Source organism: Melanaphis sacchari, unplaced genomic scaffold (assembly GCF_002803265.2).
Source record: "Melanaphis sacchari strain LSU unplaced genomic scaffold, SCAv2.0 Contig86_pilon_pilon, whole genome shotgun sequence".
NCBI lineage: Eukaryota > Metazoa > Arthropoda > Insecta > Hemiptera > Aphididae > Melanaphis > Melanaphis sacchari.
Genome location: NW_020271611.1, coordinates 129349 through 201437, shown reverse-complemented (window position 1 = coordinate 201437; position 72089 = coordinate 129349). Strand labels below are relative to the sequence as shown.

Genomic DNA, 72089 nt, shown 5'->3' with positions numbered 1-72089 from the left:
AAATCTTTAAAAATCAAAGAAAAATTTGCCTGTTTTCCCCTGTATCTCTCTTTCAAACGTAAGCAACTGAAAATAACATAAATAAGTGAATTCTCGTCAAAACGGTGGCTGCTTCTTGTCGTCATCAATAAGTTCTGGCTATAATATAAGTATGTCACATAACCTGTACATTGGATGTGCATACTGTTAGTAATAACTATAATTGAACTGATGAATACTGTGTTGTATTTAGCGTTCAACAAGGAGCATATTACTCAGCGCCTGTCTATTTTGTTCGTAATCAACGTATAAATATGTGTGTGAATCAAAAATCGTTTTTAAATTGAAAATAATGGCCATGTCATATCAAAACGAAAGCCTTTAGTGTATGTGATCAGACAAACTGAAAAATACTAAAATCTCGTTCGTGTGGTTTCTTATGGGCCGCTTGGAATGCGCCGGACCGGGATTGAACCTGCCACCTGCGTCAGGGGATTCTATCCTAACACTATCATTACCGCTCGAGTTGGCTCGTAACCGAATCTCGACGCCGACAGATTTTAGGGTCGACGAATGCGTATACGTCGAACGGCCCGTACAATTTTACGGTCGCGTGTCTGAAACCTTAAATCACATATTTATTGTCGTTTAGAACGTTTCAGGCATGTTCGTTTACATTTTTGTCGCGTATACGTCTCAACGACCACCGAGTTTATATCACATACATATAAATATCCCCAAAGGTGTACGGTAAGGCATTACACGACGGCGAAGAGCGCTGATTTCGCATTTTTGTATATAATAAACACGATCTGACGTACGTCAACAACTTGGTACGCGTTTCTTTTATATGATGATATTATTATATATATATACACATATATAATCGTATTTCGTACGCTATCGAGACGATAAGATCTCGCGGAACACCGAAAACAAAAACGCGTAATCGATACAGATAGCGATTTATCGTATCGTAAAAACAGTAGTGACGATATGACGACCGATGGAAACCGTTTCGGACGCAACGAATCTGGAGACGCGAGGACGACGAAAAGACCCGCTCATATGGGCCGAGCGTCGAAACACGACGGAAGAGGTTCGAAGGCCGGAAAAATCCAGAAGATGGAAAAACGTTATATAAAACAATAATAATGAGTATGACTCACATGAGCAAATGAGCGATAACCGAGACACCGATACGACGGCTGTTGAGAACGATATACGACGGGAGATATGGACACGACACTGGAAGAAAACGAATTTTCGATTGGCCGGGACACTAAAGTGCCCGCGTTCTGGCGGATTTTTCGGGAAGCTCGTTTTGGTTTTATATTATAAGATTATTTCAAATAACAATTGATAGGATATTTTTTGATCTAGATAATATATCTTTTGGTAGTACTGGAGTAACAGACCTCCACTATTTCGATGTCACTAAAATATTTTCGTTGACCTGATTTTGACTGACCTGTTTTTATCATTTTTCCAGAACCTTTTTTGTAATGATTGTATTTGTAATAAATAATTAAAAAAATTGTTTTTACTTTTTACAAATTAAAAAAAAATATCACCAATTTTTTTGTGACTTAATATCATTCCGTCAAAGGCTTCGTCCTAATGGAAAGATGCTCAAATAATTGCTGATTGTTGAACAATGTAATTTATTAATTATAACTAATCAATAGCCTCACTTCCATGAAAATTCCTAGCAACCTACTTGGACGCCTGAAAATGAACTGATATAAAGATCTACTTTTTATTAACAATTAAAATCACACCCAGAGTGCCACCAACAACTAACAAGCGTCTTCACTTTCTTGTCCTAATGGTTAGTGCCCTATTAGCTACTTCCTACTGCAATCATTATTATCTCATTTGCTTATTGTATAGAATTTTTGTTGTTACTTTAATTATTGGAGTTGTATTTGTACATTAAATGACATGAATTATTGTGGCTTAAAAAATCAAAAACATATTTGTTTTGTTAAAATTATTACCATGCGATATTTTAATTTTTAATTTTATTATAACTAATTTATAGATGTATTATTGTCTATGGTATTATGGTATTATTATTTATTTATTATTTATTCGTATAAGTCTAATGAGTAATATGTCCACAAGTCATGACCTAGATCGTATATTCGTATATAATATATTCTCTAGCTACCTACGTGTTTTAAACTGCAGCTAATCATGCCATGAATCTGTTTAGGTAGGTACACTAAATATAAATAATATATGGAACGACAGTATATTGACTATAAATTAATAACAGCTATAATAAAAGATACTTATTAATTATTGGATATATGGATAGGTACATTAATAAATTGTAAGTGTAGGTACAAATGAACAATTAATAAAACTATTACAGGTTATCTAATTAGCTATTTACAATTATATTTATAAGCATTTTATAAATGGAGTATGACCAACAACAATTAATGTAAATACATTTTTATTTATTAATACCTAATTAATAATCAGTGATGTATTGGAAGCATACAGTGTATATCTAATATTCTATTTAAATCCATGGCGTATAGCTTATGAGTTATAACAAATTAATGATGCGCGGGTATACGACCGTATCTACCATATATTCTAAATAACAATTTTAAATAATATATCAAGTATCATAATATCACGGTTGTTGTTAAATATAATACATCAATAATCTTGCAATTATGATATTTCGATAGTCGATTGTATAATAATGTTTTTTGTGTACTACAATATAATTCCAATGTGTATAGGTATTAAAAAATCAAAAAGATTACATTTAAATTTTTTTGTTTAAAATGTAAAATATTAATTGATAAGATAATTTATTGTTTTTAATATAGTATATTGTTAAGAGAAATAAAAGTTATATTTCGAGCGGAGCAAGAAAAAATTTTTTGGATCCTACCAGGATCTCTCCATTATACTAGTATATATCTACGTGAATAAGGCATATACCCAGTTTATTTTAGCAATACATCACTGTTATTAGTTAGTAATAACTCCCACGGTTACACCGTACACGTCTTACTATCAGACATCTGAATCAAAAATATAGGTAGGTACCTATTTGTATTTTAGGTATATATACTTTGCACTTAAAAAGGCAATCATTAATTTAATATTTACTATTAAGCATAAGTTAAATTCACTTATTTAAGATTGTTTCTCTTTAGATTTTTTATTTAATAATCTTAAAGGAACTTTCAAAATTAAGTAGTAAAGTAATACAAAAAATGTTATTGCAGATAAGAAGATTACAATCAGTACATCGATTAAGTAATATTGATACCATGGCATACCGACAGCAGCAGACCGAAGATGAGGCGCCCCTTTGTGTCGAATAACATACTCTATCCAATACACTGCAGTTTCCAAAGGAGACATAGGTCGGTCACGGAAAGCTTCTGATAACTCTTTAGCCTTTTGTCGGTATCTATATTTAACAAATAGGTAAAGATCATAAATATATAACATTCATAATGCATTTAACCTCCTATCGTTCTAAATAAAATATACTTACTAATTAGTAATTGATAATAGTTATAACAGTTAGATATGACAATTGACATATTACAGGAAGATTATGATTCGTGGTATTAAACATAATTAAAATTCACTTACTTAGGATCTGTGAGCATAGATGTTATTTTCATAAAAATTTCATCTTCATTCAAATCACCAAGATTCATCATCTCGGTAACTCCTTTGTTTTCAAGAGCTTTGATATTTGTCATTTGATCACCATAAATAGGAATTGATAAAATAGGAACACCTTCATACACAGCCTCGGTAGTTCCCAATAGGCCACCATGAGATATAAATAGTTTAACATTAGGATGAGCTGTATATCATATATAAATAAAAATATTACTTACATAATATAATAATTAATAATAATAAATTGATATCTATTTATGGTCAAAATTTTAAATGTAATACAATTAACCAAAAAGTGCAGTACCTATGAACTGTATATTTGCAAATATTTATAAAATTTAAATAACATGGAATATATCAAACGCGCATATACTTACCCAAAATATCTCTTTGAGGCATCCATTTTCGAATCATTACATTAGACGGTTTTTCTGGTAGTTCTCCTTCCCATTTCCATAGGATTCGCTGTGGAATTTTGTTGAAAACATTTAAAAACATCTGTCTTTTTTCGGCAGAAAAAGTTTCACCTCGAAATAAACTGCCCATGCAGAAATATATGACTCCATTCTCAGCTTCGTCAATATATTTCTGGATGTCCTATATTTTTGTAAAAATAATTGAATTAATAAATAACGAATATATAACAATTGTCAATTATTCGTAATACAATATATTAGCGTTGAACAGTGTTTTTTTTTTATTTTGTTTATATTCATACCTCATTCAGAGGTTATAATAGTTTTGCGCGCAGATGATCTTTTACATTGACAATATTTTGTGGTGATGACTGTTCTACGATGTATGGCATGAGTTTAAATTGTTTATAAACAAATACAAAATAATCTATAGTTATCAATGCTAACTGATTTAAATGAGATAAATCTTTATAACGTTTTAAACAATTTTTAAAACGTTGTGTTTGAAATGTGGCGTGCTTGAAACAATTTGCAGCCCCTTCCCTTCCTCTATAGGTAAAATATTTAAAATTCAATTTTCGCTTATATTTAAGAGCTTTTAAATAACATAATAATAAATTATATATCTAACTCAACCGACTTGGGTTGTATAAATTATTATGATTTATATTTCGTATAAGACTATATGTATAGTAAGTATTTAATTAGTAATGAATAATGACTATAAACGTGTGCGCTAACTTATAGAACAGGTGTGACTACTATTTTTTTGAATAGGTACTCACCTCTTCAAAACTCAACCATAAAATTAAAATTAATTCTAGTGTAGGTACTGAAAAATTAAAATTACTTAAAATATTTCAATTAATTATTTATTATTAGTGGTGTTAACAATTTATCATTAATATAAAAAAAATCTTCCCTACAAAACTTAAACGGAATTATGGACTATGGTATATATATCTAAGACATCATAAACATCATAGACTACGTCATGCAGCGACTGATTTATATGAAATTATAAAAATCATAAATAACGCATTAAGGTGTCTTCGTGATTATACTTCTGAATTTTAATAATTTTAATAGTTAGGTGGAAAAGACAGTAGGAACCAGGAATAATCTTTTTTGGTATCTACTTATCCGCTATCCAAAAAAAAAAAGATTTTAGGAGTGGCCATAGTTTTACAAGCCACATCCGTACGCACGCCTATGAAAATGACTCAATGACTAGTTTTACATTATGTTCTTTAGAAATTTGAAATAAAAAAAAATTATTTTAAAATAACAAAAATTAAACACTTACTATGGGCAGAGGTTTGATTGGCATTATATGTATACCACCGATTTCTACGACAGTTGGTACTAATGGTTTAGATGCAAACATTGTGAAATGAGAATTAACCAGAAACAAACTAGCGTTCAAAATAATTTGGTCTAATGAAACTTCTATGCCAAGATTTCGTTTGATTATTGCTTCGTCTCTAGTCCGACACAACAATTTATAACCAAATAATTGTATTGTATGAGCAATTGTATTCATAACTCTGTTATAAAAGTTCATTTTTATAGGTAGGCTGGTCAATGTTGAAGGTATACTGGCTAACGAATATGGTTGACCAATCGCATGCTTATTCCAGGGCAATAAGTTGCAACTACTCAAAAGTATAAAAGGTATGTTGAACTTAAATGCAAAGCCAATAAATAATTCATTATTAAAATGTTCTGTGACAAGTAAATCAAATTTGGATGGACTATTTAATAGTTTCATAACACTGTCAACCGTAAACATAGCTTCATATACTTTTCCGTAACTATAAAATGACTCAGCCGTAGTTATCGAGTATATTATTTCGTTCATTGAAGACCAGCCTTCGAAAAGGCTGATATTTTGTTTGTTGTTATGAATAGGTATTGATCCTCTGATTGATAAATTATTTATATTTGGATGTTCTATTGGATAGTTACTGATAAAAGTGATGTTGTGTTTTCGGTTTGCAAGTTCTTGAATAAACGGCAAGTAAACCAAATGATGACTTAAACCTTGATGAGGGAACACAGCTAAAATGTTTGCAGTGTCCGTCGGAGAAATCACTGTTACAGTAATAATTACAGTTACAAATAAAACAATCATTTTAGTTATAAACTATTAAGTTTATTGGAATATTTTAATAAAATTTAATTTTTATGAACATTGAGCACTTGTATAACAATTATTATTTAAAAATAAAACATTTTATACATTAAAATAATAAAATATAAAAATAAATTACAATATTTTGTTTTTAATTTAATAATATTTTTGTACAGGTAAATATTTTAATCAAGAATAATATTAAATAAAATATTATAGTTCGTATTGCCCTACCCAATTGTGGTGGGGATTACTGCGACTTTCATCACCTATTACTAAACTGTCCACTTTTCTCCCACTCTCTCTTTCCAAAAATAAGATTAAATTCTGTCTTTTCCATTTTGGGTATCAACTTTTCCCTCATCAACGTTTGTTCAATTAATAATGTAGCTTGTAGATAAGTATGATTATGCATACGTTTAATTTTATACTTCAATCATATCTTCAAATTTAAAAGCATAAGTTTTACTATTTTATGTGTATAATTATTAAATGTACGTTCCAATAATAATTATTGAGATATCATAGGTAATGTCCTGGTTAAAATTTCCTTTCAATAAAAAAAATAAAATAAATATTTTGTAAGTTAGACAAAATATGACTTATATCTAGTTAGGTACTTAAAAAGTATATAAATATCTTAGGATGATACACTAAAATACCTAGTTTTATCGTTTTAAGTCAGATAAGAACAAAAAACAACATGATTTTATCATGGCATGTTGCCAACAAGTGCATAACATAATATATGAATATAAACTATATATATTACAAAAAAAAAAAAATATATATATAACTATAATAAAAACAATATAGTTATAACAAGGAGATGGTTATTGGTTCATCAATTAAATTATATCGTTAAATGATAAGATTGGGACGTTGCATCACATACTTTTAGATAAGTACTACGTCTTCTTGGATAATACATTTTAGTAATATTTTATTGATTTGTTTTTAGTCGTAGTGATTTAATTGTTCATTGACTTCATTGTACTTTTTCTCACGTGAAAGTAGATATACTTAAGCAATAAGACGGAGTATTACGAACAATACGAACTAATAATTGTTAAAAAGTCAGACTATTGTACATTAATAAATGTAATAATAAATGGACAACAAGGGATAGGCTACTATTCTAAAAATTAGTTATATAAATTAGATATAACCTTACAAAAGCTGTATTATATAGGCGCAAGTAGACTTTGGTCGCAGTCCGCAGAGTATGAGGCTGATAAAATGTACATGTACTCCTCAATAATAAAATTAATAGTTATGGCCATTACCTTAAAATATATGTAATATCCATTTTTGTCTCTGCTTTTGATTAGGTTGGGACGGTTGGGTACCTAATCTAGAAAATAATAGTTTTACAAAAAAATTTTCGAAATTAGAAATTAAAACATATTTTTATGAAGACGTGTTTATTGAAAACGAAAGGCACATATTATTTCATAATATTTGTCATATAATTATAATACATAAGTCATAACTCATAACTCATAAGTTTTGATCATTTTAAAATGTACAGTTTCAAAAAGGTCATAATTTGTTTAAAAACAATAATACCTATTAATAAAAGGTTACGTGGATCCCTAGATCTTACTTTTCAATTGTATCATAAGTGAATTGATTATTCTCTCTATTCTCTAAAACCAAAACTAACTGCACACCATTGAAACTGATGATCGAAAATTTACTAGGTAGGTATGTCGTACGTGTGTAAGACAGAGATGTCACTACCGTTTGTTTTCTCTCTCTTTGGCTTACGAGTAGTATAGACAAAACCCATTTACACAAAATTATATAGACAATAATATTTTTAAGGATATGACATCGATTTGTTTAAATATTGTTTCAAAATAGGTTAACATTAATTTAAACTTACAAAATTTATTTTTAATTTTTTAAGTCGAATAAAAAGTCAAAGTAAAATATTAATAAACTACAAAAATATTTGTAACTACTGGTTATACTGGTATTTCATGATTTTTAATTAAAATTATAATCGAGCTTCCCTATATTAGACGTATTTCTTTATACAGTATTAATTTTTAATCATTAAGTATTTATAAATATTCATAATTATATTTAACTATTCCATAGTATTTAACGGCGATGGAATCGGCTACCATATTTTTGTACGGCAGTGAGTTATAAAATTAACGACGCATTATAAAATTCTAACACCTAAACATTTTTATTTACACAAATCATGTAGTGCGCGAGGTTCCTTCAAGCACAAGACTCTACTAGGCCCGGCCATGTCTGTGTTTAAAGTATAGGAATATAATAGTTATGGATGTACTTAATCTGTAATAAATAATAACTGTTTTGGGTCATTACATTTCCTATAAAACTATCTATAGTTGACAGCTTAACACCAAAGATCGTAAACTATAAACAAATGATGCTAAATTATTATTTTATATAAGCACACTTGGTAATATTTCAAAATATTTTAACTCTTTTTGAGTTATTTATAGACAGTTGAAATGTTCAATATTTTCATTTTATCAAAGATATTAGAATTTTAAATACTTTACTTTAATCATAACTGAGAGGAGAATATAACTACTACTTGCCGTTAGGTAAGCAATTATAAATCCTATGGACAGGAATCACAATATTACTTTAAAACTACATAATACAATTAAACTAAATCAAATATGAAATCAAAATACTGGAAACTATATGTATATGCTAATTGCTAAGTATGTAGATTGGAGCTAAAAATGATGAGCTATTAATTAGGTACTCTTAAAAATAGTTGAAAATATATATTAAATGAAAAAATTAGCTTTATTCAGTTGATATCTACGAGACTAGAGAATTAAATTTTTTTTTGAAAACTTAACATTATTTCAAGTTTGATCAAGTTACAAAATGATAGAGCAATTAATATTTGTTGATAAAATTTAGTTACAAATTTATCAATAGCGTTATGAAGTTAGCCAATTTATAAGTTAATTTCAACTATCACTGAACATGGCCATTATATTTTAGTTAAAAATTCTAATTAAAAAAATAGTATTTCTGGTTTTGGAATCTATGGATAATTATTATTTTTTTGGATATTAAACAGTTAAAAAGTTTCAAATTATAATATGTAAATTTCAAATAATATTAGAAAACATTTTTTTATTGTTATTTTATTTATCTTTCAAAAAAAATTAAACAAAAAGTTATTTCACTTATTTAGTTTATAAATTATTAACAATTATTTTACTCTAGTAGTATAGTGGTATACACTATACTGTATTAATTTTAAAAGTATGTACTCTAATAATTTTAAGTTTTACTTATGTCTATAAACTCTATAATATGTCATTTTCAAATAAACATCTTGAAAGAATTTTATTATGATTAAAAATTCTCATAATTTTACACACTGGTTGACGTGTTATTACATTTTTAGATTTTATATGAAGCGAATAATAAATTGGTATTATAACTATAAATTTCAATAATTTTTGTATTGATTGTCTTAATATTTATAAAAAAATGCTTACAATTATGTCAAAGTTTATCTGTAATTTGTAATAAACATTTATTGATTATAATTTGTATTATAAAATAAATGATTGAAAAAAATATTTTATTTTGTTACAAATATCGTATTTAATAAATGAAAATATTCAGTGGTAGGAAATGAGCAGTACAGCAGTAAATACCTATAATTTAATTCAGTTACCTATGTAAGTATTTTATAACTCAAGACGTACACAGAGGGTTTTTTTAGATGTTCAAACACCCCCTGAAATATTTGGTTATTTCTATGACTATTTAGTAATTCAATTTTAATTTTAATTATTATATTATACTTATAGACAGGTATAATATTACATTATGTTTTTGAAAAATTTCTAAAGCAAAATTAAAATTTAATACTAACAAATTAAAATTTTAATTTAATTTAAAAAAAATAAAATTATACCTATTGTGTATTTCTTATTTTTATTAAAAAAAGTTCTATTTTTTAATAACTGATTTTCAAAAACACCCTCCAAAACTTTTTTTGATGTACGTTCTTGTGATAAATATAATTAATTATTAAATTAACTAAAATATAATATATTAGTATAACTTTAATTTGAATGGATTTCAATAAAATTACACAACTAATATGATTGGTACATATATTTGTTTTATTACTAAGTAAAATAAACAAAGTTCTAGATAATATTTTGAAATTATTTTAACAAAAGTATGTTATGATTTTTTTTATCATTACTATCATACTGTATTAAATTGTAGTTCACTGTTTATTTTATAAAGCTACAATACACTAAAAAAAAAAAAAATTGTTAACATGATTTAATTTATTATTACATTTAACATAATCTTAAAGTTAATTCAAACTATTAGTACCATCTTAAGTTTAACATATTTATGGCCAAGAAGGTTTTTCACCTGGTTTCACCATTCCTCCATATAAAGCACTTCTATCTCTAAAGAGAGTCATCCTTTCTGTTTCTTTATCATCTAAGAATTTTCCAAATAAGGCACCAATTGTTACTGGGATAGCCAATACGAAATATTCCCAGGTTATTCCAAATAATGCATGCTTGGCTGCCATTGTAAGCTATTTCTAAAAAAAAAGTATTAAACATTATTATGTAAATAAGTTTTTTTCCGTATGAAATCACATAATATAAACAGATAAAATCATAATTTTTAAATTTCCTATAAACATATAATTAGTAAGCTATTTAGCACTTAATGATAAAAACATATTTTAAATATATAAATTTTCATTGCTCATTTCAGAAATTGTATTTGATACTTGCGACATGCTTATTACTATGTATAGAAAATAGTAATTAATATTTTTATTATAACAGCCAATATAAGATACTACTAGGGTTCAATATTTTATTTTAGTAATGTTCTTAAAAAAATGTTATTTTACATTATTTCAATAATTTATAATTTATATTTTACTACAAAAAATTTTAATGAGCGCTATGATTATGAGTTTTGACTAGCAAAAAACATTACTTTTGAGACTAAATTATTCATTCTAACTATCCCAAAATTTATAATTAAGTTTATAATAAGTTCTGATTTTGTTTGAGTACCACACTTTATAGGCTTACAGTCATTAATTGCTCTACAGATAGATTTAAAAATTAAAGATATTATTAATGTATCAAAATCATGAACAGAACAATCAACAAATGCAAATGGTCGGGACCAAATTTTTAGGGCTAACATTTTAAATTACCAAATAATTATTATCAAGATTATTGAACAATTGATAAAATGGCCTAAAAATTATAAAAATTTCAAAATTGTTAAAAATGCAAAATAAAAGTTAAAGTTTTAAATTCTTTGATGTATGCAACAGATATTGTACTCAAAAAATTATTTCCTGGGATTTAAAATAATGCATTTTGTATTCAAATTCAGGTCCTAAATATTATGTACAATTGGTTTATTTGATAACTGACTATCAAAGTTGAATATAACACATTATTTTGTTTTTGTTATAACTTATAGGTGTTTTTATAGTAAAACAATAACAGTATAAGGTAGAGGTGAAACTATATTTTTTTATGGCAGACTAAATCTTAAATACACTTTGGTATCACAGTCCACAGGCCAAAATTTTTAGAAAGAAATAAGTAATTTAAAAACAATTATAAAAACTAACATATATTTTAAGCAAATAAGTAGGTTAATTATTAATTAATAAATCACAAATGTTACAACTAGATTTTTAATCTCTTACTTTAATTCTTTTGATTTTGTATTTTTTTCCAATTTAATGTCCGATTATAATCAGCGTAGATTGAAGAAATTGAAAGAATGGGAAATGTTACAGATAAAAAATTGCGTTTGAAGTGGTACCATGCACGACTAAATGCCATTTACCTGAAAAGATTTGGTCGTTTACAGCGAGGAAAAATTATTTTTATTAAACTACAAAAATGTAGAAGTCAGTAAAATTATTTGTTTATAAACGACTTACAAGAAACACATTAATTGTAGAATTTATTTTGCACAATATATTGCAATTTGGAGTTCTGCTCTGTTGACCTTCGAAGCTTGTAAATAAATTGATAACACTAATGATAATAGACGACTTTACCAAACCGGTAACGCGGTATTAGAATACAAATAACCATAGTGAATATTTAGGTATACTACTGCTGGTTATACATCTTTTCAAATATTACGCGCCAACATAAAATTTAAATCGGCATACAATTTGTAGTATTATTAAGTATTAACAATAATAATATGAAATCTATATTTTGGACAAATAAATTTAAGTACAATATAATTATTATAATATTGTCTTTAATATTGTTGAGATTAAATGTTTAGTTGGTATTACTCAAAAAGTTGAATTAAGGATCATATTGTTATTTTTTCACAATTCCTTCATTTACACAGTAGGTTCCTACAAAGTTGCATTTTTTTATAAGTGATTAAAATAATTTTTTTTATGGAATTCATTTTAATTATGAATATTTGCAAATTTTCTAGTAATTGAAAATTTATAAAATTTTTAATTACCTAAATCTTTAAAAAATATATTATATAATAAAAGATTCTCACAAGTTGATCAAAACTTTATTAAAAATATTCTACACGAATACAATAGTAACAAAATTCAATATTTAAAAGAAAAATAACTTTTTTTCTTCTAACAATTTTACAAGAACCAATGTGATTTATCCAGTAATTTAAAATATATGAATAGTGAAAACTTAAAAACTTTTCAAATGAAGCATTGACAATTACATTTTTAAAATATTTAGACTTGATGGTATAGTCGTATAGATAATAGAAGTGAGTAAAATTTCAAGATAATTTAAAAATTCTTTTAGCGTTCTATGAATGTATCACGTAAGAAATAAGAATCTTAGATGCAGGTAAGATAACTATGTATTAATTGTAATTTGCGTGAAAGCTTCTGCAAAAATCTAAAATGGGCTATCTCCCAATATGCGGTCTACCTCCGTTTTGTGTGCTACGTAACTATAAATATGAGTATAGTATGCGGTCTACCAATGTTATGTGTTATACCTATAGTTGGGAATCCTGCATCATTTATCTACCATTTATCTATTTATTATCTACCAATTTATATTATGTTTTATCATGTAACAATACAGGTTACTAGGTTAGTTGGTTTAGTGTCATTTGTGGTAAAACAACTTTTTTAAATTTTGAGCTGAAAAAAAAGATTTTTAAAATACTAGTTAAAGAATTTTATAAGAATTTTTTAAATGAAAAATCTACCATCAAATACCAGCAAGATTATGGCCTACTATCTTGTGCAAAACAATGTGACAAATGACAAATGTGGCAATGAAGTAAAACTTTACCAAAGAAATGAATAATTTTGTGGATCCTTAATAAATTAAAATTTTTTTATTTATACTTTTAATATCTATTTGGAAAATGTTTTTTTATTAATGTGTTTTTAGTGTAAATTATAGTATAACATTTATAAATGAATTTCTTAGTAAATTAAATTTTTTTTATTTATACTTTTAATATTATTACGGTAGACCACGTCCATTTTGGTAGATTGCATATTGGGAGACAGCCTTAAAATGTACCAGCATACTGATTATTTTAGAGAAGTTATATCGCCAAAAGACAATCGTTAAGTGATACAAAAAAATCACAAGTATTCAAATATATGAGTAGGTACCAAAATATTTAAAGTTCCAATAATCAAATTTTGAATAACTGCGTTTTAAAGAAAAAAGAAGGTATAAGCACGCTTATTATACTCTATATAATATAGGTAATGTTTAATAAATTGATAGTTTGTATAATTATAAATTACACGGGCGTCCACAGACGTTTTTTAAGGGGAGGGGGACAAAATTAATTTAAAAAATAAATGAAAATTTTCTATACATTTTATTTAAAGTACATTATTATGTTTTGTCATTATTACAATTAGGTATTAATATTATACATTTTATTTATAGAACATTATTATGTTTCTTCATTATTATATTAAATTATTACAATTAGATAACAATTTTAAAATTCTAGTTGGTGCTAGTGCCCCGTATTGACCCCTCCCCTGGAGACGCTCATGTACTTTTATCATTTTAATACTTAATTCATTGTCACATACAAAAAATTACCAACAAAAATTAATACTTATAATTTCTATGAAATAAGCGGATTTAGGCGATTTAGCGCAATTTAACCTTACATTGTTACCATGAATTAATTACATACTTTTACCTATTATTACGTACCTATACCTATTTTTACAAGACAAGTGTTAAAATTGCCATTATTAAATTAGGTATTAAATGAAAAACCATATAGTTTAAATTTAACTATAATGTTTTAATTTTAAGATTTTAACTTTATAAATATTATTTGGATATATAACTTAAAAATCTAAAATTTTTAATTTTTAACCAACCATATTAAATGGATAATGGACACATTTATATTTATACTTATGTTAATATTTTATGTATCTTTATTATAAACATTTAATTTTGGAAAATCATATAAATTCCAAAAAATTTCTTATAATACCGTATTATTTAGATTAATTAAATTTATATAATTGTATACCTACTTTTATATTAACAATTGATGGCTCGCATTTGGTAAAAAAAAAATGTATAAATACCTATATACTTACTTACTAGTTAATATTTACTTCTAAGTTCTAGATAATGAATAGGGTTATTACTTAATATTAATGATGAAACAGATTTTGAAAAATATGTTCATATATGGCTATTTCCTATCGAATACCATTATTATAAAAATAAAAGAAAGGGGAACTGTGCTAATAATACGGCTGCACTACCTCCTACCACATACTGTGAGTTTATTTTTTGACTCTTATATAATATTAAATTAATATAACATATTTCAGAGCTTTGCACCCGAATAACTCATAAAATTCGTAATCTGAAACCTTTTAACCAATATTGGTAAAATATAAATAGGTACACGAATGAAATATTATTACTTATAAAAATTAGGCATATTTTTTAATAATCTAGTAATAGAATAGGTAGGTATATGTAATTTTTGTACAACTGAATTACGTGATGAATAAAATATAGTAGGCATAAATGGTATATAATATATATAATAATATCTAATGTATAAAATGCATATTGATATTCAATATAGCCAATATAAGTATAAACTATAAGTATATCTAATTAAATATACTCGTAAGTCGTAATAATTAAACTTCTCAGAAAAACAAAAATACAAGTCATGAAAAAGTTATAAAGTTCAAACCAATTTTTTTATATTATAGATATTTTAATGTTATTTAATGAAGATATTAACTCTATCGATTGTTGTTATTTTAAAGATTATCAATTGTTATATATAGGTATAATTCATACCTAATAATATTCAACACTAAACTTGGTAAATGATAAGATATTTGTTGAGTTTATAACTCTACATTTTAATTATAGACTGGAAGACAATTTTATATTTACTATGCCAAAATATTAAAATTAGTTATTATCACCCACCACTTCCAAAGTCGCTGCTGGTATAACTATATAAGTTATTAGTGTTATTACTTATCATATTATATTTTTGGATCGGGCCCGTTTATAAAACTGTACCAACCGTCAGTACGTTTATAGTAAATTCACATCATCAACCAGAGCAGACCGCAGAGCAGTATTTTAGATTTTTTCGTCGTAGATCAGTGAGTATAAAATACATTTTTTTTTTTTTTATTATTATTATTATACTAGTAGGTAAATACACGAAATTGGAATTAGAATAGTCATAAAGCTATAAACGTTATTTTGTGATCACTGATCCAACAATAAGCAAAAAATTAAAACGATATAATTACATTATACAATCATGTATTTCAAATAGAATAAATGTTGAATGTTCTTTATTTTGAAAATAAAACAAAATGTATGGATGATATTTCGTTCTTTCGGTTTTAATGTCAAATATTTTTATTTCCCGTAGTTTTTTACTCTCCAAGGCCCGACTCTTGATTTCCATACAATCTAAAAATTTTGATGTGTGTGTTTTCACTACGATATAAAGAGTGACCTAATCGCTTTAAGAATCATCGTGACAATTTTTAATGGGCTGTTTAATTTACTTATATTACACATTAATAAATATGACTTATAACAATTACTGAAATTTTTTCTATTCAGCGTGATGTATCCTTGTTAACAATATTTATCGGTTTCTAATTGTGATCGTAAGTTCATCATTTAATATGTTTTTTTAGATTCAAAAATCCAAATCAGCAAAATGGATGACGATGTTGCGCCTTTGGTTGTCGACAACGGCTCTGGTATGTGCAAGGCTGGTTTCGCCGGCGATGACGCACCCCGTGCTGTCTTCCCGTCCATTGTAGGCAGACCACGTCATCAAGTTAGTATATATATCCATTCAATGACGATATTATTCCGAGAACTTATTAAAATTCATGAAAAAAAATAAACATTCCCATTTTTATCTTTATTTTCAACATAATATTTGATATTACAAAAAGTAATGACCACTAGGTATCTACCATAAAGCACCCACAAGTACGTAACTATAAAATATGATGTAAATTTGTTACAAATCTGTTGAACAAAGATAAATTAAACTTAAACACGGGCCTTATATGGGAACCAATGGAAATTTTTATTAATTCTATTTTATACATATCATAAAATTATTTAAATCTTAAACAAATTAAACCCACTAGAACAGGTCTAATAATTAATCTACCCTTAAAATTGAAAAGGGTAAAAAAAATTAATTGTTTTATAGTTTTTAAACAGTTTTTTAATAAATAAATAGATATATAATATAATAATATATTAATATACAAATTCATTTTTTAAGAGTTGGTGAACTGCTTCCTTCTCAAGCCATTTGTGTGAACTTTCTACCATGTAAAAATTTACTCATTGTTTCGGTTTACAGACTTTAAATATCTATTAAAAAAAACAATTAATACACTTTTTATGCAGTTAATAAGTTGAAACACAGATTTTGACGTCAAACACATATTAAAATATGATTCTTATAATGATTATATTACCGGAAAAATGACATTGACTAGTCAATATAAGAATATTGCCATGATTTAGTGAGGAATTAACACCAATGACTAGTTATTATTAACAACTACCTAATAAGTTTTTCGATAGGTTATTATCGAAAAAAAGTTGTTTCATCATGTTAATTTTTCATTAATAATGAAATATCGTACATAAATTGTACGTGCCTTTTTATAAATGATTTAAAATTTAAATTATTATAAGACATAACTCATCGCTAATTTAATATTAAAAAAAAAAGGTAAGAAAGTAGGTACTGCTCTGCAGTGCATCAGGTGTCTAATAGGTCACTATTATTAGTACACTAAATTTGAATTTAATAATATATTATTGTATTCGAAAAATGATTTTGAGTGGAACGGTCTATCAGCCTCTATCACCAAGTGATAAGTATTTTTTATGTAACTATTCAAGTGATTTATTTTATTTTTAGATATTTAAAAATATCTATTCTATATTCAATGCTTTTAGTATAATCTTTTTTTAAAAAAATATTGCATTTATGATTATTTGTATATTAAATATATTATTTTTTATTATTATATTTATACAACACAAACTTTAATTACATCTTTCTATAAATTTGCAAAACAATAAAAATAAATTCATAGTACATACTTATAAATAGATAATATTTTAAAATAAATCAAAAAATTTAATATTTATAGTAAAATTAATGATAATATAAAATACACAAAAGTGTAAGATTCCATGAATAATGTTTTTAAATTATAATAAAATAATTAATTTATCGTTATTTATCATCTAAATAAGTAATTTCGTTCAAATTGAAACTTAAAAAGTCTATAAAAATAATGCTTTACGCATTTTTTAAACTACAAAGTAGCTTACAATTTTTTGCAATTTTAAAAAATGTCGTCAAAGTTCTAACTTAAAATGCATTTAAAATTTTTTATCTAGGTATGTAGATATGAGAATAACTTTTGTCGTATTTATACTGGTATCTTGTTTTCAATTTTCAAAACTTTTTACTCGGTGAATAATTTTTAATCGATAGTTCAAAAATAACTAAAAAAAATAGTAATTTTTTTAACACCTGCTTTTGAAATATTAATATGTTATTTTTATTAAAAAAATTATTTTTAGAATTTTTAACTTAATCAATAATTATTAAGGCATATGTTTATGTAGCTAACTCAAAGTCTCATGTTATTGAATACATTAATACGTTTTGAATGAATATAAATTTGATATGTAAAATATACTGAAACAAGCATTTTTATAACAAATCACTCGACAACAATTATTAAAATGCCTACATATTATATTATTATGTAAAACAAAAACTTGTCATTATTTTTATTTACATGTGATTTATGAAAATATATTTATTGCATGTAATTGGTTATAAAAATAAGGACATGGATTAAATGCGAAAATTCTGTTTTTAATTACAAGCAATAAAAATTTATATCATAAATTTTGATTTATCATACTGTACATTCGATAATCAGACCAATAAAAACGTATGGATTTACAATATTGCGTAATATAATATTATGGACATTTAAAAATAACTTAAATATATTAAAAATTGTTAAACCTTTCAAGTTATTTTTAATAATGATAACTAACAATGAAATAAAAACTATTTCTAAATCATCATGTCCGGTAACTACAGCTGTATAACCTACTATCTATTTATCTGTAGTCGTTATTTCCATAATCTATTATTTTTTTTTATTATCTGATTCCTGTTCACGGGTAGATACTATGCGAATACACTAACACAATTTATTTCGCTAGGTACCTTATGCCTTATGGTAAATCACTTATGCCATACCAAACAAAATTTAATGGTAGGCACAATTTAGTGGAAAATCATGTATTCTATTCTTTCTATACTTTCCATTCTTCCTCATTTTTAAAAACAGATAACTATCGTATTAGGTGTCTGAAAATATTTGATTTGAAAAATAGTTGTTATTTATATTTATTTGATTTTTTCCTGTATATTTTGATTCCTTATCATTGGATTTATGTTTGTTATTATAGGGTGTTATGGTCGGTATGGGACAAAAGGATAGCTACGTAGGAGATGAAGCCCAAAGCAAACGTGGTATCCTTACTTTGAAATATCCCATTGAACACGGAATCATCACCAACTGGGATGATATGGAGAAAATATGGCATCATACTTTCTACAATGAACTTCGTGTTGCCCCAGAAGAACATCCAACACTGTTGACCGAAGCCCCATTGAATCCAAAGGCTAACCGTGAAAAGATGACCCAAATTATGTTTGAAACTTTCAACACTCCTGCTATGTATGTTGCCATCCAAGCTGTATTATCTTTATACGCTTCTGGCCGTACCACTGGTATTGTTTTGGACTCAGGTGACGGTGTCTCCCACACTGTTCCCATCTATGAAGGTTATGCATTACCTCACGCTATTCTTCGTTTGGACTTAGCTGGTCGTGACTTGACCGACTACTTAATGAAAATCTTGACCGAGAGAGGTTACAGCTTCACCACTACTGGTATGTATCTAGTCACTGTTCATATCTACGAGAGTTAAGCTAGTCTAACTTATCTCTAAAATAATTTTCACGATTACAGCTGAGCGTGAAATCGTCCGTGACATCAAAGAAAAATTATGTTATGTCGCTCTGGACTTCGAACAGGAAATGGCCACAGCCGCCGCTTCTACTTCCTTAGAGAAATCCTATGAATTACCTGACGGACAAGTCATAACCGTCGGTAACGAACGTTTCCGTTGCCCAGAATCCTTGTTTCAACCATCATTTTTGGGAATGGAATCTTGCGGTATCCACGAAACTGTATATAACTCCATCATGAAATGTGACGTTGACATCAGAAAGGACTTATACGCTAACACTGTACTTTCTGGAGGTACAACTATGTACCCAGGAATTGCTGACAGAATGCAAAAGGAAATTACCGCATTGGCTCCTAGCACAATCAAGATTAAGATTATTGCCCCACCAGAACGTAAATACTCCGTATGGATCGGTGGTTCCATCTTAGCTTCTCTATCTACCTTCCAACAAATGTGGATCTCTAAACAAGAATACGATGAATCCGGTCCAGGAATTGTTCACCGTAAATGTTTTTAAGTCACTCTAAGCATTACAAAAATTAAAATTTTATTTTAAATATTATATTATTATACTAAAAAACAAGGCGTTTTCTTTTTTTTTTGAATCATTTTACTTAAAGAAAAAATACAGTTTGGTATTTTTGAATAAAAAAAAATGTAAATCAAGTTAATTTTTTCTTTAAAAGTATAGTGTTGTTGAAATTTTTTATTTCAATTAACCATCATAGAGTATAGACGCAGATTGTTCAGGGAAACTAGGGAGATATCTCTCCAAACTAGTGAAAACAATAAGATCATGGGCAAAAACATAATTTTACTAAAGCTTGATCTTGTCATATAGTTTTTTAAATTATTGATTATTAATTCCTAAATTTGTTTAGGTATAAATACTATGCATTTATACGTAAATTATACCTTTTGCAAATAATTGAAAGTATTTCGAACATTTATATAAATAAATGATAATTAGATTTAAATTTCGAACAAGATTAAATTGAGATATTAAGATATATTTATTAAACATAAAATAACATTATTTATTAATTAGGTAATATTATTATAATTTTTTTTTTTTTTTATAAAATCATGATTTTATCTGTGTCTGCCATGTTGCATACATTTTCTCTAACAAATATTATTTTTTACAAATAATTATTACTAATAGATGAAAGATATTACTTTTAAACTATGATTGATTAAAAATTAAAAAAATTGTGCTAAAATCTCTATTGTAGGTATTTTCAGCGATTTCTATTAAAATGTCAGCATCACAATAGAGTTTGATTCAGATGAATACAAACTATTAGGTAATATATTTTTGTAATTATTAATTATTTCAAGAAAATTGAAAATTAAATTAGCTAATATAACTTAATAATATTTTAATAATTTTAAGTTTTTTTTTTTAAATTAGTACTGTTTAAATGTTTAAAACATTTTTAAAAATAATATTGTTTTTTCACGAAGAACCTTATTAACGTGTTACAAGAATTTGAGCATTTGGGTTATACTTACATTCATCTATGTACTATATATAATATGTATATACGAATATTTCTTTGATTGTCCTCTTTAGACTCAAAAGCTACTGAATCATTTTCGATAAAATTCTTAAAAATAGATTCCCGAGTCTTGGAGGGTATTTAGAATGCTATCAGGTAGCTCATAAATCTTTTTTGTTTATTTAAATGGTTTCTATAATTAATTATAAATTAAATTACCATTTTATTATTATAATTAGAATAAATGGCGATCAAAAATTGTATATGGTATACATATACATATATATTTTATGTTTACACATAACAATATATTAGGTAAAAAAAAAATCTTAAAATAAATGCTTATGAATACAATAATTAAAATTATAATTAGGTACAAGGAAACAATCAGTAAAGAATTCTAAATAAATAATAAAAACTATGTGGTTATATAAATCTGTTTGAATAAACATAATTTTAAAAACTTTATTTATTATTTTGGGCTATAGTATTTTGTTTACTCTTGACAGTGACATTCGGTGGGTCCAGTAATGTGGTGTACTTACTGGGATTAGGACGAACACGTAGTAAGTGATCATTTTAGTTTTGTACAATTAAAGTGCGTACTGTATACATACTACACATGCATCGGTAGGTACTACAATGAGTAAAAGACAATCGTCTTAATTTGAACTTTTAATATAATTTACAATTACAACTACCGTCTACCAATATAACTCTATATTATTTGTATAACAGCTACTATCTACAAGTAGTTCTTGGATATTTATATACGATTTCTGACCTCTGAAAACTAACAAATGACAGTCCATGTGTCTAACCTAGTTAGATATAAATTAGGTTTATACAAATATATTTCTTACTAAGTACTAGTTGCTCAAAGTTTTTAAAATTGATATTTCTGGACCTTAGTAATAATTCTATCTAAGTATACCCAGCTAAATAAACAATATATTAATTATATACAATTGAATGATGTTAACATTTAATTATTTTTAAAACGTAAATTAAGTTTACTTATAATATTGTAATACATTTAAAAAAAATATAATGTATTATCGAGATAATAATGTGAAATATGCTGTAGGTTAAATGCGTTACCAAGTACCTATATTATCAATATAAGTTATGAAATTTATGGGTATTCATTGAAGCTCCTGGCGTATTGAATAAATATTAACTAGCTACTATATATATTATACCAAGATAGAATAGTAGTGTGTTAGAGTGTTAGGTACCTATATAACAATGAAAATTTCAAAACTATAGTCTAAAAATGTCTAATAAATGTATTGTTATTTTAACTCAATTCAATATTTATTATTTTCATAATCATTTCTTACTTATTGTAGACTATAGTACTTATATATACGTATAATATGCATTTCGTTATTAAAATTTGTATAGCTACCAACCACGTAATAAAAGTATATTAAATTGAACGGTTGCAGAAGTACCTATACGCCAATAAAATGGATTGCATAATACACATCTTCTTAACAATATTATAATACAGTTCTACTCGGTTCTATTTTTTCCTTTCATTTCAGTACACTCAATCACTGTCAAACTAAACCAACTATAAACAAGCGAATACGTATTCTATAGAGTGTAGATGACCACTATAATATAACATGTTGCATAGTTACATGTATATTGTATAGATATTACTTATTAGTTATATATTATTGTTATGTATATATATATCTGTAATAATTGCAATAGGTGTTTCGTATAGTATTATAAATAATAACGCGTTACACTGTCTACGTGTAATTATCGTCCATCGATCATAATTCATTAATATTTACGTATCGTTTCAGTTACTACGTACCAACAATGAATAATGATTAAAAATTTATTTAAATTATATAATGACTAATGAGTAATGACACTAATGATAATTTAACAACTTAAAGAAAAAGGCAATAAAATGCTTTAAACTGTTATTTATAAACATTTATAAAAATGCTAATAAATAAAAAAAGATTTTATATAACTGATAGAGGTGTACAGTTCTCGGTGTAGAAAATTATAAACATAAATCTATATTTTAAAAATCTTCAAGAAAATGTTTTTTTTTTTAATTTTTTTTTTTAGAATTTAGGAAAATGTTAATGATTATGATTTATGCACGTTTAATTTTAGTTAATTTTTAGAATTTAGTATTGCTTTATGCTTATAAATGTAATATCTACTCAATGAATAGTTAATAATCCAATGTATATCAATATCTCGTAGAATAGCGATGCAGAACTTAATATACTAAAATTATACATTATTATTGTTTAGAATATGTAATTCTCGTACCTATGTATATTAATAAACGTATGATTATACCATTTATACCATATTTGTTGATCTCTGGAACAAGAATACCTATGGCAATATTTCACTAAAAAAAATATCGAAATTTCCTTGATTGATATGTTAGAAACTTATACATATTTACTAAATTTTAAAAATAGAATATTTTAATGTTATATGTTTTTGATAAATAATTGTCTAACGAAGTCACAACAGTACATTATAAATAATTCAATATTAGATATAATTATGAATAAATTAAAGCCCTATAAGTTTGTAACTTCTTTAGGTACCTATTTTATTTTAAAAGTTCTAACTTTCTAATGTCGTGCTCAGGTTACTCAAAATTGAATGCTTTTGTTTTTAATTAATGTCTTCTGCTTACTTATAACAATTTTTCATTGATTTTTATTTAAATATTTTTTTATCACACAAGACTATAACTATTTAATTTTAAATTCTTCACTATTTTAATCATATAAAAATACTAATTAATAAAAAGGAATCTGCGATAACAGTAAAATGATACAATTGTCATATTGATGAAAGAAATAATTGTCCGAGAAGTTGGTAGTCTTGGATAATAGAATATATCTATAAATTCTTATAAAATACTAATATAACTTATGTATAACTATTAATTAGGTATCTTCATTTGTTGTAAGTTGAGTTATAAATTAATTTAATTAATAAAATGTAATATACATTAAGTCTTAATGATTAAGAAATCAGTGCTATTGTGGCGTATGTATAAGGTTTGTTAAAAGAATTTGAATTTTATAGATTTTTTTCAGAAAACCTTTATTAGATTTTAAAGGGATTAATTTTACAATGATTTATTTTTCATGTGTGCAGTGTATACGATAAGTATTCAATAAAATGTTTCGATTTTCAACTTTGAAGATGGTTTTGAATAGCAAATTAGATTTAGATTGTATATTTTAGAGAGGTAAAAATTAAAAATATTAAAACTTTTTTTATAATCGGGAAACACAAATAAAAAATGGAAACTTTTACACTGATCACTAGATCACACTTTGATCCACTTATTACCTAATGTACAGCAGAGTGATATCTACTTGTATATCTTTTTTTAATATTATTTTAACTATGTGTTTTCATCGTATATCTGATCAGTAAATATATTGTATTGTACTTACTATATACAGTTGTTCTGTATTACATATAATTTATAATTTATATTATCGATAATTATTTAACAAATTTAGAATCATTTAAAATATTTGTTGTAATTAATAGTGGGGAGTATGATCTGATTGGGGGATACATTTACAATAGGTAGCTACAGTAGGTATATATTAAGACAATTTGAATCTTATAATACCTCAAAAGTAGTGTAGACATTCACTAAGTTAGATGTGGATTCGTAGTGCATAGTAAGTAAAATATACTATTCACATTACCATACTACAATTGTTTAGGTATGAGAAAAAATATAAAATCTTTTCAACTTTTCAATAGTAGCTATAAATAAAATAGGTATTAAGGTAGTAATAATTATGTAGTATTAATACATAATAATTTTATATGAAATTAAATATTAGTGTAGATAAAATGTGATATAATAATTAATAAGCAATAGCAAACTCTTCTTTAAATTTTTAACTGTCATTTGTATCATTTTTAATTAAGTACATCTTTCTGTGTTATTATTACTTTTTTTTATTTGCCTAACGTTAATTATATTCACTGAAATAAAAATTATAATATTTTTTTATATATAATAAAGATAAATCTTTAGATACTATATATAGATTTACACTTAATAATTAGTTATATAATACTAATATATTCTTTTAAAGTATTCAAATATACATATAGTTCTAAACAATGTTTTCAGTGTTTTTATAATATAATCAAATATCTATTTTGAATTTTTCATATTTCTATTTTTATCAGATATACTACTAATAGTAAAATATGAAAAAAAAAACCGAAATACTTTTATTTGTTAGATAATATAATATATATCTATTAGAAACAAACTTATTATATTAGTTTTATTATAAGTTATATGAATTACATTATTTTCTAAAATAATTAGTTATTTAGAATTGAGCTCTGAGCGTTGGTTTGTAATAATTTTTTTATAACACCTTATAACTTAATGCTAAATAAGAGGAATAAAATTCTATCTTCATAACAATATTTTTCAGTATTATTTCTTATCAAAACGCGGTAAAATTCATCTAATATATAATAAAAAAAAAACCGTTTTAACTACACGTAATTTTAGTTAGTTTGAAGTTGAAATTCAAGATATTTTTAATTTTTAGTGAATATTGTGTTATTAATCTAAATTGTCAAGTAGAATTTAAAAATAATATTTTTTGAATTTTTAAAAATCAATTTTATTTTCTAATAAACAAAATTAACTGGCTTGGAACATGTACTAAATAAATATTTCAGCAGACATCTGGTGGTTTTTAAGTTATTAAAGTGTTTTTAATTTAATCATGATCGGACAACGTTTCATAAAGATATATAAATTTTTTTTTAAAATAGCTAAAAAAATTCTTAAATAAAAGCAAAATAAAAAAAAAATTCTTAAATTATTTTTTAATCAGTATAAATATAAATAAAAATCAGTAAAAATTATTTTTCGTATTTATTTTTCAAAAATAATTGTAGAATTTCAAATTACTTTCCAAAAATAATTTAATGCAATCTGTGGTTAAAAATATGGGTGTTCTAAGTTAGTTTAGAACAAGAAATTTTTAATCCTTTTTATGTTCAATTTATTCCTTGAAAGTATCAAAACTAGGAGATTTTTTGCAAAATTGAATTATCATAAATTAATTTGTTAGAGTCAAAATCATTCCAAGTCACCCAACTTGATGGTAATTTAAATATTTTTTAAAGGTATTCTTTAATAGATTGATTAACTGTTAATTATTTATATTTATATTCATATAAACATATGGTTATATCTTATGTATCCCCTAAACCTAAATTAAAATTCTGAATTTATATGCATTAAAAAAAAATGTTAATCAACATTTTACAATTAATAATTTTTATTAATTCGATTCCGTTTTGTAAACTATTTATTTAAAATGTTAACAAAATATATATATAAGTATATGTTTTAAAATTTATTTTATTTACTTTTAGCTTTCTTTCAATAGCATTTGCAATATATTATTTATTCTGAGATCTGAGTATTAATTTAAAATGGAACAGAATTTAAACATCCAAACACTGAAAATAGCAAAAGAAGAACTCAGGGAAGATGAAGAAACACGGATTAATGCTTTAAGTCAAATGCGGTTATGGTTGAAGCAAAATAAAAAAATTATCCATTCTCGTAGTGGTAAATATTATTTTAATATTTCATTAAGTATTAAAATTATCCTTTTATTGAGTTATTTAAAAATATTTTATAGTTATTAAAATTAAATTATATAGTTATATATGTTTTATATAGCTGGTTATACTTTGAATATAATTATAGTAAATTAAAGAAAATTTTAAAAAATGTATCGTTTTAGGTAGGTATTTTATATCTACACCTGTTTAAATATTTAGATCATAGTAAATTATATTATAGAATTTATACAAGGTGATTTGTCCCACATAGTGTAGTCAGCGCTTTCAATACTTATAGTCAGTATACTCAGTACACTTCAGTAAATTTTTTTTTTAATTTTTCGTGTATGAAAATAAAATCACATACACATTTGTTAGTGAAATTACTACAATCGAAGTTTTATTTTTCAATTAGCATTTAATATTTTTAATTTCATAATGTGAAGAATATTTATATGAAAATATCGACGTGCACTGTCAACTTCAAATAATGAAGCAACAATTTTATTAATTTTAATAATAATAAACATAAACATTTTGTCTTTTTTTTTTTAACAAAAACCCTGTTTAAAGTTAGAAAAAATTAAAAATATGGTAAGTTACAAGAACTCAGTCAAATTTTTGATTGAGGTTGTATTTGTTTTTTAATATAAACTGTTTGTTTAAGGAAATTTATATTTTTATGAGTTACTTACATAAAAGTTTAAAAAAAAATATTCTGTTTAAAATTTTGAAATCAAAAATAGGTTGCATTTAAGAAATTAAAAAAATCAAGAAACAATATAAAACTATAGACTTGCGAGTTACTTAAATTTAAATAATTTAAAAAAATAAATAGTTTTATTACTTACTAAAAATATTGTTCAAAATAGTAATATGTTTATTAGATGATAATAATATAAAACTATGAAATTAATTATATGTTTTTTTTTTTTTTGGCTTTAATAGATGACAGCTTTTTGTTGAGATTTCTTCGAGCCAAAAAATTTAGTTTGCCGTTAGCTCAAGAAGCTTTGGAACGATACTTATTATTGCGACAAACGTTTGGTCGTCAACTCTTTAATGAACTTGATATCACTTGTCCACGACTAGAAAAACTTTTGGAACTTGGGTAATTGAATAATTATTGTATCTATTAAATTTCTGAAATCGAATTGTACAAGAAATTAATATTTATAGTGTACCTATACAGTGATACCTATAATATATTTTGTTACAGGTATATATTCGTAGTTCCTAAGCGTGATAAAAATGGACGTAGGATTATCATTACAAGACCAGGTAAAATTTTTTACTATCATTTAGAAATGTAATAGTCTTATATTATACAATAATAAGTTATAGAAAATATGATAACTAGTTCATTTATGATGCTATTTAAAATAGAATAATGATTTTTTTAATGAATTCAGTATTGCCCTAATTAATTTATACTTCATTAATTAAAAATACACATTTTTAATTCTTTATTCCTAAATTTTTTTATTATTATTCAAAATTAGATAATTACATAAGACCATAAGGGTTACTCGATACATTTTTTATTTGATTTTTACATTTCTTATCGGATTTTTAACAAAGTTCAATATATTCAATTATTTTGCTGTGCTTATTTTATTGAGCCATATAAATAAGATTTTGATGTTAAGTGTTAGACTATTATATTTGAAGTGTCCAAGTCTAAGCATCATAATTCATAATTTGTTAGGTAGTGATATTTTTATGAATTTCTTGCAGTGGTATTTAGCGGTTTGTTTAATGTAGCTTATACTATTACATAATATTAATATACATAATAATATGTTAGTGATCTTCAGCCAGCGTGTCAAAGCTTAATTTTGGATCGAGCGATTTTCAAAATTGGGTAGTGATAAATTTTAAATATTAAAATATATATATATATATATATGTACTAAATTCTGTTTCATAATTTGTATGAAGCAAATTTAATTAATACAATAATAATATTTGTTAAATCATGAGCGTCCCCAGACATTTTTCTAAAGGGGGGAGGGAGCAAAATTAATTTAAAAATAAATGAAGATATTTTTTGTACATTTTATTTAAGATTATTATGTAAATTTTTTTCTGTTGTAGTCCTTATATTTTTTCATTATTAATCTGTTGAAAAATTTTCCTTACACCTTTCTACTGAGTTTTTTATGTACCTGCATAAATTTACGCAGTTAATAAAAAAATATAAATTTAAATTGATATTTGTATTTTATTTGTATAATTTAATAAATCTTCATTGACATTATTTATTTATTTAATATCATATTATCATAGGTATTTGTATTTTTTAAACAACAAATTTGAATTATATTATTCATAAATTATGTAGGTATGTTAAACATTATTCTTCAATAGGTAAATTTAAAATGTTTAAGTCGAATTAAGGAACCATGACAATTTTACAAGCTATAACATACTCGTCCTGATAACCAATTTTTCAGCTCACTGAAAAGAACATTTTTCATAAATTAATAATATCCAATATGTATTTTAAAAAAATTACAAAAATATTTTGGACGTAGTCTTCTCCCTTCCTACAAGTCACCGCATAGAGTTATGTCTATGCAGACAGTATAGATAAATAGTTCAATTCATCTACCTTTAAAATTGCGAATTACAGATCACATTTGTACGACTCCACTGAAACAGGACTTCTTTAACTTTAAATACAGATAGGTACTGATTCACTGAATTGGTATAACTATAATTTTATTATTATTATACTATTATGGTTATATAAGTAGATATATTAATATTATACATTAATTTTAAGTTATAAGTTTGCAACACGCAAAGTATATTACCTATATTATAATATATATAATACCTACGATTTAAAATAAACTATTAGTTAACCTTTACTCAATACGACTATACCGAATACATGCCATTCGAATCAAACCACAAATTACCAGTGGCTATCTGTCGGAGCCCAACATCAGGTTTATCCATGTTATATTATTAGAGGACTGTAGTAGGTACCTACCTACTTCGTGGCATTAAAAAATTAAAACTGCAAGAACTTTATTCTTTTTAATCAAATTAAGGCTTAAAAAGTTTTTTTTAGGTACCTAAAGTATGTAATTGTTTTTAAGAAATTTGAAAATAGTACAACTAACTATAATATTATTATTGTAATGTTTTATTAGTTTTTATTATTACATTTTTTCTAGCATCATCATAATTAATAATTTCATTTTTATATTTAAGGGACCTTAATCTCCTGATTTCTATAGGCTCTAGGTGGTTATACTACTTTACTGAAAAACGCTATTTAAATATATGATAAATCATAAATGGATACCTAAGTGATTATTTTGTTGTAAATAAATTAGGTATAAATAGGTATGCGACTGAAATGACAAGGCCATAATAGTTACATACCTACCTAAATTGTTGCTATTGTTTTTTTTTGCACTTTCTTTGCATCACTATACATTATACAATGGCCTTGGATATTAATTGACTTATAATATGTGCAAAGACAAAGTTTGGATTTTAAATATACCTACACGGGGGTTCCAGGTCAAGTAAATATATATTATATATGCGTGATTGTTTGAGTCCTTCCACAAGTTCTTAATACTTATAATAAATAATAACTATAAATTAAATTTCAACTTAATTAACAGCCTAATAAATATTTTGCAGTTAGAAACTTAACAAATACAATATACGATAGTTCAACAGTTAATATTAAGTATTAAATAGATTTACATTTTACATACCTACCCAATTAACATAAAAATATTACTTCTGTACTCTGTAGATAAGTACATAACTATACATTCTTTATACTATATAGTTATGTGTAATGGTCAATAGACAGGGCCGTCTCTAGCTTTTTCAGCGCCCTATGCAAGAATTATTTGAGTACACTTCACTCTTTTTATTCTAATTTTAACGCGCCTCGCGTGCTTCTGTTTCGTCGCATACGTCGATCGTATCTAAAGTCGGCCCTGCCAATAGGTACATATATACAGTTTTTAAACTATTCAAAAAATATATTCAGAATAGGTATATATTCAAATATACTTAGAATAGGATTCATATACTTTAAAAGACTTAATACTTCCTGAAATGGACTTCCAATGCACTGTATATAACGGATTTAGTTATCAATACTTAAAATATTTTAAGGAGTTTTCAATCCGTCAATATGGACTAATGCAGAAATGTGTAGAATGCATGGTGTTACATATGAAACACTGATGGAAGACCAAGAAAACCAAATTCGTGGGTTTGTACACTACACAGACGCTGCGGGTATGAGCTTACAACAACTTACATTATTTACACCAAGAGAGGCTGTCAGAATTGTTAAAAACGGAGAGGTACTTGAATTTTTTTTTTATAAAATACAACATTTTTAAATTGAAATTATATAATTTATTTTGTACATAAATTACATAATATAGATATATAAATAAGATATACACTTTTATACCTAATGTCACATTTTTGGCAATTTTAAAATATTGATAAAATATAATGATTTGTCTTAAACTGTTAATCTGTACTTTTTATCTTCTCCGTATTGCTTTAACAAGATTATTATCTTCTTGTATACTATAGATTTTTTTTTTTTTTTTGAGCTGTAATATTGCTAACTAAAAGCTATACCTAAAATAATAATAATAGTAATAAAAATTGTTATTTTATAAAAATAAATATTTCTTTTATCAATTATTTTTAGCGAACACTTCCAATGCGACACAAAGAAATATATGGAGTAAATGTACCATTGAGTTTAAAATTTGCATTAGATTTTGGAATGACCTTGATATCTGAAAAAATTAGAAGTCGTGTAAAAGTAACAAACAAATAATTAATATAACATCAAATAATAATTACTATGTATAACTCTTGATAATCATTCCCCAGATATTTAGTTCAATAGAGGAAAGCCACACATTTGTAGATAAATCATTATTGCCTAAAGAATATGGTGGAGAAATGGAAATGTCAACAATGATAGGTAAGTTAATTTTTTAAACACATAACTTTGTAATCAACGTTTTATTTATTTAAATAATTATGATAGATTTATGGAAACAAGAATTGTTAGAAAAACGAGAACAAATACTCAAAAATGAAAAAATGTCTGTAAGAGAGGAAATGTTTAGCGAGGGTGCAAGACAAGGGCGAGTATCAGCGTTGACAAACCACAATCACCATCACATGGTTGGCAGTTTTCGTCAACTAACTGTAGATTAGTTTTCATAATTTTGAACATCATTATATAATTTGAACTTATATTTTATGCAAAATTTTAACATTAAAATGTTATATCTTAATGCAAAATCTCTGAAAACAAAAAAATGTTCATAGATTATTCAATGTAATAAAAAATACATTAAATTTGAAATCTACGGATACAAAAGAAAAATTTTTAATCATTAAATTAATGACATATTTAACTTAGGAATTCAATTTAACCATATATTTAATATTGTCGTATTCAATAAAATAAACAATAGTAAATACCAAATTTAACAATTATTATGAATTCTAAGAAAATAAAAAAAAAATGAAACATACAATAAAAATATATTTCTTGAGAAAAATATTTTTTTTCAGCAATTATTAAATTTTTCTCTTAAAATAAAATAACAAACATTTTATGATACAAACATACCAGTCTTCTTCTATAATATATGTATAAAAACATGTTTACCAATAATTATTTTAATTGGATATTTAATCATGTGGTCCATACACATGTACAAATTAAAAATAATAACTTTTTACATACCAGACTTTTTGGTATTGAACATTTGCCTAAAAGTATATCTATATAATTGTAGATAACTTATCTGAAACAAAATAATATAATTTATATCCAAAATTATGATTATAAATATATTGATTCAATAAGAGATATGATCATTAATAAAATCATAAAAGTACATTGTTTATAAAATAATATAATATGATGTTTAAAACATAATTGTGTCTAATAATTTCCTAAACTGTAGTTTAAACATGATTATTATGATATTTCACAATGGAATAAATATTTAGATTTCATGACTATAGCATTTTATAATTGAATGAATAAACTTTGAATTATATGTATATATATTTAAAATATTACTACAGAAAGTAAAATTACCCTTTTTTGAATTAAAATTTTAAAAATAATATTAAATTGATGTCAAGATTATAAATGTATTAAGACATGTTATTATGTATTTTCAGAAACCTGACATCTTAAAAATATATTTCCCTATATATTATGTATTAGTATAATGTTAAATTTTTTTACTTAAATTGATCAAGTATATTGGAGGCTAAAATAAATTATGAAACTTTATCTAATAAATAAACTATGTAATAATTTTTGTAGATTTTATTTATCTAATTGACTAAATCTTCTTTAGCTAACAAATTTAATAGTTCTAATGAAATAATGCAAAATATAAATATATAATTTAAAAAAGCTTTTTAGTTTTTGAAAAGAAATATAGTATACCATATTAACATCACATTATTATCCTAGATGCATTCAATTATTAATTTATTAAAATATATTTAATGCATATTGTGGAAAATATAATCACATACATACTACAAAATACTTACTGTTTTTTTAATGGTATAAAAGATGGTAAGTCCAATAAAGGTGCACGGCGTTTGGGTACAATATGAATGGACTCGTTTTCATTTGATTCAATATTATTGGGTATTGATATCTCAAAGTATCTTGGTTCATTGATTTCAACAACAGTATTTTTCTCTTCACATGGAATGTGAGGGTATAGGCATTTTTGACCATGTGGACACTCATTCTTTGTTTCAAAAATTGGACATAGATTCAAGTGTTTTTTAGGGCACTTAAATTATGGTGAAAAAAAAATAACTATGAATATTTCCGCCAAATCACATGTTTTAAAACTAAAAATAAATATTTAAAAACGTAATAAAACAAAATTGAAAATTAACTTACTTTTTTCCCCCAATTACATGAACCATCAAGAAATTTTTTACAAATAGGAGTGTTTTTACTTCTATATTCGTGCAAATATGGGCAATTTAATTGAACACAAACACTATTTAAATAATGCTTACAAAATGGGATTTTTTCTTCTACAATATTATGTGATAATGTACAATTCTCTTTAAAACATTCTCCTGTTAGAAATCTAAAAAAAAAAATGTTAAAGCAGAAATTTAATTTAGTAATACATTTTAATTAAATTAGCCAACTTGGTGCATAATGTGATGTATTTTTTGTAATGACGCTTATCACATTCTCCTTGATCCAATTTTGAACAAACACCGAAGCGATTAAATACTAAGCAAAGCTGTTTAGTGAGTGTTTTTTTACTTCTGAAAAATAAATTTTTATTATAGAAATAAGAAATAATTAAATGAATTAATAATTCATTATTTTTTTTATGAAATTTAACATACTTGAGTCGTTGGAGGGTTTTATTATTTGTTAAACTTAAATTTTGAATTTTATTTTTTTCATTATTTATAATTTTCAAATTTTGTTGAGGTTTGTTATTAGAAATATTAAGCAAGCGTATTTTATTATTTGAAGATCCGGTTTTTTCCAACTTATAACTATATGTTTTTGATCTAAAAAACAATGTCAAGTCATAATTAAAGCGTATTGGTTTTCTTTTAAAAGTATTTACCTTAATATTGGATTTACATATGAATACACAGAATACGACCCCTTTCCATTTTTTTTAATCTCAATTGGCTTAAATAAAGTATTTTTTAATAACATATTTTTTACTTGTTCATTGTTTGTAACAGTTTTTATTTTAGCAACAATGTTTTTTTGCTGTAATTTTCTTATTAAAGCAAATCTATGTGAAAGATGTTTGAGCATGTAAGATTTAGGTTTTGACTGAATTGGATTTATTAATGATTGTCTAATTATTTTATTCTTGCCAAATAAAATTAATTTATCAGTCTTTGGTACTGAAGTATGGGTATTATTTTTTACATTATTAACCAGTAATATACTGGGTCTTGTCCATTTTAACTTATTAGTATTACTGGTGTTAGATAATTTAGATTTAAGTACAGGCGTTGAGTTAGTAACTTTAGTCCATTCTGTTTTTTTGTAAGATGGAATTAACGTATTTGATGATGGACATTGTAATGTTGAGAGTGGTTTACGTTCAGTTGCATTATTTTCAACGCAATTAATTTTATTGTTGATTTTCCATTTGTTTCTAAATAATGATTGACGAATTAATTTTGTGTTACCTATCTTTACAAGATTAGGTGATCCAATAGTTTTTCCAGACAATTTCTTTATTATTTTTTTCTTATTTATACTTGTTGATTTATTAATAGATACTAAAGAATTCGGTAAACTTTTTAAGTTTGAATTTAACAAACTATTAGAAATTAACTGGTTTTGAAATTTTCTATTGACATGAACATTTTTTGATTGATTAGTTTTTTTAGTTGATGAAGAGCTCACTTCTTTATTAATGACATACTTTGATGAAGTTAAATAATCTTGAACATTAATCATATATTTATCAACATTATGTAATATTTGTGAAACATCAGAAGTTTCATAACAATTATCATTTGATGATAATTTACAATTATTAACAAAGCTGTTTTTCATAATTTCATTAATTTCTGAATTAAACTTAGTAATATTTTGACTATTATTTGATATTTCAGGATTTTTTTTGCTTGTAACAGTTTTGATAGAAGTAAAATGCAACACATTTTGTTTGGTATACACTTTAGAAGAATTATTAGTCTTAGCAAATAAACTATTTTGTTTAATTTTATTTTGTTGATTAGTAAAATTACGATTATCTATTTTGGTAGAAAGGAATTTATTAGCTATATGATTATTATCCTTGCGATACTTAAATTTTGATGTTAATTTAATATCCTTATTGGTTACAATATTTTCTTTAACATTATTAAGAGTTTGTTGTAATTTTGGTTTATCGTCATTATCATCATCATCATCATCTAGCTGCTCTAAATAAATAAAAACATATTTTGATTAAAACAAATTATGGAATAACAAATTTATAAAAGTTTTCTAATCTATAGATAGTGCAATACATTTTGGGTTAAAAATCATAAAAATATACAAATGATAACATATACACAGTCCATAAAACTAACTTTAAGTTTTAAAACATCATGAAGAATACAAATTGTCTAATCCATTAGAAAAATAATATACAAATTATAATGGATAAACATACTTTATTTTAAATTATCAAATTTAAATTTTTAAACAAATATTAAAATGTATATAATATATATTGATCTTATTGATAATATTCTAAAAAAAAATTAACAAAATAAATCATATAAATTGGTTCTATTGGTATTTAATAGCAATAATTTTAATGGATTGTATAATATTATGAACTGATAAAGATAAGTCATTGAGTATGATAATTTATTTCATTTATTCTTAATCTTCAGTGACGTGAATGGGGTAATTATTCATTAGAGTCTATTTTAAATAATTATTTTGTAAATTTTCAAAAATGTTAAAAAATAATTTGGATAATATACAAAAATTAAAACAAATTAATTTGTATACAACAATAAATTTACTTTAGTAAAGTATAAAAAAATGTTTTAACATTTTTAAAATAATAATCAATAGTTGGTAATTAATAAATTGTTATTAAAATTATTATTATTTAAAAATAAAAAAATTACCCTATGTGCAACTGTGTGGTCTGTGACTATGAGTGTCACTAAAAATTAAGTAAATATTACAAATTTTGATATTTTTAACAAAATAACATAATAGACAACAACATTGATTGAATTTAGCTTTAATTTAAATTGGAAAATTAAATTAAAGATTAACCTCATTTTTGGTATATAGACATTGTAATCTCAATACAAAACATGTTAACAATATTGTTTGAAAAAATTAAAGAATTGAGCACTTTTTGAAAGTTGGCTAAAATATTGTCCTCGACCCAATTATAGAACATTAGTTACTTATTTCATAAAAATTTCAATATAAATGGTTTTTCAACATAAATATTTATTGATAGTTCAACATAATTTAATTACTATAAAAGTTTAATTAAAGCACAATTGAAAATGTAATCTGAATAATGTTGATTTGTTACACATAATATTAATTAGGTACCTAACAAGGTAATACATGTATGAACCATGTATGAATAAAGATAATCATAGTGAAAACAATTTAAAAAATATATATAAATAAAATTGCAGAATAAAAAACCTAAGTTCAAATGCTTAATACGTACTTTTTAGAGCAATTAAACGCTTTAGTAATGCTTCTTCTTCATTTGCGCTACTTTTATGAGTACTGTAGTAATCATTGAACTCCATCGATTATAAATGCAATCAATCATAAATTAAATAAATACGAATAATATCGGATTAAAACAAAATTGTAGAGAAAAAGAAATATTAATTAGTCATAAATTCATAATGAACTTTAATTACACATTTGATTATAACAAAACTGTAATACTATCACTATAAGAATAATTGAAATAATATGCTTTTTAGCCATGGGCTGTGTCATAAAACGAAATTTACTTTTCTTTCAAGGTTTATCATTATTCATTAGAGACATGAGTTTTGTCATTGTTATCAGCAGTTTTATCTTTTATGCATAGTCCTTATATTATAAGGTCTTTGCTTTCATGTTGTTACATATTCTATGATATGATGTATTGTTACCAATTAACAGAATCAAAGAACCAAATTTATTGTTTTGGTTTTTTTTTTTAATAACAATAAAATAATTATAATTTTTAAATATTAAAATACTAAATTATAGAACAAATATATTACAGTTAATATTCTTAAATATTTATAAATTTTAAACATTCAAAATTTATTGTCAGAAAATAATTTTTATATAATCTCCGATACTGTGATTTATATTCTCTTTTTATTACATTTCATTATACAAACTGTTCTTGACGGCTATATTTTTTAATCGTGATTCACTTCACAGTTCACACTATAGGTACGACCACACGGTGTTTTGAGTTTTCGACCTTATTGCTTAGTACTTAAGGAGAGCCAGTGCCGGCTCGGCTTACTTAAGTAATAAGTTATAAGTTAGTTGCTCTTTGTGGTTTATTTATGTGATTACGTTGTGAATGATATTATCCATTTCATAATCTAATCGATAAATCCAAATTACTGTACTGTAGCAATATAATACGTTAAAATGGGTTTGTCGTGTATTTGTTCAAGTCATTCGGGCCAGTCGGAAGACAATTCGTAAGTAATACTAAAATTCATTACATTAAATCTATCTATAATATTGTATGTTTGGATACGGCATTTTCAATTTCTATCTTTACTAAATGTACTCTTTTAGGTTAATTTTGTAGAAGTAACGAAAGTTTTGATTGCATTGAAACTCTGAATGTTAAAAAAAACTTATAATTTAAATGTGAGAATATTTATTGTTGAGACAATGTTGCGTATTAAATAATTTTATTGTATTATTTAATTAATTCCGTGTATAATAGTTTATGTTGATATCTAGTGGTTTCAAATGGTATGAGTATTGTCAGTTATGTTTGTTTAAGATATTATTTATTGTTTTTACAACGCCGTATTCAAAATTCTATATCAATGATTACAAAAATGTATAGCTAATACCACGATTAAAGATTATCCATAGCTGTGGTTCATGTTATAAAAGATAAATATTGCTTAATATTTAATGTATTGACACCATACAATTGATTATGTAATTTATGTACATATTAATATATAACATATTTATATTTTGACTTTGGCTTTGGTTTTAAATTCAATAATTATACTGAAAATAGGTACAATGCGTTGTGATGGTCTGTTACTTTACAATATAGATTTGTACTTAGTAATTAGTATTAGAATATTGCGCGGCGTCACATCCCGCTAAGTCCGTATTTTTCTCAATAGTTGGCAACAGTGTTTCCCTATGTTTGCGCTGTTCGTTGTTACTCCATGGTTTATCACCAATATATATATTTCGTAATTTCGTATTCTCTTTTATATTTCTCTCCCTTCCACTCGCCTGATCGCCATACTGCCGTCTGCCACACTCGCTACTGCGAATACTCTACGGTCTGCCCTGTTTCGCCTTTTTTCGATGCATTTCTGCTGAGTTCGTATGAATTTGTTTTTTGAGTGCTTGGTGTTTTCAAGCCGTATGTGTCGCAAAACTTCCGCGGAACGATGTTCAAACAACGATAATAGCGCAAAACTCTCGTTCGCTGTACAACCGATATAAAAAAATCGCGAGCTTATTTGCTTGCTTTTTTCATTGTGTAGGCGCATTATCATCGTATTGATTAAACACCGTCAAAGCATATTATTACTATCTTGGTGATTACGCCGTGCGTCTTACAATTACTGAGGTCCGTGCTCTATGGATTTCTTTTATTTATCCATTGTATCGAAGTCCCGTCTACATTTTTGTCACATTAGTGGTTTATAAAAAAATTTTTTCCAGGACCACCGAGAATAGTACACCCGAGAACAACAAAATGATTGATTTAACAATCAAAACGTTGGATTCGCAGAATCATAAATTCCGCGTTCCAGACACTGTAAGTCTTGTTTCTCCCCAAGAAATTGTTGTTTTTATTTCCTGTTATATATACTATTGTATCTGTTGTTGTTACTAGTTCACCATACTAGAACTCAAAGAGTACATTGCAGCACAAGTGAACGTCGCGGTTGTTCAACAACGATTGATATTTTGTGGTCGCGTCTTGAGCAATGAAACTAAACTTGCTGATATTGGTGAGACATTTATCTGTTTTTTATTATTAATTTTGTTATTTAGTAGTTTTATTAAGTTATGATTATTAAGTGCTAAACTAAAATTGTAGGTATAATAAGTTTAGTTATTAAATTTCATAAGAATTTGATAAGCTTTAGATAAATTGTACAAATATTCAAATTGTAATATGATAATTTTAAATTATGAACTAGATACTATTTTTTTTATAAAAACACTATCAGTTTTAATCTCTCTGTCCTTTTAAAAGTATACTATTCACTTGATATTTTTCATTAAAAATTGACTTAATAAATAGGACACTACTTTTTTGCATGAGATTGAACGTTTGATGCATCCATGTTATTCACCCCTTCCAAAAAAAATAAATATATTCTAGACCTTAATCCATTATTGACATTGTATCGTAATTTTATCAGACTACTAAGTGTTATTATTTGGTCAAGTTAAAAATAATTTAAATACTGGCCTGGGTAAATCATTCAAGTTTAAATAAATATCTACCATTTATTTATTTCTATATTTCTATTGTACAATCACAAGTATAATCACAGGCTATTATTTAATATAAATAAAGAAAAATAAATATGAGATAGTAAAATAATATATCTAATGTAATATTAAATAATTCACATTTAAATATACAATTTATTTTGTCAAGTATAAAAAAAGTACAAAATAGATCAAACTATGTAGATTACCAAAATTATGATTTATTATTTAGTATTTTAAATAATATATGTTCATTTAGTTCACTTCTATGTTAAAACTGCCAATCATAAATTGTGAAAATTTCTCTTGAGTCTTTTTATTACTTATTGCCTTTCATTTAACACTTCAATTCATCTTCTATACTGTGTATTAGCTCTGCTTATTGGGTTTACAAAGTTGTATGTATGATTAAAACAACTGGTTTATTGAATACAAAGTTCACTGGAAATTTGAAATGATCAATAATCATTGATCTAACTTTTGGGTAAAGTTATGAGTAAAGCGCTGATTTTTATGCACTTAAAAGAATCGAAATATGCCATATAATATGCAGTAAAAATCATGAAAATATGCAGTCAAAACTATGAAAATATGCAAAAATATGCAAGAATTTTTTATTTATTTAAAATTTATAATAAAACTTATAATAATTAATTACTTAAATACTAAATAATAAACAATTAAGGGAATTTTCTAAACTTTATTTATTATTAAAATGAATAATCATATGCATTCAAGTTTTTCTTCTGTGAAGTTGTATCGTTTATCGATTAACATGTTTTTAAAGACTGAGAACGAACGTTTGACGTCAACCGAAGTTATTGGGGCATATTTGAAGCAACTTAGTATTGTTGGATCTTGATAAAGATCTTCAACCTGAACGTTTTCGCCTAATAACACTAAATTAATTTTTCGTAGAATTTTCTGACCTTCATTTTTATTGGAAAGCTCGTTTAATTTTGTTGTAAGTGTTACACCTTTCGATCCAGAAATAGAATGCATTTTTTCTTTCGTTTCGTCAATTATTGAAAAGCTTAGATGTAAAGTCATATTTCGAGTTTCCAGTTTTTTTTATGACTATCACTAAAAATGCCAAATGAATAGATATAAATTTTAAATCATTCAACTTGACAAAATATTATCCTATATATTTTTTTAAATTTTTGCTTCAATATGCAATAAATTTTGAATTATGCCAAAATATGCAGAAATATGCAAAAATAAAAAATTTCACCATTAGCTTCAAATTATGATAATCCGTGGAGATAACTGACAAAAATCCAAAAATATTAAAAGGAAAAAAATATGCAATTGCATAGAAATCTGCGCTCTAGTTATCGAGTTATTGGTAATTACTAGGATTAGAATTCAATTCATGTTTTGATAGATAAAAATTAGACAATTATAATAAATTTGCTTCAAATAATTATTTCTGAATAAATTAAGTTTATTTTCATATCACAAGTTTTAAAAATGAATAAATAATTTTATTTGTATTTCTTGGAAAACTAAATGTTTTTGGCAAATTTAGCTACAAAAAAGAAAAAAAAATATATATATATAATATGGATTCAGTATTTATAATAATAATATTATATAAATTGGTTTATCTTAATTATTATTAACTTAAATATTTTAATAGAAATTTTAAAAGTGTCAGAGACTAATACATCACTTATGAATAGACTGAATATAGAATAAACCAATAAATATATATTTTAAAGAAAAATAGGAATAATAATTTTAAAAGTTAAATTAAGAAAGATTTTGGATAGAGAATAATGTATCATGGAATTTTCAACTAAAACAAAATGTAGGATTTAATTTATTTAATTTTTAAAATATGAAATATGTTTTGTTTACTTCTAGTAAATTGAACATTAATTTATTTGTTATCAATTGATTATAATGCTCAATCTTTTGATTTTTGTTTTTATAATTCTATAAAATATGTCTCGTTTCAATTATAAAATCAATGAAGACCATAAAAAATAATTAATTATTACTTAAAGAGTTTCTCAACATTTTTTTTTATATTTTTTTTTTATGTTTTGAAACCATCAATGAGATGAAAATGAAGATCACTTAATTTTGGCACCATGTTTATGTGTATCTATTTGAATTAGTTTTTTTTTCACTTTGAATTAAGGCCACGTGTTTGAAATATCTAGTATTACCTTTATCGTTAATTACTCAGTGTACTTTATACCTATAGTATTAATGATATACTGTTCAAGTAAAATAATTGTGTATCTTTTTTCTTCTAGTATACGGTTTATACAATGATTGAAATATTAAAAATTTGAAAGAAAAAGTGTTTGATGTCAACTAAACAGTACCAAAAAATACTATTATACTAATATATTTTTATTAGAGGCAAATTATTTGTAATATTACTCAGTGAAGTAATACTAATATTAGTATATTTCTGTGAGAAAATTCTTATCTAAACAAAAACAATTATTTATTACACAAATTTGAACATTGTACTGACATTATTTTAGAATAAATAAGTTTGTTTTTAGAAAAATACCAGAAATGAAGACCTTGTTATCAGATTACAAATTTTATTACACATAGTTTAATATTTTTCCTATTATTTTTATTAATATACATTTAGAAAATGATAAAAGTTTAAATAAATTTATGCTATTGAGATATAATGATATAATTATGATTTTTGTTAACCCTAATTTATTTAAATATTTTTATTCTTAAATTTTATTTATGTCTGATAGTTTTTGTGTTCATCCATAATAAATTGTTCTCACAATTGAATTAATATTTTGCTAACTCCTTAATATTACCAATCTACTTCAAATAAATATTACTGTGTAAATCTCTCCTTTTCCATATATCAGCAAAAATTTAAATAACATTTTAAACTGTATATTTTCCATTTTATCATAACATTTATATTTAGAGATAAATATAATACTAATTATTAGTTAAAATGTAAAATTGTTTAGAGAAACCAGATAATTAATGTGATTGTAGAATAAACATTAATTTTTTTTTTATATATATTTTTATCTCTTAAGAATTAAGTCACTTAATATATTTTTAAAATTATTCATAATTATTTTTTTTATATATACAGATTTGTTTATATTAATTAATTTCATTTCAATATTAATATGATAAATATAACATAAATCATTTTTCCATTAGGTATTGATGGAAAAGTTATGCATCTTGTGCAGAAAGTTCCTCGTTTGACTACAACTACATCTGGATCATCATCATCTACAACAACAAATACAAATAGTCGTTCAGGACAAAATGCAGGACCTGGATTTAGAGGATGGCATGCACATGATCCCACTGTTCTATTTGGTGCTATTGGTATTCCCTCGGAGTTAATGCATGCTGGAGGTATAAATACATATTTATGTGCTGGTTACACAAATACTTATTTCTATATTATTTTTTTTTATAAAATGATTTATAATTTATGAACTTATATTATTTTGAATACTAGTCAATTAATTAATGGTTACTTTGTTTCATAGTTTCAGTTTCATTACAGATCAGTCTTTAAGGATGCATACTTGCATGTGTTGTCTTATAAATGTGCAACATCAAATTTTTGTTCGGCAGAACCAATTTTATGTTGTTTGCTTTATTATTAAAATTAAATGACTTATTTTTAAATAATTAAATTCAAAATGTTTATTGTTTTCTCTAAGTCCAAATCACATCCATAGGTAATCTAATGGTTGTGTTTATCAAAAATAGAAATCTATTAGCTAATATAACCTAAAATCATATATTTAATGTATTTTGACATACTTAATTAATATACTGTAATCAGTGTAATCTCTTTCTTTTGCTTTAAAATTATGGAATCAATGGGTAAAAATAATTATATTTTTAAATAAGTTATTAGAACATTTAAAAATTTTATATATACTCATAAAATCATAACTAGAGCCTGTATTTTATTTTTGATGTTTTAATGAAATACATTCCAAACACATATTCAATTTATTTAGATAACTGATACTTATTAGTATAACTTTTATTTTTGCTGTCTTAACATTTTTATAAAGCAATAATGAATAATAACTTTTAGTATGATTGCACAAGAATCAATCTATTTGTCAAATATAAGTCAATAAATTACAAATATGTATTTATTCGCAATATATTAATTAATGTAAACTTATTTTATGTATATTTATGGAATTTTTATTTTGCTATGTGTACATTTAAAATTATTTATTATACAGGTGGTAAAATAAAAATAATTTTTATAAATTATTAATTTAGATAGTTTTACATATTTTTGCACTGTAAGTGTAAATTATTATACAATGATAGTTATGTTTTAGTATATAAACTGATATAAGATTAAAAATGATTTTATCTTAGTAATCTTATTGTATTTATAATTTATTTTAGAATTGCCGCGTCTTATAAGTACTAGAAGTCATGGAACTGGTAATAGAGTGTCATTGGCTTTGGATATGATACGTAGAGGCAATGAAATAATAAATAGACTTGAGAATCCGAGAAGTAATGGACAATCATCTACTTCTAATGCAAGACAATTTCCAGAAGGATCACAACAAGCAGAAACTGCTTCTACCAGTGTACCACCAGAAGTAGTTGGAACGCCAGAATCTTCCCAGCCAGAATCATCTGTACCACAATCGCAAACAGATTCAGAATCAGTAAACGTGTATGTTAAAATTTATTTAAAAAATGATCATAATATATCTATTATATTTGTATTTATTGACTGACTTTAATAAGACATAATTTTGATAGGAGCTATGAAGTGGATGAAACATTCCCAAATACTGTTGTTGTTACTATTGATGCTACACATCACATGAGAATGCCTCCAGGATTAATGCGTCAAGTGCATAATCACATGCAAGCAAACAATCTATTTCCACCTTCTCAAAATGCACCTGAATTATGTAAGTTATACTATAGAGAGTATTTAATTTATTTTAGTTTTCATTACTCTTTTTTTTTCATGTATAAAACACAATCAATATTGTTTATGTATCTGCGTTATGAATGTATTAATTTTATTACTGTATGCTTGATAAGTAGTAAAAAAAAAAATGCTTAAATTCAATTTTGAAGATTCTCAGTATTTTTTTTAAATAATCTGGAAAAACTGAAGAAAAAAAATTTATTAAAAATTTTATGCAAATTCTATTTTGTTTTATTTTGTAACTCAAAAACAAATGAATGCAGATATGTTGATAATTGAAATTTTTACTAAATGTTTATTATTAGAATTTTCTTTTGAGATAAAATGTCAGTACTAATTGAGCTGTTTACTGATATTAAAATTTTTTTTAAGTTTTTCTATTAAGAGGATGCTGCACCCGCATGTGTTGTCTCTGTCTTACATACAACATAGCAAATTTTCATTCAGCAGAATCCATTTTATGTTGTTAGCTTTAACATTAAAGTAAATTTACCTATTATCAAACTTAAAGCTAAGAATTTTATGTAGGCAATGACATAGGATTTCATTGATATTTTAATTTTAAGCTGAATTATAGCCATATAAGATATTGAAACTTCAAAATGTTCATAACTCACTTTAAAATTATAATATTACATTTAAGTTTGATAATAGGTAAATTTACTCTAATGTTAAAGCTTACAATATAAAATGGATTCTGCTAAACGAAAATTTACTATGTTGTATGTATGTAAGACAGAGACAACACATGCGGGTGTGGCGTCCTCTTAACATAGAAAGAAAAGTTTTTGCTTGATAAAAAAGTTTGAAGATATAATACTAGGTATCTCATATGTAGTTCATACCAATACCAAATAGTATAAATATAATTTTTTTTTGTAGGCATTTTAAATTCAAATTTGGGTGAAATTCATTATATAATCAAGAATAATGATTTTAGTTTTTTTTTTTTGTAATTTTAAAATATTATAAGAAGTTGAAACACTTAGGTAAATTACTATATTTTATTTTCATAATGGCATTTTCTAAACATTTAAACTAATTTTATACTATTGTCTTTTAATGGTGTTGTACATCTTATTGTTAATAGTAAAATAAATTATTATTATCAATAATAATATATTTATATGATAATAGGCTCATTGATTGTCTGCTCAAAATTGTTTGTGAAGTGTAGATCATTGAATTAAAATTTAACACTTATAATAATTTAATCAATGATCCATGGTACTCTATTTCTGTACAACAGAGTAGTTATTTACTTCCTCCCCTTTTTTGTAAGAGTAATTTGATAGATGTTTTTTTTTTCATTAAAAGCTTTATCTAAATCAATTGGTGAAATGTATTTATACTTGTTTATAATAATCTTGGAAAATAATTATTTTAAGTGGTTCAATTCAAGATTAAATTTGTGAATTTTTTTATATTGATTGATTAAAAATGTGCCTGATAGTGTTATTATATTGATTGTTCAAAGTTAAATAATTATACTATCTTTGTATTCTGTTTTTTTAGCTGGGGAGCCTGAAGTTATAAATGTTACACCTGACACTACTCCAATTAGATTATCATCTGAACAAGCTACTGGAACATTACCGTCTTCTGCATCGTCTGAACAGGCTACTAGAACATTACCATCTTCTGCATCTGAACAAAATTTAAGGTTAGGCAATATATAAATATAGTGATGTATAATAAAAAAATTAATATTAATTTTTAATTAAAAATAATAAGGAATGATCGCCAAACTTCGGAAAATAGATCTACAGTTGGTGCTAATGACAGACGTCGTTTAAGAGATCTTATTGAACAATTGAATAAATTAAATGCAAGACTTAAACCATTTTATGCTATGTATTGCGAATATATTAATGATGATCCTCAATTTGAAGCTACTGAAGTATGATATTTAATATTTTTAAATTATTATACATTTTATACTTTATTTGTTTTAATATTAAAGTTTATTTTAAAGAAATTACATCTTTCATATTATTACCTATTATAAATTTATTAGTATGATTCTTGCGTAATTTATAGGGTGAACATGGAGCACTTAGAGCGCAAAATATTTTCAATGGTGTATCTGAAGTGTTACATTATATATCACACGTTTATCATGCAATTAGTGATTTAAGAGTTGCATTTCATAGACCACCACCACGTACTCTTCAATCTCGTCCTTGTTTGCTACAAGGTACTATTTTGCATGCTGCTCATTCAGTAACAACTACTACTACAGCAGCACCCCCATCTACTCAACAACCTACTTCTACACAAACAACCACCACGAGTCAATCTATACCTAGTGTACGAGCTTTTAGAGTTGATTGTAAGTTCTATTTCATTTAAATTTTGTTTTAATTCTATTTAATGACTTGTCAAATATTTAACTATTTTTATGAATTTAGATGCAACTGGGAGAGAAACTCCTATCACCATTCCACCAGTTACTGAGACCAATACCAACATGTCAGTCGATACAAATACTGAAAGTAATAATACAACAACAGAGTTTACTTCTGAGACACCTCAAGGAGTAGAACTTATGTTTGATCTTGCGCCAGGCTCCATTCGCATAGATTCTGTAGAAGCTGCATTTATTAATCCAACTGCCTCTGCAGAAACTGGTAGCACACCTGCAGCTGTTTCTCGTTCGTATACTGTATGTTATTCTACTGTATAAATATAATAAAAATATATTTTTTTCAGAACCAATATTATCAGCTGATCCAGCAATGCCTATTGATTGGATGGATCAGATGATAGATGTTATTTCTAGTGGAGTGCGACGTCCTTTCGTGTCTGAACAAACTTTGGATTGGAATAGTATACCTACTACATCTACTCGAACTCCTCGTGTAACGCCTAGGACAACTGATTCATCATCAACAACAAATCCTCCATCACAAGGTAATAGATACATTTAATTAAGGTATTTTTGATAGGTAATTTAGTTAATAAATAAATACCAAAGGAGTTTATGGATAATAATACAATGGTTAAAAATAAAGCTAATATATTGTACGTTTAATGTATAAGTATATAATAAAATAAATATATAGGTATTGTTAAAAGTATATTGTAGTATAATTAATTTTAATTTAAAAATATTTTTTTTCAAAAATTTTATTAATTTTATTCAGTAGAGTTAATGCTCTACTGAATTTCCTACTTATATTATTACTAGCTTACTTAGCTAGTAATATATTGCTGTGGCTGAATCTATTGAATTAATACTATACTAAACTATATTCAAAGTTCTTAGTTAATAACATGTAAATTTAATTTTATAAATGGGATAGATAATATTAGTTTATAATTATTTTTATTATTTTAAACTATAAACATTTATAATATTATCTATTTTATCTTCTGCTTGTTATCTGTGGTCACTGCAAAATTAAAATTACTGATTAATACTTTAGTATTATGTTAAACGTTATAATTAGAATTATAACACAACATCAGATATACTGTCTCAAAATAAACCCGATTATTTTTTTCTGTCTCATGTATTGAGGTATGAACTATCCTATATTTTAAGTTGGACCAAATCATATACATGAATTAAATTAAAATTAGTTTTGCAGTTTTGGAACGCAGTGCTTATAAACCAGTTGTATACTAAATCTTAATATGTAAAGATTATTATTTTTATTTTAATATCTATAAATAAATATATTTTTAGTTTATGTATATTATTTATTATCATCAATTTTTTTTAAACCCATAAAATATTTCAGGCTTACCATTGAGTATAATAATTTATTTTAATCTTGATTTATTAAAAAAAAAACCTTATTTTTATTTACTTAAACTATAAATTTGCTATCAAATACCTTTTGAAAAATAAATAATTATCTATTTATTATTTCATCATATTTTGTTATAGGTTTATCTCGTGGACGATGGGATACAAGTCCTCGAATGGATCCATTTTTACCATGTAGTTCACATCATTTTGAATCAAATTTAAGACCAATGGTTTTAGCTAGACGTTCTACTCAAGGGAGTGACAGATCAACTTCTTCTGCCACCAGTGGAAACTCAACTACAGATACTTCTTCTCCGACTTCTCCTAATGAAGCAAGAACTTTTCCCAGTAGACGTCCAGGTCGATCAAGAACTCGTTATATGCAAGAACATGATACAATTTTGTCTGGTATACATCCAATTCTGACTTGGGGAAGACATCGTAACAACACAGCTACAACATCTGCTAGCAATACTACTCAGGCCACTACACAGGGTAGTAGTTTAACTGATGCATTGGCAGGACATATAAGTAATTTTTTTTTAATGAACTAAAATGTTTTTATTAATAAAAATATATCATTTTTTTATGTACAGTAGTCGCCGCTTAATGTAATCACTTTGGTACGGGACATAACTGATAACACTAAACAAAAATTGAAAAAAATAATAAGACTTAACATTTTTTCCAGAAATGAAATCATTCTTAGGCAATAATTTTTCTATACCTATTTTTTGTTAAGTCTTCTGATTTTTAATGCAATATTGGATCATTGATGTAAGCATCATTTTTTCTAACATTAATAAATCATAATGATAATGCTGATTCAACCTATTCTTCTTTATCACTGCGTATTCTCTTTATGTTGAGATTTGTATTAAGTGTTGTTGAATTTTCTATTTCAATTTGTTTTTTTTAATAATTTACACATTAGCAGTTGGGAAATTTATAGTTTTATAGCTGTTTCTCGCTGTCCCATTTTTGGTAAACTGTTGTAATGTTGTAGTATTGACATTTTTTCATAAATTGTTAAGTCTTTTCTTTTACATTTTCACTCATTTTTATACACATGCGACAGATGCATACAAATCTGATACTGTCAATGAAAACTTTGATCATATGTTAAATATACTCATACATAATGGTTTTGTGACTTCGAGCTGATAAAATTATGTGGTGTAATAATTACAATAATCAAATTAATTTAGACATATAAGTTTACATTTGACCTGTACTTACACTTTTCAATAACAATAAACAATTGATAACATTAATCGTGATTGTAGTAAGTGGCGAATTACTATGTATAATTAAATTAATTTGGATCAACCATGTATTAATACTTTTGTGAAAGTTTTAAACTAAAATTATGTGTTTTGTATGAAAAAAAAAAATTGAATTAAAATTAAAATTTTTACTATTCTGACTTATTTTAGGAGCTGGAATGGAAAATGTTTTTGACACATTAGAAAGAGAAGTGGATTTAGATAGAACCAGAGACATAAATGTACCACCTGCAAGTAGTTCAGTGCTAGTAAGTAGACATTTTCAATATGACTTTGTCTTAAGATATACATTTAACATATTATTAGAAATCAAATGATATACTATTATTCAAGATGGTGTATTATTTACATGTTCTTGAGCATTTTATTTTGATTAATTTACATTTATACAGTAATTCTTCATTCCTTTCTATTACTTATTTTCCTTTTAATTTCTTCGTACAAATTACTTCTTTTAGCTATTATTATTTTTGTAATATATTCCAATCGTAGTCAACTAACATTTTTACCATTTATATCATACTCTTGTGTAACTATTTAAGTAATTCACCATTCCTCAGCTTGTAGCCAATCTCTCTGTAAATATCTGACTTATATATTTTTTAATATACTCATATTTTCTACATTGATCACCTAATCTGTTCAACTTAATGCCATATGTAGTGAATTGAAAGTAATATATCAAAAGTTAATTTTGAACTAGTTCTCATAATATAACGTATTGTTATAGTTTGTCAAGTAGCATCTTTTCTGTATAATCTTTTCAGCATCCAAAAAGTTATAGATCAATTAATATTTTCAAATGCCTTTCCTATATCTACAAAAGTTACAGGTTTTGAAGATTTATCTTCCTATTCTGAAAAATAAATTATAATATATGTTTCTAAATTTGTTTACTGTTTCGGGTTCCCATTATACATAAAACATGAAATTACTTAAAAGATAAACATATAAATTTTTTATTTTATCTTAAATAACATGATAATGTTAATAAAATATTTTTTATAATTTTTTTTGTTTGTAATTAATAATATATATGTGGTTAATGTTAGCTTTCATTTTATTTTAAATAGGGGTGTGAGCATCCAGTAAATACATCCATTTCCCAATCAACTGCACGTTTACCAAATCAGTTGCTTCTAACTCCTATTGGTGACATACCATACTTTAGGAGTGTAGAGGGTCAATCTATATTGGTAGATTTATTCTTGATAGTTGCTCGTAACTGGACCCTTCATGACATGTTAAGTGTGAATTTTGTGTCAAGACATTCAACTCTTAGAAATAATCCAGTTTCTCAACATTCTGAAGAGTTAGTAGATTTCATATTGAATAGGATTATGCTTAATCAACCACCCAACAATCAAAACATTGAGGATGCTGCAAATCGCATATTTTTAGAAATAGTGCCATATATAAATATTTTTGTAAGTAAATTATATAAATTAATTTTAAGACTCATTTAATAATACATTTTTATTTATGAATCCATTAGCAATGTACTGTGCCAACACGTACAAATATTAATGTGAATGCATCTTTCCGTCGATGTATTCTTCAAAACCTACGTGGAATTGTTATCTACTGTACTGAAAGTAAGATTTTTCTTTGCTATATTGGTTTTTTCATTAATTTTACTGTAATTCTATTATATGAAAATTAATATTTTTTCTCTTTAATACTTTACTCAATGATTACTAAATGGTGTTTATGTTCTTCAATTACATAGTTATTTCAAAATTTAGTAATTAATAATTAAGTCATCGTATCATATAATATACTTAATATTATAATTTACTCTTTGAATTAAACAATATAATTAATTAATCTTAATATAAGATTTTCTTATACAGGATACTAGGAAGTACTTAAATTATATAAAAGAAAATTTTATTATCTGTTTTTTATATTATATTAAAATAATTTAACTGTTTTTCTTAAATAAGATGTAATGTAGCAATGTAATATGTATTCATGACCTCTCATTCTTTATTCAACATTTTAATAATTTCTTCAATGTCAACATTTCCCGTAATATACACATAAATGTCCATCAAAATAATAAACTTAAAAAAGTGTCAGAAATGTTTTTATTTTACAAATGTACAACATAGTGAATTTGTACAAGTTCCAATTTTGTGAAATTAACTTTAGTATTAGATTGAATTGGCCTATTTTAAAATTTATATATTTATAATATTTTTACACATGTTTCCTTTTTGTTTTTACCACATACGCAAACTTTTTAATTTTAATATTTTGCATACTCCTAACTTATATAAAATTAAAATGTCATAAAAAGAAACTTATGAGAAGACAATATTGTATTTTTACCTTAACATTTGATAAAATGTATTCAATCTAATATTGAAATTAACTATAGAAAATTTAAATGATTTACTATTTTGTACATTTTAAGAGGGGTGAAACCTCAACGGGAGTATTATTTGAAAATACAATTTTATTGGTATAAAAAATCTTACTTATTATGAAAAAAAAAAAATAATATGAATTTTTGTTTCAAATTATCTTTTACTTCTTGATTTTTTTTATATTATATCGCTATATGTGTTTTAGATCGAGCTGGAGCCATTAATGATATTGCATCTACATTGTCCATATTTGCTGAAGGATTTTTGTCATTGATAGTTTATTGCTGTAACAACCGCCCTATATTTCGACTATGTATTACTGCAGTAATGGTAAGTAGCAAATATTCTAATCTTTAAATTTACTTTATTTTTGAAATAATTTTAGCAATACTTTCCACTTCCTATGGATTTACACCGTATAATAATGGGAGAAATACATGCAAATATTGACCGATATTGGGATAGAATGAATACTATTGAGATTGTGAATTTATCTGTAGATGATTATATTGTACCATTTGATGAAACTGCACAAATATTAAGAGAGGTAAATATTAATATATATATGTATATTTGATAATTTTTGGAACTGGAAATAGTGTACATTTAAAATTTTTATTTTGTAGGGTAATGGAGAACAATCTTCTAATCCTTCTATGCCTTCTTCTGAAATTATCAATGAACCATTACCTGAAGTTGTGATTGGATCTCAAGATTGGCATCACAATGTTCCTTCAGTGAGTTTATAAATTAACTACCTTGATATTTTAGTAATTAACAATTAATATTAATGCAATTTTTCTAATTTATAGGAATGGGTACCAGTTATAGCTAGAGATTCACAACGTCAAAGACGTCAAGGAACACAGCCGCCTTATAGCGATGCTTATTTGTCTGGTATGCCTAATAAACGCAGAAAGATAGTGACAAGTTCTAAGCCACAGGGGTCTTTATCCCAAATCATAGCTAGTGAGTTGATTATACTTTTATTTTGATTGCATAATTTATTTAAGTTAAACTTGGTCAGTCAAAATAATGGTATATTAGAAAAACCATAATCTCATCAAAGATCATGCTTGATGTCAATTATCTGTTTTCTAACAATATTGAGCGTGGGGTTTGGTGTTTAAAGTCTTAATACTATTCTAGTTCATGTCTACATTTTATAATTTTATCATAATTTTTAATTATTTAAAAAGTCTAAAAAACATTATACTTAAAATTATACTGATTTTATTAAAAAAAATTTTAGATAATTTGGAGGTTGCCATGGGTGCAGCAGGTGTAGCCATCAATACGGAAGTGATAACAAGTGCAGGAGCTGACACTGCTGTGCAGAATGCATATACCGAACGCATTAGGACATTTGGCAGATCCGGATTAGATACACATCCTGATTTTTGCCCCATTCGTTATCCAAATGCTTCTAAATTCTTTTATGATCATAATCATCCAAATTAAACAAGTTCATGCAAACAAAAAATAAGCTCTAAATAACTTTTTGTTTTAATTTATTTATATTTTCTTTAAAACCCTATAATAGACTGACATGTTAAAAACAAAAAATAATCTGATGCTATTGTTTTTATTATGTATTGGAACTTATTCATTTCTCAGGTTATACATGAACGCAATTTGTACTTTTTATTATAATTGAATAAATATCCCTTTTAGGCTGACCATGGTGTGTAATTTGTTTTGTTAGATTGTACTGTAAGGTGTTGGCAATTAATGTAACATCATTTTTATCTAATATTTATAATGCTTTTTACAACACTGTATATATACATAATATAATATTATGTACCTATTATATAGTTAAATATTACTATTTTGTTTGGATTATCGTATAGTTAATTATTTCGCTAAATAATTTTATAATACTTTAAGATTAGATCACATTTAGTGATTCAATTATTTGTTTAAAAGAGGGAAACTTTAGAGTTTCTAAATTACCTAGATTAAATGATTATAGGTAAATTATTTTGATTTTTAAATATTAATAATTAATAATATTGTATTTTTTAAATCAACTATTATATATCAGCAAATATTTTCAATTTTATTCACTTTTAACAGATATTGTGTTTTATGTAGCACATTCATAGTTGTATAACTAAAAATGTTAGTTGTAAGTCATCAAATATAAATAAATAACCAATAAACGATTTAAATATTCTCCAAAACAAATAAATGTTATTCATTTTAGTAGTCTAAGTTTTCCAGTAACTGGCTTCAGTTCTTGATCAGATCCAAATAAAGCCAATGCAGTGAATGAATTGGGTTCCACTTCAGTTAGACCTGCATCGTGGACACAGAAAAATGGAATCTTGTGTATTTTACCCTCTGAACACACTTTAATGAGTTGATTAGTGTTGTTTGCTTCAACAACAATTTTTCGACTTCTGAAAACATAGTTAATCTTAGTAATCATAACAATATAATATATCATAATAATAGTTAACACATTAACTGCTATGTGACAGACAGCAACCTTAAATAAATGTGGCTTATAATTATAAACTTTTCTATGGTCTTAAAATAATCCTTTAGAAAAAGCACAACAGCATATCGAGAATAATTACGATTCATTTGATGTAATAAACTTTATTTTTGTATAAATGTATAAATTTTTTTAAATAGTAAAATAAATAAGAAATAATAAAGAAAAATATATGTGATGTGACAAAGAATTATACATCGTATGACTACCGGTGATCATGCGGTAGTTATTGTGTTGATAATGGTTTAATTGGTCAAACAGTTTTGTTTCTTAATATTTTAATTGATTATTCTATGTTTATATTATTTTTTATAAATTATAAGACCACTCAGTTCAACACTAAAAAATCTAACTATAACAGTGGTAGTTTAAGCAATGGTTTACAGCAACACGTGTGAACCACCCAAAAACATTAGATTTTTATAACAAATTATATAATTGGTTATTATACACAGCCTGTAACACAAATAGTGTTTATTAAAAAAAAAAAGAAGAAGAAAAATATTTGAAGTATTTTAGGTTATTATTCATACCTAAATTTCAATATCAGAAATTGTTTGACTGTATTTTTCTACTTTTTAAATATTATAAAAATGGCAAATGTTTTTTTACTGACATTTAGAACAAGATATTTTTAATTCTAACCATTTTAATAGATTTTCATAAAATATGATTTAGATAAATTTTAAAAGTATTCAATTATTTTTGAAGGAAATGATATTTACTTTTTTTTTTTATATTTACTAATTATTATAACTAATAACTTTACATTTTTATTTCAAATGTGATTGAAAAAGCTTTCACTTGGGGAAAATTAATGCAGACAATATATTTTAATATATTATCAAATTTGAAATATTTCTGAAGAGGAAATTTAAGGTATATCAAAAAGATAATTTGTAAATCATCTCTTTATCCTACATTAGTAATTCTTAAACTATAGTTTACAAAGGTTTTATTAGTGGTTCTAGCCTAGATACATAACATGAGATATTTTGTTAAAAATTTATTTGTAAAAAATTAGGTAAGGTAAGGGGGTCTGTAATTTCAAAAAATCTTTCATCGAGGGACCATACTCTACAAAAGGTTAGAATCACTGTTCTATATAATATAAATATAGAATTTCAAGCTTACCCTTGCTCATTCCAACTAATTAAATCAGGGCTTAGATCTGCACGTTCTTTAATCACTTCATATAAGCCCAATGCAGCATGAGCAGCCTACAATACAGAAAATTAAAACATCACAACTTTAAAAATTTAAGCTATAAACATGTTATGTTATTAAAATAAATTATTTCTACCTGTGAAGCAATTTTTCCAACACTCATTTTCAAGCCAGTATTTATAACGATTACCATTTTATTTGCAACAGTAACATCTTCCCATAACTGATCCCCATCATCTTCTACCACAGGTATATTTTCACTAGGCCCTGGGTTTGTTGTTAACAGTTGTTCAACAATCAAAGCTTTAGGTACATCACCAGCATTATCTACAATCTTAAACATAGGTATTTTAAAATTTAAATTTAAGTCTGAGTGCCAAATATTAAAATATATTACCTCCGTTACTAGTGATCTGGAAAAGCCCATATCTGTTAGTTCTTGTACAAGTTTTTCTTTTTCTGTTGATCGCTGTTTTTGTTTGTTTATGTTTTCGACGGCTTGGACATTGCTTTCGGTGTTTTTTGGAATATTAGTTGTTCCACTCATTTCAATTTTCAATAAAATTTTGATAATATGTCGAAAATGAAAAGATTATTTGTTAAAAAGTTTGGAATTGTATTTCAAACACTAACAAAAACTACTTTCAGAGGAAGTCTATAGTCGCATGGTTCTTACGGAAATAAAGAAATACTGGAACTGCCAAACCGGACCAATATCACAGAAGAATGTAATTATTTATTAGTTATTAGTTATTATTACAGAATAATTGACTGTTTTTTTAAGATTTTTAAGCTTTTTTAAAATTTTAAACATTCATATAGATAAACTGTGGTGATAACAATTAGTAAATAAATGGTAGCAAAATTATGGTATACTTCACGAAATACGACCATTGACCAATATGGAATACAAACATATAGATTATAGATAATATATACATATAATTGTATTATCCATGAATAAAATAACTTAAAAAAATATTTTACCTACATTTCATAAAGTACAAACATCACAAACTAAAAATCATAAATAAGGCTATTAATTTATTTTCAATTTTTAATATAATAATAATTTATATTGTATCAAAATAACGTAATAGGTTGGAATATGATTATGATTATACCGTCTATATTTTTATTAGTTATTACCTATTTAATACAATTTAAAATAGTTTTTAATAAAGACAAAATATTAAATAGGTAATCAAGATTGTTTTTTATTGTTTAAACTTTAAATAAGTAATTTTGTACAAATTTTAACGTAAAATATCTAAAAAAAATATCTTTGCATAATGCATATTTTTTAGATTTTATGATTTCAGTGTGAACTGCTTATCTATGAAGAATCTTGCATTAAATTTGCAAATTTTAGATGTAAAAACATATTTTTTATGAATTCTACGTCTGATAATTTGTATATTTTTGAAATATTGATAACTCATCAATGATAAGTATTGTTAAAATTCTAACTTAAAACGTGTAAAACAAAATATTGTTACTAAAGTTTTTTAATATTTTTTAATTGATAAAGTAACGATTTTTAAAACTTTTGTATTAAATTTTCAAACATTTTTACTCAATTAATAATTTCTTATCGATTTTTATAATAAATTAAAAAGTCCTATGTTTATAAATAGCTCAAAAATAGTCGAAATATTTAAAAAAAAATGTATAAATAGAAAATATTTTAAGCATTTGCTGAAAATGTCAAGTACTTATACTTATTTGTTTTCGCTTGTATAAAAATTAACGGTTTTCCTCATTTTTGTTTTTTCAATTGTAAAAAAAGTACTGAGAATTTTTAATTTTTACCACTCTGTAATACATTTTTTTATCTAAAACTACCTTCAAAGTTTAAAACAAAGCATTTTATTGACTATTTATCGTTTCCACATACACACAAAATTTACATGATTCATAATTTAAGTAATTTACTATGTTTTAGTAATTTAATACAATAATATTATTTTACAAATTACTTAGTTGAATTTGTAATTTACTGACCGGCAGTCAAAAAATGTTTATTTTGGTACTAAATACTACATACTAAAATTCTTCATAAAAATAAACAAATATGTAATAAATGATATCTAGTTATCAGTTCAAAGTTCAAATATATATTTAAAGTTAAATGCAGCGGCTAAAAGTTTTTGTGGCACATCTAATAACGGCACGCTGTGTTTTTGTTACAATTATTTTTATTTGCAGATATTCATACATTTGTATTTATTAATATTTTTTAGTTATTTTACATATTTTATACTTTTATAATTTTATCCATTCGCTTCGCTTACTTCTTGGCTTTTACCTATAGACACATGTTTTGTAATCTCTTTAGGTTAAAATAATTCATAACATTGTAATATTATATTTCTAATCTATAGCTTATACGTTATAGATACTAATAATATTATATAATGGTTATTAATGTTATTATAGTATAGAAGTCAGAGGTTATAATACTTATTTTAGCATATTATTATTCATTTTGCAATAATTAAAACTATATGAGTAGTTCATAAACCTTTATAATTTCTGATTTCAACATGTATTTTATTAATATTTTAGTTATTAAATATTAAACAGTCCAAAGAGTTGAGTACATATAGAATTGTAGAAATATAGAATAACAGAATACTTAAAACGGTATTTATTAAAATACCCGGCACTCGGTGATGTGCACGATATACTTACACTTACACATTTTATTTCAATCGTAGTTCAGTGCGACGATGATCATTGATACGCATTATCCTTTATGCACCTACAACAGACAACAGTCAGATTTAAATAGATTTGTATAATGCATAGATACGATAATTTAGATGAAGTTAATATTGAAGATGTCGATTTCTATATAAACTTAAAAAAATATATCTAACTAAGAAGTAAGATGATTGATGAGTGATGACTGATGAGAGCCTTATATCATGAGACATAAAATGGATATATGAAATTTTCCTTCAATTCATTGTTCATAATATAAACAGAGTTTAATGTATATTCTATAAATGACAAAGAATTATAAATACATAGATATTATATATGTTTACCTACTGGCTACTTAATGTCTACTCTTCTACTCACGTTTCAATCAAGTAGGTAACGTATTGAAACTCAAACTTTTAAAGACAATATTAAGGTTCTCAACTTCACAGGAAAAAGAAGTATTTATTTTTAATACAACGCGAACAAGATATTTTAAATCAAGTTAATACAAATACATCATTATTAGGTAACTGATAAGAATTTTCTCAATCTATAATTTTATTATTAGCTATTAGGTATTTAAAAACGTAGGTAGGTATTATATTTTTGATTGTATGGAGAAGCTAACAAAATTAAGATTTTTTAACCTGTAATATAATTATTTATATAATGGGCCTTCTGACCTTCACCTATAGGAATAAAAAATAAAATAATATACATTTAGACGCCCTTCAATATTTTTTAACTTCCCCATAAGAGTACACAGCGTACGGGCCTGTAATCTGTGTATATACATACTTAACACTTAAGTATATAGGTAACCGTCGACTACCAAGATAGATAAAAATTACAGTTTTGTTTACTTAATTTGATGTAAAGGTTAGGATTTAGGACATTAGGCTTATTGACTATAGTACCTATGTATATAAATATAAATTTACGATAAATCACGGTCGGTTAGCCGTCAATTATATAGGTGAATTAATGTTAAATTATAAATTACCCACTTACAATTCTAACTAATTTACTAATAATTGTCTTTTTTACTATATTTCATTTTTTCTGAGCTAATAATTGGTATATTTAATATTATCTGTCCTCATGCTTTTCGTTGTCGAAAAATAATGACATCTCTTGTATAGAATTTTTTAAAACTTATTTTATCATTAACTTACATTTTGGATATGGTCGGCACTGTGTCGAATGGCCTATCTACGTTTTTATTTTGTTTTCCCTTAGCATTCTTCTTTCTGACTATTTTTTTCTTTTTGCTCGACTCAACTAAAAGTCATAATAAAGGTTTTAGCTGACCCAACCAACGTGTTTTTGCCCAAATTTCAGCAAATACCTACATGCCACATACGCGGTCGCAAATTCTTACAAAAATCCTATCAAAAGAAGACACTTTCAGTTTTTTTCGAATTTTGCTATTTAATTAATTTTAAAACCTGATAACCTGATGGCTTAAACTCTATTTAAAAATGTATTAATTAACATGTATGTAGGATAGGATGTAATATGCTAGAAATATAAAACCTACGCGATAATGTACTAGGTCTTGGCAACTTCCTAAGGTTTCATAGCGATCGGATGAATATCGTAGGTATTATGCATAGGACAGACATACATTTGATTTTATATTGATAGATTAAATATTTAATTATAAATTGCTATAATTTGAAAATAATCATTAGTGTTCACAATGTTGTATTTTAGATGAGTGGAGCCATGAATGATTGATTTTACAATGATGTGTGTTTTATTTGTGTTTGTGTTCATGATAAGTAGGGCACGGATTTAAATGCACTTAAAACCATACAAATATGCTCTAAAAAATAGCCAAAAATGCCCTTAAAAAAATGCATTTTTCTACAAAAATGACCTTAAAAAATGAAAATATGACTTTAAAAATGACATATATTTTTTATACAATTTGTAATAAATAAATAAGATTTAATTATTTTTTATTATTTTATTAAAAAAAAAACTGAACATTTGATTGAAGTTGACTCGTATGTATTTTGGTCGTTCTGGAGAAATATTATTCATTCTAAACATACCAAAATACGTATATTATATTAAAAATTAAATTCTAAGTAATAGCCTATTGTACTTACTAAATTTTGAGAATTGCATTGAACAATAAGATAAAAACTGAATCGAATAATTTTTTTTTAGATAATATTTTGAATTGGCTAAATTTGTATAGTATATTGAACACATATGCATTAAAAACCAACAAAATGACCCAAAAATGCTAAAAATGAAAAAATATTGAAATATGCAAAAAAAAGCAAAAAAATGCAAAATAAAAATTTCACCTTTGAAGTCTCTGTTACATGAATCAAATTATAAACTTGGAAAGCATTGTCTAGGATTAATAAAAAAATGATGCATTTTGCATTGGAATCCGGGCCCTAATGATAAGTAGTTAGTCGATAAAACGCTTAAATTTTCATTTTGAAGATGGTAACTTTTATGCAAATCCAATATTATTATTAGGTAAAACAATTATTGTTTTGTGACCGCGATTACGAAATCGTTTGTTTATCGTACACAATGGCCAGTGGGCAATGGGAATTTAAATTAAACAAAATCTATTTAAATGATTTACCTACTCAATAACGATTTTTATTCGACAGTCGACACTAAACGTACAGCAGTAACCCCTCCCCCTGCCGTCACTTGTCATTATTAATTTTTGTAATAACAATATATCTATTCCACACTCATTAACTATTATATTCTCATCTACTTATGTCTGTTCCCTGTAGTTGTTACAACGTAATTATAATTTATATAAATGGCATAGGTTTATAAATTATTTATATTACCAATGTGTTTTAAGCAAGTTAGATAAATACACCTTGATGGCCGATAGGTTAGGTTAATAAGAGGTAGTCATTCATTAGAAAATATTACGTGCATTGTCTATGAATTATGATACATGCACTATGTCTACATTTATCACGATGTTTCGTAGTATCACTTGTATCATAGGTAGATCTGATAATAAAGGTTATTATCAGGTCTATGCGTAATAATATGTTTACAATAACAGTGTTGATAACAACGTAATCAGCTGCAGAACAATTATGTGGTGGTAGTATATGTGTACTTTGAACACAAAATAGTGTAGTATTGGTTATTAGTAGTTGTTTTCTACAGTGTGTTTGTATCACTTTGCGGACTGCATTCTTAACTCCGAATTCGTAAGTCAACGCAAAATAATTGGTATATTGTTTTAAAGTTTTTATAATATTGTTTATTTATAATAATTCGATGGTTTTAAATGTTTGATCTCCTTCGAATTCTGATTTATCACTAAAACGTACCAACTAATAATAACCGTAATATTTAAATATTTAATTATAATATTTATCATTGGTTATTATATACGTAAATATACCTTATCGAACTATAGTATTATAATATAACACAATATTACAAACATTGAGTCAGATAACACGTCATACGTGTACCCTACTAATAATTGATATTTTGTCAGAATCGAATTAACGCATCGTCAAAGGTCTATTAGTTCGCCAGTTATCTCTGTTCATCATAATTATTCCATTGTCTTCCATCATCATTTCGTTCGCGTGAAAGTAGGAAATTTTTAACAATTTTAAATTTATTATAGAAGCTTGAAGTTTAAATTTTTGAAAACTTTCAGAAAAATGGACGTTGAAGACGTTTTAAGCGATGTGGTCTCCAAGGAAGATTTAAGGGTAAGTCGTTATTGTTCATTCGCTTGTTTTCCTCATCGCTTTACAATGTGACAAATAACACCAACATTTTTTGATTATCTTAGCATCAATATTTATTTTGAACGCTTGTATTTATCATTAAAAATTTTAATTGTACAGTTTACTGTTGCTTTTGGGTATTGTACAGTTTTTCCTTGTATTATTAAAATTAATTTGTATCCTAATATTACAATATAATTCATAACATTTATTATGGTTTTAACATATTTTGCAACTAAAATTTTCTTTTTTCATTTTATGTAAGTACAAGGTCATCATACTTTATGTGTAATATTTGTCGACAGATAATATTTTATTAGGTATTTTTATTAAAAATAATTGTAGTCTGTTAGACATAATAGACATAAGAAATATTGTGTAACATTTTTATTGAAATTTTAAATATTTATGATTTTCAGAAATTTGAAAAACAATATCATGATCAACTCACTACAGGAACTGTTTCACAAGAAACAAAGTTTCATTATGCTTGGTGCTTAGTGAGAAGCAATTATCCAGCTGATATCAGAAAAGGGCTTATATTATTGGAACAGTTGATTAAACATGAAGCTAATGATGATGAAGCTAAAAGAAATTACCTTTATTACTTAGCATTAGGAAATTCAAGAATTAAAGTAAGTACTAAATGTGGTACTTAATGTTTTATGAACTTAATAAATAAATATAAATTATATGGACAATATTGAAGTAGTGTTAATGGGTAGTTTCTTCTATCATGTGACCATATCTATTAAATAAGACAATAAATTTACTTATTATATCACATTAAATACAGATTGTAAATATTAATGATAATAATAATAATATAAAAAAAAAAAAAATTAGAAAAACTTATTTACAATGTTCCTGAAAATTATAATTTATTGATTAGTATGTTTTTATGTAATTTCATTATTATTTCAAATAGTTTAATAATTAATACATATTTTTTTAGGAATATAGTACAGCTTTACAATTTATTAAAGCATTTTTACACATGCAACCTGAAAATATGCAAGCACAAAATTTATTGGAAACCATAAAAAAAAAAATGGAATCTGGTATGTTTTGAAAAAAATTTAATATATTTTGATCATGATCATTAATGTCTAATCTGTATATTCTATAAATTTTTATTGTTTTATTCAAAAATTTTCAATTTTTGCAAAAAAAGAAAAATGTTCTATAATATATGTGTTGTAAATCATTATTTTTTAAACTTTTTCAGATGCACACAAAGGAATGGCAGTGGCTGGAGCTTTAGCATTAGGTCTTAGTGCTGTTGTTGGTATTGGGTTTGCTTTGGCAAAAGGCTTGAAAAAGTAATTGTTTCATTTAGTTAAATCTATTGATTACCATTTTATTCCTGTATATATTCCAAACTGTTAAATTTATCTAAACTTAAGATTTATTATTGATTTATAGGCCAAATATAATTTAGTATATAACAATATATATCATGTGTATGTAAATACCTGCTTGCATTACATGATTGTATTTAGTGAACGCCTTTTAATAATAATAACAATAATATACAAAAATAAAAAGAAGAGTTTTTATTTTTCTCTAGTTGTATTAAAAACATATACAATGATTATTATTTTTAATATAAATTTTTATACTAAAACAAAAAATCTATTACTTGTCTACAAAAACATTATTACTTTTTAGTTTTAATATATTGATACTATGATTATTAATTTCTTAATGCATATTTATTATTTAGTTATTAAATTATTTTATTATATAACTGTGAATTGTGATTTATAACTTGATTCAACATAATTTTAAAATGTGAAAATAAGTAATGATATGCTTAGAAAATGTTAATTATTATTTGCTATCTGTCTAAAGAATAGTCTGGAGTACAAAGTACTTTTTATTTTAATAGTGTAGGTATGTATGTATAATAGTATGACATGTGATGTATTTAGCTTAGTATCCAAATAGTTTAAAATTCAAGTTTTGGTTCTTATTTTACAAAAATGATAATGAATTACTGTTATGATAAATTATATTATATTATAAAAAAATAAAACCTATTTGCAATTGTATCATTTGAACTGTTAATCTTTTAATATTTAGTTTAGATCTGAAAACTTAATAAAAGCATATAATAATATTATTTATGTTTTTTTTTTTGTTTTTTATTTGAAGATTAAATGTGGAAATTGTGGTTTTTAACATAGGTTAGAGTAGTGTTTCCCAATGGGTGTAGTGTAAAATTTGAAAGGTGTGCTGCGACAACTTGAACTTTTCAACCACTTATATTTGGAAAGTTAATAATATTTATCCAAAGTGTGCCATGACTTATAATAATGTGCAGCTATTGAAAAAATATTTGAAAACCACTGTGTTAGAGGGTATAGCTCCCAATATGACGTCCATTTATAAGCATCAGGTGTGCAAACTAATAGCATTGATTATAGAATCAATTTTAATAGTATCTTTCAGTTATATTTTTTATACAATTATATATCTACAATAATTATGATTATATACAGATTTATTCCTTATGAGATTTTTGGTATATCATATGACTTGGGTAGATTAAGTAACTGGTTTAAATATTTGTTTTTTTTTTTATCATATATTCATTTTAAATTATAATCAACAAAGTATTTGAACATGATTAATATTATTTATTATATTTTATAGTATTCATAAGAGATAAAAAAAATTAAAAATATTAGCTTGTACAACGGTTTTTGAAAAAAAAAAAGTGATTAAAAAGTATACTAAGTATAAACCAAGTCTTGTATTTGAATTTGATACATTTCAAATGTTGAGTGGAGTCATATTATTTTTCATTTTGTTATAAAATATCAATTTTTTGATATAAAATATAAATGGTTCCATTTAATTTTGTTTATTATTTATAGACATATTTAATCATAATATTAATTTTTAGTGTTTTGTATAGAAAACTGACAGACTCGGTTATTATATGTTTTAATGAAGCAGTAAGCCATTTAGACTCAAATTATAACTAATTAATTATTTAAGCTTTTTCTATGTAAATATTTTCAATAATTAAAGGATTATTGAATAAAATATTTTTTATTCAAACTTGTATATTAATTATTCATTTAAAGTTTATTGATTTAATTAGGTATGATACATAGTATAAGCATAATAGGTATTTAAAAACATCCCGTTGTAGCATTGTATTAATAACCTTTGAAATTTAATTGTTCTCATTATGCTCCCAATACTAAATAGAGTACATTTATTTAATATTGTTTTAAAATTTGGTTTACGTGGATGATTCCTGTAGTCTGCAAATTAATAAATACATTTAATTAAAAAATGTGGTGGTAATGCGGAAGACTTACCAGAAAATTTTGATGAGCAGTTAATTTATTATGCACGGAGGCAAATAAAAAACTTTTAACTTTTACTGATACAATGTAAAATAAATATTTTAAAACCGTTATGAGTATTTTGTCTAATTTCTTTTGTAATTTTCAATGTATTATTAATACAATATTTTTCGATAGAATTAATATTTATTATACAATTTTAATAAGAACGGAATGCAAAAACAACATTTTTCGATTCAACTTCATGGACTACCCACCAGGGGTGGCTCGTCAGGAGAGACTTCGAGGTTGCGTTTCCCCTTAAAAAAAAAAAAAACACCCATTTGTAAATAATAATAAATTAAAAATAAAAATGTAAAGAAATATTTTTATTTGAATTGAAAATATATTAAATCGTTTTTTTTTGTTTATTATTATTGAAGGCCACACAATTTAAAACCTATAAATAGTTATTTCGATGGAAATATTATTTTAGTAATTTCGACGACGGTCTCCGTTTCGGTGAAACTGCCGCCCGACAGTTTCAATTGCAACATGTAATGCTATGGCTGGATGAACGGAGGTGGTCGGGAAGAAAAAGCCACGTATTATAGAGGCTATTGAAACTGGGTTCACGATAATATATTTTGCCGTGCCGCTGCGCCGTTGTTTGTCGCTGTACGCTGTTATGACTTATGATTATTATTGATTACATTCATTGTTTAATAATTATCATGTATTTATACTTTATACTTACGATATTTATTATTTTCGACATTTTAATATTTGTAGTTGTTTTCAAAATGCAAAAAGACCAAGTAATAGATTGTTAATCAAACAGTGGTCTTAAATCTTAATACTATAACGCGTACGAACAAAATATCAATCGAAACACAATCGCCCAACTCCTCTGTTCTCATCAATTATTATTACAAATGATCGCTGAATTGAATGAGTTTATAAAAAAATTTAAATCGTTATATCATTAAACAGTATAAATGTATGTATGTATATATAATTATTATTATTTATAATTATTTCATGGCATAACCACTATGCTTCAAAGGGTTAACTAATTAATTATTAAGTATGATTTATTTTCCGATAAAACGGTTTGTCTTGTTCATTGTTGACTGTTGTATGGAATTTTTATCTATAGAATTTAAGTCTCTCCAGAATATTTACTCACGAGTCGCTACTGCTATCTAAATCAAGTATTTATACAGTTCTACGTGTATAACGGTCATCCCTTATGGAAAATTACGCATCTCTGTAAATTTAGGTGCCTATCTAAACCGATAGGTAGTATGTGATCAACACGATGTAAGACATTAGGTAGTTATTAGTCGTGCCTTCGTGGTTATCAATAATCATTAATTAATCAATATTACTTTAAAAATTATTATTATTATCAATTAATCGAGGGGGATTATTCGTGGCACGAATCTCCGGTTGTAAAGAAGAGAGGTATTTGCTCCCATAAAATAATTTTGTGGCGACTTACTGATATGTTACCTGTTGTGATAATTTTTTTTTGGATAAACTATAGATGAATCTAAAACTGTACTGAGAATAAAAAAAAAAAACAATTATAAGATTTTAAATTGTTCATCAATGATGATAATGGGTAGTGGCTGCAGCTGGTAAATTTCTAATTTTAAATCCCGCAAAGAAAAAAAATGATTTTCACCACTCCGTCACAGGAAGGTTATATGGCATATAAACGTCGAACGAAAAGAACAGTTTTTTGGTAATTCTTTTTGTTCTGATATATCAAAATGATATACACTGCTCATTAACCACATGCGTAGAAAATTGAAGACTGCGAATGTTCACAATAAAATGTATATGTCTAACTATACCTAGCTATATGTCTTTAATAGTCCATAATGACTATAATCTATATTCACATTCCACACGCGTCCTGAATATTTCAGACGCGTATGTACGTCGCACGATCGCGTTCCTTAGAAGATGTCTTCTCTATATCGTGAAAAATACGACAGATACCCGTATTGATAAAATACTATATTGACGCCTTGATATCTGTATGCAGAGCTCGAATTTGAAAAAAATACAAGATACTGTAAGACTTAAAACAAATTATTTGTTCCTTCCTTACGAGTTACAAGCCTACATAATATTATAGCAGTCGATTTACAAACCGTATTTATACTATACATACTACATATATACTGAATATACCGTACATACTCAGGACCGGATTTAGAACAAATGCCGCCCTAGGCCCTTTTAAATATGCTGCCCCTACCCCAAGAAAAAAAAAATGTTGTAATTATTTCTAATAAATGTATTTCATTTTAAAGAAATTAGGTCAACAGTCATTATAAACAAAACAAATAATTATAAATTTCAGTATCATGCGCCCATATATTTTACACACAAATATCTATACTATAATATTAATTTACGCAGTTATGTAAATGCATAAAATATTTATATGAATTTTTTTTTTATTTCTTACAAAATTTTCCACCCTAGGCCCGGGCCTCACGGGCCTAGGCGTAAATACGGCCCTGTACATACTGTACGCATACAATATAACCTATATCGGCTATACTTATTCGGCTTGTATCTTTTATTACATTTGTGTCGTGGTCGGAACACTCGGAAAAAATATTTACCGACAACGACCGCACGCATCGCATCAATAATTTATAATATTTATATTGTCATCTAAATGTCTTAACCTGCACTGTTATACTCGCACACTGCAGCGTGACTCAGCACATCTATACGAATTGTATGGTCTATGTTGTATATCGGATGTTTGTCGTTCACTCTGTCCGGAGTTTCGTTAGGTACTCGCTATCAAGTCATATGCGCCGGCTGCAAAAGGAATTGGAGAGCAAGTGTTTTTTTTTTCCGTATAAAATACTAAAATAATATTATTATTATTATTATTATTATTTATATTTTGTTTGTGTGTTTTCAAACGATTGATACATACATTTTTGTCGTGTAATAGGTACACCAGAAAGTAGAATGTATAATACACGAGCTGGGCCGAGTACCTCGGCTTAAATAAATCGACATGTCGAATCATCGATACGGTAAAACTCCATAAGAATTTTCCAAAACGCGTTTTCAGTGTAGGCGACGTGGACTGCGGGGTATGTTGGCAACATTCCATTTTGAAGTGTCGAAACGAGGTAAGCTCGCTTTAGATAATCTGCCATAAATTGTTAAAATATGGAAACGCAATCACTGTCGTCTGTAGTCATGATACAGACCGTTCGTTTATGGCACATATAAGCTCATTGTCTTTCGGCTGTGACAGCTACTTACCGACAAGCCGACGGCTCGCCCAGTTCAGTGCCAGCGACGAACACGCAGTAGACTAGAGTGACTATACCGTAATATAGTTGCCTCCGTCAGTTTCAGCACCGAGACAGTTATCTTTATTGATTTCGACTTTCTGTGGTTTTTTTGCCGTTCAGTTCTGCTTCAAGTGTCGATCACTGCAGCACTTATTGTGCAGGACAGATTCGGCGTGGTTAGATTTGGATTGTAGTTCCAGAAACACGTGTGACGCGTATGCAATGAAACCAGTGAGAAATCATAATCGTTGAGTTATATTAAGAAAAAAATCTATAAATAATAGATTCGTGCTAAAATGTATAAGAAAATATACAGAAATATGTTCAAAGTCTAGAAAATGAAAAATTAATGTTAATACCTATATACACATTTACACAATAATTATTATTACATTAAATAAACAAACAAATAAATATATGTTTAGATTATATACCCACCTGTCAAAAAAATGTTATTCTTTCTTACAAAAAAAAAAAAAAAAAAAAGAAAAAAGTAATCAACACATACATACTTGTATTTATATATTAATTTCATTCATCTGCTGACAAATACAATACACGGTGGGTAGATATTATAGTTCAACGTTTATGGATTATAATACTATGTATAAATCTTGTGTAAAATCGCTTTTATAAAGTCATATTGCTTAATTGTTAAATTATTAAATTAACTAGGTATAGCATTTAACATTTTTATTTCGTTTTATAATTTTTTATATAGTTTAATATGTTATGTTCAGTTTTCAGCAATCAAGAATCATTGCTGTAATAATTTCACGTAAAACATTAAACAATTGTTGACATTTTTGACGGATTAAATAATAATTTTTCGTTGTATCTATATATATATATATATATATACACTTGGCAGTTGGTACCTACATGGTTGATATGGTTGAATTCGTTATGAATTTATGACAACCCATGGGCGGAACAAAGATTTATAGTAATTACTAATTACTGTAGACAAAAGTCCTAGAAAATTCAAGTTTTAAATAAGCTATAGAATTATGGAAGGGGGACCCCAGAAAATATTATCGTTAAAAAATAATACTCAAAACTCAAGTATAAACAATAAAATAAAACAAATTATTTTAAATAAGTGAAAATGTTACAAAATGTATAACCGTTTATGTATACCAGCGTTGTTTTCTGTTGCGATAATTAAATCTATATTCTTTTTTGATACAATCATGCAATGCAGATCGCTATTTTTTTTCAAAGAGGGAGATTTTGCGTTCTTTGAGAACGGCGGACTCTTGCTCAAAAGTGGAACGTATGGTTACGTTAGGAATACCGTCTGTAAAAAATGTCTGTATTGTTGAAGAGAATACTTTTAAAATATCATTATCATTAATCTTATTCTATTTTTATGTTTAGTATAGCTGGATAATGCTAATTACGCTGAATATATTTTGTGACATGGTCGACCATTATTTTATTAAAATACATGTAAAACATTAAAACCGTTTTAATTATTCGCATACAAGAAAAAAAAACTTGTTAATCAATAATCATATTTCATGTTGTCGTGCATCGCTTCGATAATTTTTGCGATAACCGGAATAACCTAAAGGTTATAACAGAACTGTAAGTATATCTTAAATATAAGTGTTTCATATTATATATACTTTATACAAGGCGATTTTTTTATGAAACAACATTTATTATTTCAAAACCTATTAATGTTTTTATGTTTTAATGTCTTAACATAACTTTCAATCGAAATAAAATTATATTTTTTAATATTTAGTCTTTCTTATCGTTATAATTTTTTAAGTTTTTACTTTTTTGAAAGACAACATAAATTTTTAATTTCATATTCTGGAGTAGAATATTTTTTGGAGTATTTCGATGCTTAAAACTCGAAATGCAAATGAGTTGTTTTTTAGTTATAAGTATTTAAATTTTAAAGTATAGATTAGTGGAGTAAAATGGTATGGAAATAAATCGCAAAATGTTGGCTTATTATTCATTTACCTAAGCTCTAAATACTTATAATTCATAATTCATAAACTATTGTCCGAATTTCAATTTTTAAGTATCAAAATAGTCTGAAAAATATTCTGTTTCAAAAAATAAAATTTTTTATTTAAAAAAGTCATCCCAAAAAATTAAAACTTAAAAATTATGATGATTAAAAAAAGTATTGAAATATATAATATTTAAAAACAAAATATGTTTTATTTTGATTGAAAATGATGTAAAACAAATATTTTTAAAAATGCTAATAAATTTTGAAATAATGAGTGTTATTTGATAAAAGAATCACTCAGTGTATTAACTATACAAATTGAATGCATTAAAATGTTTTTTTTTGTTGCAAATATTTGGTTTAAATGCCAATGAAGGGGGGATAAAATGTCTTCTGGGACTTAAGCCCTTTTAGCCCCTTTAGTTATGCTGATGCTTGATATGACTACTTATTATTGGATATGATCGATCATTATTGCTTAATTTCAAATCATATAATATGTATACGACATTATATTATTTGTACTCGTACAGTCGCATATATTATGTAAGTAAATAGCCCTAATAAATTAATAATTTTAGACATCATACAAATTTATACGTCTCATAAATCGTTAAAGATCATTAATTCATCGATTTCAATGCCAGTCACCTTATGGCAGGTGAATGATGATACAATACAGATACCTTACGTCCTTACACATAAAATCATTATAAGCAGTGGTGTAGTGGAG

The 72089-nt window shown here is 25.3% G+C and overlaps 8 protein-coding genes across 13 annotated transcripts; 4 read left to right on the top strand and 4 right to left on the bottom strand.

The window, feature by feature from the left end:
- Positions 1-2816: 2816 nt before the first annotated feature.
- On the bottom strand, positions 2817-6236 carry LOC112602361 (UDP-glucuronosyltransferase 2A1-like). The gene is made up of 4 exons (XM_025350396.1): positions 5371-6236; positions 4026-4245; positions 3613-3832; positions 2817-3424 (listed from the first exon to the last, which is right to left on the bottom strand). Exons 1-4 carry the CDS (start codon positions 6196-6198, stop codon positions 3145-3147), a joined length of 1548 nt encoding a protein of 515 aa, XP_025206181.1. The 5' UTR covers positions 6199-6236; the 3' UTR covers positions 2817-3144.
- Positions 6237-10502: 4266 nt separating this feature from the next.
- Positions 10503-12281, bottom strand: LOC112602354. Of its 3 annotated transcripts, XM_025350387.1 has the most exons (3): positions 12173-12281; positions 11933-12075; positions 10503-10789 (listed from the first exon to the last, which is right to left on the bottom strand). In XM_025350387.1, the coding sequence occupies exon 3, from the start codon at positions 10775-10777 to the stop codon at positions 10589-10591; it is 189 nt and encodes a 62-aa protein (XP_025206172.1). In that variant the 5' UTR covers positions 10778-10789; positions 11933-12075; positions 12173-12281; the 3' UTR covers positions 10503-10588. The 3 variants fall into 3 exon arrangements, with proteins under 3 accessions (XP_025206172.1, XP_025206173.1, XP_025206174.1); XM_025350388.1 differs by lacking the exon at positions 12173-12281 and having other exon boundaries at positions 11933-12166; XM_025350389.1 differs by lacking the exons at positions 11933-12075; positions 12173-12281 and adding an exon at positions 12076-12166.
- Positions 12282-15772: 3491 nt separating this feature from the next.
- LOC112602342 (actin, muscle-like) lies at positions 15773-20403 on the top strand. The gene is made up of 4 exons (XM_025350371.1): positions 15773-15880; positions 16433-16578; positions 19275-19761; positions 19841-20403. The coding sequence occupies exons 2-4, from the start codon at positions 16456-16458 to the stop codon at positions 20356-20358; spliced, it is 1128 nt and encodes a 375-aa protein (XP_025206156.1). The 5' UTR covers positions 15773-15880; positions 16433-16455; the 3' UTR covers positions 20359-20403.
- A 4626-nt stretch (positions 20404-25029) lies between these two features.
- On the top strand, positions 25030-32287 carry LOC112602344 (alpha-tocopherol transfer protein-like). The gene is made up of 8 exons (XM_025350373.1): positions 25030-25047; positions 26786-26984; positions 27929-28091; positions 28200-28261; positions 31136-31329; positions 31692-31808; positions 31880-31973; positions 32040-32287. Exons 2-8 carry the CDS (start codon positions 26846-26848, stop codon positions 32210-32212), a joined length of 942 nt encoding a protein of 313 aa, XP_025206158.1. The 5' UTR covers positions 25030-25047; positions 26786-26845; the 3' UTR covers positions 32213-32287.
- Positions 32288-33427: 1140 nt separating this feature from the next.
- LOC112602343 (ras guanine nucleotide exchange factor Q) lies at positions 33428-37529 on the bottom strand. The gene is made up of 6 exons (XM_025350372.1): positions 37240-37529; positions 34642-35968; positions 34412-34582; positions 34205-34327; positions 33945-34140; positions 33428-33831 (listed from the first exon to the last, which is right to left on the bottom strand). Exons 1-6 carry the CDS (start codon positions 37322-37324, stop codon positions 33577-33579), a joined length of 2157 nt encoding a protein of 718 aa, XP_025206157.1. The 5' UTR covers positions 37325-37529; the 3' UTR covers positions 33428-33576.
- A 430-nt stretch (positions 37530-37959) lies between these two features.
- Positions 37960-54426, top strand: LOC112602341 (large proline-rich protein bag6-B). Of its 2 annotated transcripts, none has more exons than XM_025350368.1 (20): positions 37960-38233; positions 39462-39558; positions 39637-39754; positions 43416-43619; positions 44649-44928; positions 45018-45172; positions 46711-46858; positions 46930-47095; positions 47236-47527; positions 47607-47849; positions 47908-48108; positions 49091-49483; positions 50389-50486; positions 51312-51665; positions 51734-51833; positions 52816-52940; positions 52996-53157; positions 53237-53347; positions 53423-53579; positions 53863-54426. In XM_025350368.1, exons 1-20 carry the CDS (start codon positions 38181-38183, stop codon positions 54069-54071), a joined length of 3666 nt encoding a protein of 1221 aa, XP_025206153.1. In that variant the 5' UTR covers positions 37960-38180; the 3' UTR covers positions 54072-54426. The 2 variants fall into 2 exon arrangements, with proteins under 2 accessions (XP_025206153.1, XP_025206155.1); XM_025350370.1 differs by lacking the exon at positions 37960-38233 and adding an exon at positions 39043-39366.
- Positions 54427-54740: 314 nt separating this feature from the next.
- Positions 54741-57082, bottom strand: LOC112602353 (probable peptidyl-tRNA hydrolase 2). Its single transcript, XM_025350386.1, has 4 exons — positions 56678-57082; positions 56417-56614; positions 56248-56333; positions 54741-55015 (listed from the first exon to the last, which is right to left on the bottom strand). The coding sequence occupies exons 1-4, from the start codon at positions 56825-56827 to the stop codon at positions 54811-54813; spliced, it is 639 nt and encodes a 212-aa protein (XP_025206171.1). The 5' UTR covers positions 56828-57082; the 3' UTR covers positions 54741-54810.
- A 5035-nt stretch (positions 57083-62117) lies between these two features.
- Positions 62118-64281, top strand: LOC112602351 (mitochondrial fission 1 protein). Of its 3 annotated transcripts, none has more exons than XM_025350382.1 (5): positions 62118-62201; positions 62498-62720; positions 63158-63373; positions 63694-63799; positions 63967-64281. In XM_025350382.1, exons 2-5 carry the CDS (start codon positions 62670-62672, stop codon positions 64062-64064), a joined length of 471 nt encoding a protein of 156 aa, XP_025206167.1. In that variant the 5' UTR covers positions 62118-62201; positions 62498-62669; the 3' UTR covers positions 64065-64281. The 3 variants fall into 3 exon arrangements, with proteins under 3 accessions (XP_025206167.1, XP_025206169.1, XP_025206168.1); XM_025350384.1 differs by having other exon boundaries at positions 62174-62201; positions 62666-62720; XM_025350383.1 differs by lacking the exon at positions 62118-62201 and having other exon boundaries at positions 62383-62597; positions 62666-62720.
- The last annotated feature ends 7808 nt before the right edge of the window (positions 64282-72089 follow it).

Bases quoted from the DNA above. Each gene is read 5' to 3' on its own strand.
- LOC112602361 (XM_025350396.1), bottom strand. From the start codon at position 6,198: ATGATTGTTTTATTTGTAACTGTAATTATTACTGTAACAGTGATTTCT. The intron at 4,246-5,370 runs GTAAGTGTTTAA...ACAAAAATATAG, and splicing joins CAATCAAACCTCTGCCCATA to GACATCCAGAAATATATTGA. The intron at 3,425-3,612 runs GTAAGTGAATTT...TGTTAAATATAG, and splicing joins TCTATGCTCACAGATCCTAA to ATACCGACAAAAGGCTAAAG.
- LOC112602344 (XM_025350373.1), top strand. From the start codon at position 26,846: ATGGAACAGAATTTAAACATCCAAACACTGAAAATAGCAAAAGAAGAA. The intron at 28,092-28,199 runs GTAATTGAATAA...ATTTTGTTACAG, and splicing joins GAAAAACTTTTGGAACTTGG to GTATATATTCGTAGTTCCTA. The intron at 31,974-32,039 runs GTAAGTTAATTT...TAATTATGATAG, and splicing joins GGAAATGTCAACAATGATAG to ATTTATGGAAACAAGAATTG.
- LOC112602341 (XM_025350368.1), top strand. From the start codon at position 38,181: ATGGGTTTGTCGTGTATTTGTTCAAGTCATTCGGGCCAGTCGGAAGAC. The intron at 38,234-39,461 runs GTAAGTAATACT...AATTTTTTCCAG, and splicing joins GGCCAGTCGGAAGACAATTC to GACCACCGAGAATAGTACAC. The intron at 52,941-52,995 runs GTAAGTAGCAAA...AAATAATTTTAG, and splicing joins TATGTATTACTGCAGTAATG to CAATACTTTCCACTTCCTAT.
- LOC112602342 (XM_025350371.1), top strand. From the start codon at position 16,456: ATGGATGACGATGTTGCGCCTTTGGTTGTCGACAACGGCTCTGGTATG. The intron at 16,579-19,274 runs GTTAGTATATAT...TTGTTATTATAG, and splicing joins TAGGCAGACCACGTCATCAA to GGTGTTATGGTCGGTATGGG. The intron at 19,762-19,840 runs GTATGTATCTAG...TCACGATTACAG, and splicing joins TTACAGCTTCACCACTACTG to CTGAGCGTGAAATCGTCCGT.
- LOC112602343 (XM_025350372.1), bottom strand. From the start codon at position 37,324: ATGGAGTTCAATGATTACTACAGTACTCATAAAAGTAGCGCAAATGAA. The intron at 34,141-34,204 runs GTTGGCTAATTT...TTTTTTTTTTAG, and splicing joins TACATCACATTATGCACCAA to ATTTCTAACAGGAGAATGTT. The intron at 33,832-33,944 runs GTAAGTTAATTT...CCATAATTTAAG, and splicing joins CATGTAATTGGGGGAAAAAA to TGCCCTAAAAAACACTTGAA.
- LOC112602353 (XM_025350386.1), bottom strand. From the start codon at position 56,827: ATGAGTGGAACAACTAATATTCCAAAAAACACCGAAAGCAATGTCCAA. The intron at 56,615-56,677 runs GTAATATATTTT...CCTATGTTTAAG, and splicing joins CCAGATCACTAGTAACGGAG to ATTGTAGATAATGCTGGTGA. The intron at 55,016-56,247 runs GTAAGCTTGAAA...CTATGTTTTCAG, and splicing joins ATTAGTTGGAATGAGCAAGG to AAGTCGAAAAATTGTTGTTG.
- LOC112602351 (XM_025350382.1), top strand. From the start codon at position 62,670: ATGGACGTTGAAGACGTTTTAAGCGATGTGGTCTCCAAGGAAGATTTA. The intron at 63,374-63,693 runs GTAAGTACTAAA...ATATTTTTTTAG, and splicing joins TAGGAAATTCAAGAATTAAA to GAATATAGTACAGCTTTACA. The intron at 63,800-63,966 runs GTATGTTTTGAA...AAACTTTTTCAG, and splicing joins AAAAAAAAAAATGGAATCTG to ATGCACACAAAGGAATGGCA.
- LOC112602354 (XM_025350387.1), bottom strand. From the start codon at position 10,777: ATGGCAGCCAAGCATGCATTATTTGGAATAACCTGGGAATATTTCGTA.